Below are 69336 nucleotides of genomic sequence, written 5' to 3' on the forward strand. Positions count from 1 at the left end.
TTAAACACGCCGGGCGCTGACGACAATCAAAACATTTCATTTGTTGTCAATTATTCATCACTTTGAAGGTTCTGAAGGGGTCGTTAATATGGAAATAAGCCTGCGATGCTAACAAGGTTGTAGTATCTGATTCCAAATCATCCGTTTTTTCTTTTAGGCTAATATTTTGCCTCTTTTTTTTTGGCTCTTTTCTGTCTCTCTATTGTGATTTCTTCTGTTATTCATGAAGCCTGTTCTTCAAACAAAACCATTTTTCTGACTTTAAACCCAGCTGCTTTTATCCACTTTATTAAAGGGAATTCTTTGATGGCTTCAAGTTCAGCTCGGCTTCAAACGGGAGTTAAACCACCCGAAACTAACCCAGTGCAAATAGTAGTTTTCTTTATGCACCTGGCTTTAACGTGTACTTCCTGTCGGCGGCTGTCATGGCAGACCTGCCAGGAGAGCGACCGCTGAAGTTCCCCTGTCTGCAGCTTTTCACGGTTTAGTTCCCCTACAATTAATTAACGGGATGAAAAGTCCCACGCAGCACCTCGCTACCTTTGCCAGCTGTCAAATTGGAGAGACGTGGACTGGAAAAATAAGCCCGAGGCTGGGGCTATTTAAAGTAATTAGTTTTGATGCATGCAGCTCTCAATCCCTATTACCTGTCGACTGCTGCCACCACCGACTGCCCAGGGCGCCGTTCAGTTGGGGAGTTCGGCTTAACATGTCCCCCACACAAGACTGGTGATGTTTTACATCCACTGAGTCGATGTTTACCGAGGAGGGATGTCAGAAACCATCACTCGTGTGTGAATCGCGGAGAGGTGGTCATTATACGTGTCAAAATAAGTTTGATGTGTCTAGCATTAAGAATTGAACTCATTCTTTCTGATTAAAATCATACTTTTGCCAATTCATATTTGAGAAATGTGGCTTTTGTAGAAAAACATGTTTATGTGTCACAAGAAAAATAAACATAAATAAAGACATGTTTAAATCTGTCTCCATTTCTTGAGTCTGTGATTAAGTTTAACCTCGTGGTTTAAGAAGTAGAAGTGAAATGAAAGTGAAGAGGAAGCGTTAAACCAACAGATGAAGGATGAAAAGTCTGAGGATCAGCGCAGTGATTACACTTCATCCCGACGGAAACACGCGTGTCCACATTTTATGGCAATCCATTCAATAGTCGACCACATGGTGGCGCTGGAGGTGAAGTCCGTCTTGCATCTCATCTCGTTTTTCAGACAAACAAAAACAAGTTAATTTAACGTTATTAAATAATATTAATTGTATCCAATATATTTTATTCCATCCATGTGAATGCAACATAAGTCAGATGTCCAGAAGAAAAGGTGAAAAAGTCTACGGACATTTTCTGCAAACATCTGTCAGACCACATAGCTCACGGTGATGAAAGACTCCCCAGATGTTCACATGTTGTGAGTTCAATCCCTCCTTCAGTCTGGTAGTTTTTATGTTGTGTTCCTTCCAAAGGAAAAAGTTAAACCCTCTCAAATCAAAAGGCTGAAGTGTGTCTGATCACGTAGCTCAAGGAGTTAGAAGACTCCCCTGAAGTCAGAAGGTTGTGAGATCAATCCCTTTTCTAATTTGAGACTTTTTAAGTTGGCCGTCTAAAGGAAAAAGTACAAAGCTCTAAGAGAGAGTGGAGAACTGTCTCAAATGAGATAGCTCAGTCTGTTATGAGACTGATCAGAGGGTCTGAGGTTGTAGGTTCAATTCTTATGAAACTCTGCAAATTTTAAAGTCCAACACCCAAAGTGAAGAAATAAAAGCGCCCAGAGAACAAACCTAAATGCAAAAGGGACTCAGTGGCGTGGTGGGTTCGTTCATGGCTGCAAAATTCAAGCGGCCGCAGTGTCTGGTTCGAATCCCACCCGTGGCTGATACCTGAAGCATCACCTGGTGGTGGGTGGGTGAGGGAGGGAGGTATGTGGGAGGGGCTTCATTATATTACAAATGTGTTTTGGAACATTACTGACAGTCAGCCATTTTAACTGGAGGTGACGAGGATGGTAGCACATGCTACAAATGTTTGGGTAAGTGCGATTGCTTTTCAATCAATTTAAATGTATAAAGAAATAAGATTGACTGTGTAGTTCTTTCATTAACTTGTACATTACGTCAGTATGCAAACTGAACTAACCACAAATTACATTTAACTAAGTTAGCATGCTTTAATCCCACATGTTCTAGTGTTTGGCTAAAGCTAACATGCTAGGTAACTGTGTACCGACTGACAATTGTCAATTAACTAGCATGTAGCATGTTAGCTTTAGCCAAACAATCGAACATGTGGGATTAAAGCACGCTAACTTAACAGCTAAATGTCATTCCTGGTTAGCTCAGTATGCATACTGACATAACTTACACGTTAATGAAAGAACTACACATTCAATCTTATTTCTTTAAACGTTCAAATTGAAACGCAATCGCACTCACCCAAACGTTTGTAGCATGTGCTCCCCCCCTCGTCACGTCCTGGCAAAATGGCCGACTGTCAAACAGGAAGTGACAGAATCTTTTAAGTCAAGTGTCCAAAGGTGGAAAAGTCTACAGGAATTTTTTTGGTCGCGCCTCGGACCAAATAGCTCAGGGAGATAAAAGACTGACCTGATGTTCACAGGCGGTGAGTTCAATCCCTGCTTTAACTTTTAAGTCAAGTGTCCAAAGGTGGAAAAGTCTACAGGAATTTTTTTGGTCGCGCCTCAAACCAAATAGCTCAATGTGATAAAAGACTGACCTGATGTTTACAGGTTGTGAGTTCAATCCCTGCTTTAACTTTTAAGTCAAGTGTCCAAAGGTGGAAAAGTCTACAGGAATTTTTTTGGTCGCGCCTCAAACCAAATAGCTCAATGTGATAAAAGACTGACCTGATGTTTACAGGTGGTGAGTTCAATCCCTGCTTTAACTTTTAAGTCAAGTGTCCAAAGGTGGAAAAGTCTACAGGAATTTTTTTGGTCGCGCCTCAAACCAAATAGCTCAATGTGATAAAAGACTGACCTGATGTTTACAGGTGGTGAGTTCAATCCCTGCTTTAACTTTTAAGTCAAGTGTCCAAAGGTGGAAAAGTCTACAGGAATTTTTTTGTCGCGCCTCAGACCAAATAGCTCAATGTGATAAAAGACTGACCTGATGTTTACAGGTTGTGAGTTCAATCCCTGCTTTAACTTTTAAGTCAAGTGTCCAAAGGTGGAAAAGTCTACAGGAATTTTTTTGTCGCGCCTCAGACCAAATAGCTCAATGTGATAAAAGACTGACCTGATGTTTACAGGTTGTGAGTTCAATCCCTGCTTTAACTTTTAAGTCAAGTGTCCAAAGGTGGAAAAGTCGCGCCTTAACTTTTAAGTCAAGTGTCCAAAGGTGGAAAAGTCTACAGGAATTTTTTTGGTCGCGCCTCAAACCAAATAGCTCAATGTGATAAAAGACTGACCTGATGTTTACAGGCGGTGAGTTCAATCCCTGCTTTAACTTTTAAGTCAAGTGTCCAAAGGTGGAAAAGTCTACAGGAATTTTTTTGGTCGCGCCTCAAACCAAATAGCTCAGGGAGATAAAAGACTGACCTGATGTTTACAGGTGGTGAGTTCAATCCCTGCTTTAACTTTTAAGTCAAGTGTCCAAAGGTGGAAAAGTCTACAGGAATTTTTTTGTCGCGCCTCAGACCAAATAGCTCAATGTGATAAAAGACTGACCTGATGTTTACAGGTTGTGAGTTCAATCCCTGCTTTAACTTTTAAGTCAAGTGTCCAAAGGTGGAAAAGTCTACAGGAATTTTTTTGTCGCGCCTCAGACCAAATAGCTCAATGTGATAAAAGACTGACCTGATGTTTACAGGTTGTGAGTTCAATCCCTGCTTTAACTTTTAAGTCAAGTGTCCAAAGGTGGAAAAGTCGCGCCTTAACTTTTAAGTCAAGTGTCCAAAGGTGGAAAAGTCTACAGGAATTTTTTTGGTCGCGCCTCAAACCAAATAGCTCAATGTGATAAAAGACTGACCTGATGTTTACAGGCGGTGAGTTCAATCCCTGCTTTAACTTTTAAGTCAAGTGTCCAAAGGTGGAAAAGTCTACAGGAATTTTTTTGGTCGCGCCTCAAACCAAATAGCTCAGGGAGATAAAAGACTGACCTGATGTTTACAGGTGGTGAGTTCAATCCCTGCTTTAACTTTTAAGTCAAGTGTCCAAAGGTGGAAAAGTCTACAGGAATTTTTTTGGTCGCGCCTCAAACCAAATAGCTCAATGTGATAAAAGACTGACCTGATGTTTACAGGCGGTGAGTTCAATCCCTGCTTTAACTTTTAAGTCAAGTGTCCAAAGGTGGAAAAGTCTACAGGAATTTTTTTGGTCGCGCCTCAAACCAAATAGCTCAGGGAGATAAAAGACTGACCTGATGTTTACAGGTGGTGAGTTCAATCCCTGCTTTAACTTTTAAGTCAAGTGTCCAAAGGTGGAAAAGTCTACAGGAATTTTTTTGGTCGCGCCTCAAACCAAATAGCTCAATGTGATAAAAGACTGACCTGATGTTTACAGGCGGTGAGTTCAATCCCTGCTTTAACTTTTAAGTCAAGTGTCCAAAGGTGGAAAAGTCTACAGGAATTTTTTTGGTCGCGCCTCAAACCAAATAGCTCAATGTGATAAAAGACTGACCTGATGTTTACAGGTTGTGAGTTCAATCCCTGCTTTAACTTTTAAGTCAAGTGTCCAAAGGTGGAAAAGTCTACAGGAATTTTTTTGGTCGCGCCTCAAACCAAATAGCTCAATGTGATAAAAGACTGACCTGATGTTTACAGGTGGTGAGTTCAATCCCTGCTTTAACTTTTAAGTCAAGTGTCCAAAGGTGGAAAAGTCTACAGGAATTTTTTTGGTCGCGCCTCAAACCAAATAGCTCAATGTGATAAAAGACTGACCTGATGTTTACAGGTGGTGAGTTCAATCCCTGCTTTAACTTTTAAGTCAAGTGTCCAAAGGTGGAAAAGTCTACAGGAATTTTTTTGTCGCGCCTCAGACCAAATAGCTCAATGTGATAAAAGACTGACCTGATGTTTACAGGTTGTGAGTTCAATCCCTGCTTTAACTTTTAAGTCAAGTGTCCAAAGGTGGAAAAGTCTACAGGAATTTTTTTGTCGCGCCTCAGACCAAATAGCTCAATGTGATAAAAGACTGACCTGATGTTTACAGGTTGTGAGTTCAATCCCTGCTTTAACTTTTAAGTCAAGTGTCCAAAGGTGGAAAAGTCGCGCCTTAACTTTTAAGTCAAGTGTCCAAAGGTGGAAAAGTCTACAGGAATTTTTTTGGTCGCGCCTCAAACCAAATAGCTCAATGTGATAAAAGACTGACCTGATGTTTACAGGCGGTGAGTTCAATCCCTGCTTTAACTTTTAAGTCAAGTGTCCAAAGGTGGAAAAGTCTACAGGAATTTTTTTGGTCGCGCCTCAAACCAAATAGCTCAGGGAGATAAAAGACTGACCTGATGTTTACAGGTGGTGAGTTCAATCCCTGCTTTAACTTTTAAGTCAAGTGTCCAAAGGTGGAAAAGTCTACAGGAATTTTTTTGGTCGCGCCTCAAACCAAATAGCTCAATGTGATAAAAGACTGACCTGATGTTTACAGGCGGTGAGTTCAATCCCTGCTTTAACTTTTAAGTCAAGTGTCCAAAGGTGGAAAAGTCTACAGGAATTTTTTTGGTCGCGCCTCAAACCAAATAGCTCAGGGAGATAAAAGACTGACCTGATGTTTACAGGTGGTGAGTTCAATCCCTGCTTTAACTTTTAAGTCAAGTGTCCAAAGGTGGAAAAGTCTACAGGAATTTTTTTGGTCGCGCCTCAAACCAAATAGCTCAATGTGATAAAAGACTGACCTGATGTTTACAGGCGGTGAGTTCAATCCCTGCTTTAACTTTTAAGTCAAGTGTCCAAAGGTGGAAAAGTCTACAGGAATTTTTTTGGTCGCGCCTCAAACCAAATAGCTCAATGTGATAAAAGACTGACCTGATGTTTACAGGTTGTGAGTTCAATCCCTGCTTTAACTTTTAAGTCAAGTGTCCAAAGGTGGAAAAGTCTACAGGAATTTTTTTGGTCGCGCCTCAAACCAAATAGCTCAATGTGATAAAAGACTGACCTGATGTTTACAGGTGGTGAGTTCAATCCCTGCTTTAACTTTTAAGTCAAGTGTCCAAAGGTGGAAAAGTCGCGCCTTAACTTTTAAGTCAAGTGTCCAAAGGTGGAAAAGTCTACAGGAATTTTTTTGGTCGCGCCTCAAACCAAATAGCTCAATGTGATAAAAGACTGACCTGATGTTTACAGGTTGTGAGTTCAATCCCTGCTTTAACTTTTAAGTCAAGTGTCCAAAGGTGGAAAAGTCTACAGGAATTTTTTTATCGCGCCTCAGACCAAATAGCTCAATGTGATAAAAGACTGACCTGATGTTTACAGGTTGTGAGTTCAATCCCTGCTTTAACTTTTAAGTCAAGTGTCCAAAGGTGGAAAAGTCGCGCCTTAACTTTTAAGTCAAGTGTCCAAAGGTGGAAAAGTCTACAGGAATTTTTTTGGTCGCGCCTCAAACCAAATAGCTCAATGTGATAAAAGACTGACCTGATGTTTACAGGTGGTGAGTTCAATCCCTGCTTTAACTTTTAAGTCAAGTGTCCAAAGGTGGAAAAGTCGCGCCTTAACTTTTAAGTCAAGTGTCCAAAGGTGGAAAAGTCTACAGGAATTTTTTTGGTCGCGCCTCAAACCAAATAGCTCAATGTGATAAAAGACTGACCTGATGTTTACAGGTTGTGAGTTCAATCCCTGCTTTAACTTTTAAGTCAAGTGTCCAAAGGTGGAAAAGTCTACAGGAATTTTTTTGGTCGCGCCTCAAACCAAATAGCTCAATGTGATAAAAGACTGACCTGATGTTTACAGGTGGTGAGTTCAATCCCTGCTTTAACTTTTAAGTCAAGTGTCCAAAGGTGGAAAAGTCGCGCCTTAACTTTTAAGTCAAGTGTCCAAAGGTGGAAAAGTCTACAGGAATTTTTTTGGTCGCGCCTCAAACCAAATAGCTCAATGTGATAAAAGACTGACCTGATGTTTACAGGTTGTGAGTTCAATCCCTGCTTTAACTTTTAAGTCAAGTGTCCAAAGGTGGAAAAGTCTACAGGAATTTTTTTGGTCGCGCCTCAGACCAAATAGCTCAGGGAGATAAAACACTGACCTGATGTTCACAGGCGGTGAGTTCAATCCCTGCTATAACTTTTAAGTCAAGTGTCCAAAGGTGGAAAAGTCTACAGGAATTTTTTTGGTCGCGCCTCAAACCAAATAGCTCAATGTGATAAAAGACTGACCTGATGTTTACAGGTGGTGAGTTCAATCCCTGCTTTAATCTGAGAATTTTTATGTCAGATGTGTGTTAAAACCTCTAAAACAAATTATCACAGAGTGTCAGATCAAATAGCTCAGGCAGTTAGATGACTGATTTGAAGTCAGAAGGTTGTGAGATCAATCCCTTTGCTGATTTTTTAAGGTCAATGTCTAAAGGAAAAAGTAAAAGGCTCTAAAACAAATAATACAGAATGTCTGATCAAATAGCTCAGGCTGTTAGATGACTGATTTGAAGTCAGAAGGTTGTGAGATCAATCCCTTTGCTGAATTTTTAAAGTCTGTCACCCAAAGTGAAGAAATAAAAGCGCCCAGAGAAGAGCCTCATTTGTGCTACGATTTGGTGGCGTAATGGATAACGTTGCGGCTGGAAGATAGACGGGGTTTGAGTAATGGTTCGACTCCCCCGTGTCCCGGACATTTCTACGGAAAACGAAGACCAGAAGTTGGCCGGTGTGACAGAAGCCCAGACCAGACGAGCCGAGCGAAGACCAGAAGTTGGCCGGTGTGACAGAAGCCCAAACGAGCGGAGCGAAGACCAGAAGTTGGCCGGTGTGACAGAAGCCCAGACCAGACGAGTGGAGCGAAGTCCAGAAGTTGGCCGGTGTGACAGAAGCCCAAATGAGCGGAGCGAAGACCAGAAGTTGGCCGGTGTGACAGAAGCCCAGACCAGACGAGTGGAGCGAAGTCCAGAAGTTGGCCGGTGTGACAGAAGCCCAGACCAGACGAGTGGAGCGAAGTCCAGAAGTTGGCTGGTGTGACAGAAGCCCAGACGAGCCGAGCGAAGTCCAGCAGTTGGCCGGTGTGACAGAAGCCCAGACCAGACCAGACGAGCGGAGCGAAGACCAAAAGTTGGCCGGTGTGACAGAAGCCCGGACCAGACGAGCGGAGCGAAGACCAAAAGTTGGCCGGTGTGACAGAAGCCCAGACGAGCGGAGCGAAGACCAGAAGTTGGCCGGTGTGAAGACCAGAAAATGAAAACAGAGATAGAAGATAAAGCACAAAAGATAATTTTTATTTTAATATAATGTTTTGTGACATAACCCTCTTCTCTCCCCCCCCCCTTGATAGTCAGCCATTTTGCCTGGATGTGACGAGGATGGGAGCACATGCTAAAAACATTTGTGTGAGTGCAATTGCATTTCAATCAGTTTGAATGTGTAAAGAAATAAGACTGAATGTGTAGTTCTTTCATTAACTTGTACATCATGTCAGCATGCATACTGAGCTAACCACAAATTAGAGTTAGCATGCTTTAATCCCACATGTTTGATTGTTTGGCTAAAGCTAACATGCTAAGCTTCAAACAAACATTTTCTGCTGTTTTTCAAATTTACTGACTTGTTGGCTGCGGGACTTGAAAAAAAACTGATTTACTTGATTTGTTGTGTGACATGTTTCATATCCTAAATATTCATGTAGTTGATTATCAATCAATCATCCAGGTAACTAGCTGCAGCCGCATGTTACAGTGATTGATAATCAACAACATGAACGTTTGAGATTACACAACAAATCAAGTAAATCAGTTTTTTTCAAGTCCAGCAGTCAACAAGTCAGTAAATTTGAAAAACAGCAGAAAATGTCAGTGAACAAGCCCAGGGCCTCAGAAGCTTAGCATGTTAGCTTTAGCCAAACAATCGAACATGTGGGATTAAAGCATGCCAATTTAACAGCTAAATCTAATTTGTGGTTAGCTCAGTATGCATGCTGACATGATGTACAAGTTAATGAAAGAACTACACATTCAGTCTTATTTCTTTACACATTCAAACTGATTGAAATGCAATCGCACTCACCCAAACGTTTGCAGCATGTTTGCAGCATGTGCTCCCGTCCTCTTCACCTCCAGGCAAAATGGCCGACTGTCAAACAGGACGCGGGAGAGTGCAAGTCAATTTATACCAGGGGAGCCCGGACTGTACTAAGTGGGGCAGAGAACAGAGGGGTGTTAGACAAATGAGACAAATCATCATCTTGAACAAAAAGTCATAATTAAGGATGTGTATTTCTGAATATTTCAGTCTTTACTTAGAATATTTAGGTGAAAACTTTTCTTACTGAATTGGTTTTGAAAACTGCATTAGTTAGATCTCGTCAAAGTGTATCTTTGTGAAACTGACCTGATCTTTAAAATGGGATGTTTTAGTCCTTTTGCCATCTCTGGTCTTAATAACCTTTCAAAAAGTGTTTGTCTTCTATCAAACTCATGCAGAATTACGTTTTTTAACCTACTTTTTTGATCAAAACTGTCCATTTTCCATCGGCGGAGACAGCTTCTTTGTATTTTAGTCCTAGACACTGCATGTGTGAAACCAGTGAGCCCACGGTCATCATTAAGACAGTAAATCTGCATATTGCCTTTTTCTTTTTAAACAGCACAGTCACTTTAAGCTTAAGTAGCCCAAGGAAAGACAATACCCAGCCTCTCTTCAATTATTTATTCTCACATCACCCCAAAAAGATGACAAATGCTAATTCTGGTCCATTCCCCAGCTGGGCACCCAAGTGCTCATTAGTTTTAAAGAAGGTTAATCCATTTAGGTTTTGCATATTGATATGCCAATTATATCTAATCGTGGAATAGGCATCCGTCAAGGTAATAGTGCATAAACACATGCAAGAACATTAGGGAGAAGTCAACGTTATAATAAAGTAGGTGTTAATTGGTGAGGGGAGGACTGTCGGCTAACTCATGTGTGTAATGTACAGCCGGGTGAGGAGGGAGGAGGGCTTTTTTCCCCCCAAAATCATGTCATTTGCAAACCCCATGCTGTGATCTCTGGGTGTCGCGCCCAAACGCTCGACTGAAGAGGAGGGTCACAAGGGCAAAGGACTGTGGGAGCTATTGTTTTAAATTTGCAGTGTAAAGAAAATGTTAACAGTACAATTACAAGTTAAAAAAATCCACTATTTTTAAAGTTGTATAAACCACCATAGTCTTTAAGTCAGTTACAGACAACTTAAACAAATAGAGAGGATAATTTCAGAGTAAAGCACTCATCACTCATTGGCTGTTGGCAGCGAGGGCCGATCCCAGCGTTTCTACGAAGCGATGAACGTCGCTGAAGGAGTTGTAGAGCGGCACCGGAGCGATTCGCAGCACGCTGGGCTCCCGCATGTCACACTGAAATGACAAAGGTAGAAGAAGAAGAGGGGAAAATGTGACTTAAGTACCATCTATATCAGGTAGAGGCCACAGAGTCCTGCTTCTAAGTCTCATAAAGGGTCAGAGTCATTAACATGTACTCACAGCGACCCCCCTCTTCTCCAGCTCCTGGAAGACCTTCTGGATGTGGACGGAGAAGGAGAGTGAGAGCTGACAGCCCCTCTGCTGAGGGTCGGACGGCGTGATGATGCGGACGTGAGGTTTGTGGGGCTGCGTGGGGTCCTGGGTGTAATAATGCTGGATCAGATACTCCAGGTAACCTGTCAGCAGGAGGGACTTCCTGCGCAGCGCCTGCATGCTGGTCATGTTGAACACCTGGCGAAATGAAAATGGTGTCAGTGTGAATCACTTCTCAAGGTAAAAAGCCCTTTATATTAATACGCAGAGCATTAACCAGCGTACTGCTGTACCTCCAAACTGGCTTGCAGGGGACAGACCAGCAGGATGGGCTGGTTCGACAGCCTGAAGCCGCTCACTCCAGGCTGCAGCTCCAACACTGAAAACACACAAAAAAACACAGTTACAGAGCTGCTGCTGTTGATTTAACTGTCAAATACATTATATATAGTGTAGTAAAGTATATAGAGTATAAAGAGTAAACTGTTTAAGACAAAATGTCCTTTTAAATGTAAATAAGAACAGAGAAACGTGGGGATACGTTGGTGTTCAGGGGACAGTGCCATGTGCCGCAGATGTAATATCCAATGAGACCACAAGATGGCAGCATACAGCAACCTTAAAATATACAAACATGACGGTGGAATTATAAAAACAAATGATTTCCTTTTACCGTTACTCATCTTGAACCGAGTCTTCAGGTCGTGTCCCCACCATCCCAACAGCCTGCAGCAAATCACGTCAACATTATATTTGTACTCTCAAGTACTCTGTTTTCTACTTTATACTACATTTTAGAGGGAAATATTGCACTTTTTACTCCACTACATTTATCAGGTACCTACTTTGAAGCTACTTTGCCTATCATGAGCATATAAAATACATCGTTACACAGTAAATTAACAGCATCTACAGAGCCCATTTTAGCTGCATTGTGAGTACTTTTATACTTTAATTAGATTTTAAATGCAGGACTTAAGTTGTGGTATTGCTACTTTTACTTAAGTAAAAGGTCGTGTTTGAGTACTCACGCAGGTTTGATGGTGTCTTTATGTTTCTCGTGGATAAACGCTCCAGCGAGACCACCAGCACCTGAATTTATATACTGCGAGGAGACAGTCAGTCATGTTGTCCACATGTTTTTGTATTCTCATTCTCACACTTTTAATATCAGTAGAGACAAAGGACACATTCCTGTCAGCTGACCTTGTAGGAGCACCAGCAGGCGAAGTCGACCCCCCAGTCGTGCAGCTTCAGCTCTGCGTTTCCTGCAGCGTGGGCGCAGTCAAACCCCACGTAACAGCCCTGCGAGACAAAAAGGACGGGATCAAGATCAAGCTTCGGCTGAAACACGGCAAACACAGACAAGCAGGCGTGTTTACATGTAGATGAACACGTGAACCAGTAGTGGAGGAAGTACTCGGATCTTTTACTGAAGTAAAAGTAGCAATACTACAGTGTAAAAGTACTGTACTGTTACAAGTAAAAGTACAAACGTATTAGCATCAAACTATACTTAAAGTACCAGAATATCTCATTTAAGAATAATATATATCTGTAGTGGAGTAGAAGTGTAAAGTACCTCAGAGTTGTACTTTTGTGTTACAATCGTGGCAGTAGTTTATGTTACCTTCCTCTGGCCGGCCTCAGTGATGGCGGCCATGTTGAACAGCTGGCCGGTGTAGTACTGAACTCCGCTGAACATCACCACAGCGATGGAGTTGCCCTCCTTCTCGATCACCTCCAGGATGTCCTCGGTCCTCAGAGTGTCTTCCCCCTGAACAGCAGGCAGAGCCAGCGATCAGGCCGTTACTGGGAAACATCAACGTGCAAACGGAAACCTTGAGCAGTAAATACAGACTGTGCGGCTCCGGTACCGGTCTAGGGGACAGCAGCAGCATGCTCTTCTGGGGGTCGAATCCTCGCAGTCGGATCTGAGACTCTACGGCGTACTGAGGACGGACAAGAACAAGAACCGGTGGTAAAAGGAAAAGGAAACTCTTGTTATTTGTTTTCCTTGACCTGAACAGAACAAGAGGTTTGCTCACGTGGTCTGAAGGAAAGGCCTTGTCCTCCAGAAGGATCTTGTGGCGAGCTGCTGTGGGATTGTAGAAGGAAAGCTGCAGAATAACAACATGACGTTTACATGACACCAAAACTAACATCGCAGGTGTCGACTTCCTATGTCTTGAGTTTAAACCGAGTGCATCTTACCAACAGAAGGTGTAAATTGACCGTCAGGCCGTTCATCAGTGCCACCTCCTCGGCTTTAGCTCCTGAAACAAAACAGCACGAGTCATCTTCTCATTTCACACGTCGACCTTAGCACCGTGCTTTCCAAACATCAGAAGATCCTAATGAACTCTCTATCTATTAAAAGTGAACTTACACACTGAAACTAACCTGCGTACAAACTGTGTGTGTGTGTAACTGCAGATTTGTACTTTGGACTCTACAAAAAGTCCAGTGACCTGAACAAGCAGCTTCACAGCAAGTTGCAGAGTGTCTCTTGTGTGTCTCTTACCAACGACGTTAGCCATGAGCTCCTCTATGTTGTTTTCAGCCCACGCCCACGGCCGAGAGCCCTCTGTGTGACCGTGGACTCCCCTGTTCAGGAGTGTGTTTCATGAACTGCAGCGAAACATTTATCTCTTCTTGAAAGGCTTTTTGGTAAATGTGGAATAGAAGAGTTAACTCACGTTTTGGCCCATTTCTCCAGCTCCTCTTCCAGGTACTTCCTCGCCATTTTGGGCTGAAGCCCCAACGAGTTTCCCACAAGGTAGATGCATTCCTTGGTGCCATCGACCAGCGAGAGATCAGCTACAGAAACATGGAAGAGGAGCAAAAAGCAAATCGTTCTCTCACATACTGAACACTCACATCCAAACAGCACTTTCATGCACTATCTGTGACTCACAAGGAGGCAAATCCGCGATTTTGGGCAGCAGGAATTTCTCTCTGAGATGTCTCAGCGTGTCGTGTTTGTCGAGGTACGCAGCCACTTCTGCAGAGGTTGGACTGCAGCCCAGCGAGGCTGAAACGCGCCTCAGGGTTTCTCCCGGAGTTGAGCCAGCGAACTGGTCCATGACTGTGGGACTGGGAGGCTGCTGGCCTGCAGAGAGAGGAAACACCTACTTTACTTTTACTTTAAAATATACAACAGCAGCCTGCTCTCACTTCTAAATGCACAGGACATTATGTAGTCTAACAGTCCAGTTAAAATGCTTTAGGTTTCCACTGAACATCACAAGCTGTGAACTCACGGTTTGCAGATGAGCTTCCTCTCCGCTGACGGCGGTCGGACTGAGTGAATCCTCCTGAATGCTCTTTAACCTCTTCGTGTGCAGCCTCGAGTTAATCATTGTTCTCGTAAACCACAAGCTTGAGATAAAAACCAGAGCTGAACATGTCCTTTAACTCTCTGAGGATCAGACTAATTCCTGTTATTAGAAGTCCGTCTGTGCAACAGGGCGGATGATGGCGAGTTCCTCATTTTCGGGGTTTCACTTTCGTGTGTGAAAAATCAAAACATACAAGTGTGAAGTTCCACACGTTGAAGTCAGACGCTGCAGCCTCCCATTCACAAGAGCGTGGGTGAGGTCCAGCACTGATGTAGGGGATCAGGTCTGGCTTCACCCCAAAGGTGTTGGATGGGGTCGAGGTCAGGGCTTTGTGCAACACAGCCAAGGTCTTCCACACCAAACCGGGAAAGAAAACCACTGTCATGTTGAAACAGGAACTGGTGGAAGCACGGGGGTGTCCACATACTTTTGGCCATATAGCGCATTTGTCCATGTGTGTAAAATATTTGAAATAAATGTGACTCTTCTGAGTTCTTGTACATGTAGTTAAAGTGAGACTATGTCACTGTTATTTAGCTAAAATGCTAAGCTATTGTAGCATATTTTAACTTAAAGATTGCTAACATTAGCCACCAGAAGCTACTGGTCATACCAGACCAAGTAAGGCTGCAGAAGCAAAAGTGTATTGAGTTAAACCAGTTGTTTGTGAATGAAACGTTTCATTTGTAAGAGACATTTATCCAACTTGTCATGTCGCTCCATCTCCACTTGGTGGCAGCGAAGTATCGTCAAACAAAACACACAGAATTATACATAAGCTCCATTCAAAACAGATGCGTCGTGTCACATGTAATCACAAGTATTTAGAGCCACATTTTGTGGTAGAAATGTGTGTATGTTGGCAGAGCGTCTACATCAGTGTTATCTTTTCATTTAGGGACAGGGATATATCACGTTCCTATAAAGGGAATCAAATATACGACATGTTTTTGCAGCAGTATTAAAGCACCGTCTCTCTAAACTCTGGTGAACCTCAGAGGTAAGACTCAATCCTTGTTGTTGTTCATCATCTTCCTCACCTTCTTCTGCCTCATTCATCTTCCTCCTCACGGCTCACGAAGCCGTCTGCTTTCATTTCATCACGTTAGCTGGAGCTCCGACTCCTGCTGAAGGTGATATTTTCCATCCGCGCTGCATCAAACTGTGCTGGAACACAGACAGTCTGCATTAAATACACAATATTACACTTTCCACGATGCTTGTATATTCACTCGTTCATTAAAAAACGACTACAAGGACTTAATTCAGTGAGGAGAGCCAATCACAGCCCAGTACAGTGGTGCTGAGTGCTGTTTTTAATTACCCGTATTGGAGTAAAACTCTTTTTTTCAACCTGACATTGCATCAGTGACACCTCACTGTTTGGGAAATGTCTCATAATCAAACCCGACAGAGTGAGAAAAGCCAACGCTGAGGGTTTAGAGGTCGTACTGTACTCTGGCCGACAGCATGGAGGTGTAACCGTCCCTCGGTGAGGCCCAGCAGCCGCTGTTTTGACTCAAACTGGGGCCATGAAACATCCCCGTATTCACACCACTACTGGAAGCCTCTCGCTGCAGAGAAGAACTGTTCAATATCATTTCATGAACCAGTGACTTACTGGATCTGACGCTCATGTTCTTTACACTCAGTGGATGTTTACCACAAATCCACCGTCAAATGTAGCCGGTTCAGTCTGACACTGCTGACGCCCACAGTTTCACCATTTTACAAACATCACCGACAAATAAATAATACGAATGATTTGAGGGATCTTTGAACGAGTTATTACAGTGAGAAAAACCTGTTTCTGGGTACATGTGGACACCAGACTACTGTTCTCATTTTAAAACTCAGAAGATTCCTGGAGGAACCTCCTTAAAAAGTCATGAAATCTAAACCGCACTAAACCTGGACCTGGTCTTTCATCATGCGTGCTGCATTGTCCCTCTATGCTTCATGGTGCCTTTAAACTGTTCATGTGAAGCCTCACGTGTTGAGCTCGCCTCAGACGTAACCTTCAGGAAGCCTTCATGAGGTCGAGCTCTCTAGGTCAAGCTGATTGACCTTTGACCCCACCCACCCCGCCCTCTGAGTTTACAGATTTTCAGGTCGTGATTGTTTCCCCCCCCCCCAAAACAAATATGGAGGCATTTGCTGAGCTTGTTGTAACTTCTCTAAGACGCTCTGAAGCCGACACAATTGGCGAATATGTTTTCAATCTGCACTCCTACAAAGATCCCGTCATTTTAAAGACATCAGCGCGGCACAACACATGTACAGAAACGGTACCGTGTGGTTAACAACGCGCCGCGCAGCACGCTGACGTGTTGAACGTGACTCACGCCTTTTAACAATATGGCTGCAAGATGTCTGGGGGGCGCTGCAGCCGCGAACATGCCTCTTGCATGTTCTTCCCTTGTTTTTCTCACAGTCAATGAGGATGTGTGACATCTGGAAGCGCTCAGGAGGCAGGGCTGGACCCCCCCCCCCCTTGTCGTTCTCAGGGCACAAACATCAAAGGAGGCGTCAGATAATGTGGAGCCACCGCTGCAGCCCCCCCCCCCCCCCCCCCCCCCACCCCCCCAACCAGGGAGTTTTTCAGGAGGTTCTCGAGGGTCTAATGTGGACGATACGGGCACTTCTGAACACAAGCAGGACGAGTGTGAAAAGGCCGAGAGTCACGGGACACATTGAGGTTTTAGTGCGGGAGGGAGGATGAAGAGTCCCCCGTGTGTCTTCTAAGGGGTTTCTTGGTTTCATTAAGTATTTTTTTAGGTATTTAAATCACTGAATTCAGCCAAAATCTGGTTGTTTTATCTCAAATTGACTGATTGCTATTTTTGTTCCACATGTATCGAGGACGTCCTCACCTTCACAATGACTATGTCCCAAACTGAAGCAGGAGGTGTTCAGCCACCCACGTCCCCAACACAGGACATCTAATGGTCAGTTTAGGTGGTGGAGGACAGCCTAAACAAACAGTGTAATATTAAATATGTGTATTTAGTGTGTTATCAGAGGTCAGACAGCCGGGACAGCTCAGGGTCTGACAGCTCACCTGAGGGTCTGACAGCTCACCTCAGGGTCTGACAGCTCACCTCAGGGTCTGATGGATTTCTAGATTTTGTACATTTATTTAAACTTAACACACAAAAAAAACAACTTTACCCACATATGTCCAATCCAGCAGATCTGTGCCGATACGTCCAGTGTTCAGTGATCTGGTGTCATGACTTGATTACTTGTATTTCCTGTTGATACAGTTCACTGAGGGTCAAGCTGAAGTGTAAACCAATCAGCTTTGAGTACTGGACAGAGGGGCGGGATCAGGGAGTGTGATGATTTAATAACTGGTCGGATCTTTAGGAGTTCATGGAAGGGATCATCCCGGGTCGTGTTTAAGCCAGACTAAATGAGATCACGGGCTGAATCTAGACCAGCAGCCTTTAATGAAGCTTTGATGTTGTTGTCGTTCAAAGTTTCGGGTCCAAGTCTGAACTGAAGGTCTGAGACTTTCTCACAGGACTGAAGTGTGAATGAAAAGGCGCGCAGAACACCTGCAGCTCCTCGCAGCTCCTTTATTTAGTGGAAAGGTATGTCTTTGAGTGTCTGTAGCCCCCAGCACCTGATATTTACTCCACACTCTGGAGGCCGACCTTCTCCGCCTCGGCTCTGCAGGACCCCCCCCCGCAGTGAAATCATCTCAGTCTCAGTGTTTTCAGTCACATGAAGAGATAATGAACCGACGGAACACACTCAGTGTGATGTGTGACGACATGTTGGTCTCATTTCAGCTGATGCAGCAGGTCCACGTGCTCAGAATTAGACAGTAAAAACAAAAACAACCTTTTACTGTTTTGAATGAAGCCGGACTGGATGTGAGTTTGTACAAGTACCACGCTGAGTACAAATACACACTGCGTGTACTTGTGTACAGTCTGCTTTATTTCTCCACCTGCAGATTCAAGTGATGCAGTGATCTGCAGATTCACGAGGAGTTCGTTGCTGTGGAAACATGAGACGTCAGAATGTGGCAGCTGCACGTGGATGTGATCACTTTCAGGATGAAGGTGTTCCTCCTCCTCCTCCTTTATTCAGGATCATTTATTGATTCGTGTCCACGTGATGTTCCCGAGGAGCCCCCTGTAGGAACACACTCCTCCCTCCCGACTCCCCCTTCGTCATCTCGCGCCCTCCCCACAGAGCAGCCGCAGTCTCCGGCGGACTGAAGACTCTCTGCCCTCATTATCACAGCGGGGGGGTTAAATACAGTTTGCGCCACTTTCGCACCAAACTCTCGATGGGACCCGACGACTGAGGCCAGCCTGCCGCATCTCCTTCACTCGGTCCCCGCAGCCATGGACGCTTGCGCACTGGGCTCTGCGCGCCTCTCCCTCCCTGGATGTTTACGCATCGCGCTGCTGTGCGTCGCGCAATTAGGAGCGTTTGCGCAATATGGTAGGTGGATGGACTTTATTTTATGGCTTTTTCAAACAAAAGAAAATCCTAAATCCTTTCGTATCCCTCGAGTTGAGATTCCCATATGGTCCCCAGCTGCCGTGCAGCAGATGGTTTCACCGACAAGACTCAAAACTACTTTTCACCTTCAGAAGGGGCATTAAAATAGAAGATGTCGAATCCAGAGTCTCACATGTGAGTTTCTTATCGTTATTTCTTGAAATAAAAGGCAGGAAAAAGAAGATCTTGCCTGTTTAAAGCTGCAGATTGTGCAGAGCTGCGTGACTTGGCCCGTGAGGCTGCAGTCCTGTCGCTCCGCAGCGGGTCCGGAGCTGAGCTGGACCTTCAGAGACACACAGGAGCAAAGCTGGAGTCACATACAGAGGACACATCAACACACAGACATGAAGTAACAGCTGATCACAGATGAGATGAGAAGCCACTTATCACCTCAACAAACAAGTCAGTTAATGAGTGAATGAAGGAGGTGAACAGATGAGAGAGATTATAACACTGACTCCATCATGCTGTTGTCTGTCTGCTTCTTGCCGCCACCTTCTCCTCTCGTTCTTCTCTTCTTGTGAATTAACGCTCAGTTCAGAAGGAAGTTGCATCTTGTGCAGACAGGACAGCTGTCAACATTTAACGCTGGATGGAGGACAAATAGAGACACAAGGACAAAAAGACAGATGGATTGAACTCTTTCTAGAAGACAGTTAAAAGTGTTTGTGACCAGTACTTTCAGTCAGTCCAACATGCCACCCTGATCTTTGTCTCCGGGGCGTCCAACTGCAGATCAAAGCACGCAGTCGTAAACTTTAAGGCAGGCCATCGTAAAATGAAACGCAGTGGGTCCTCACAGCGATGTGCAACAAGAACACCGAGCGTCTGGCACAACTCCTGTAACTCAAAACATCGAAACAGTGTTGGTTTAACTTGCAGCCAGAGATGTGTTTAAACAGCTCCAGGTCTTCTAAATGGTCCCCCGTGTGCTTAAAATGCCTTTAACCCTGCTGACCCCCCCCAGTGGTTCATCAATAAGAAGCCAAGTTGTGCAACCAAAAGATCCCAAAGTTGCCAAATATCTATAAAATGTCACCGTAGACTCGATCTCGCTCGATATCAGCTGCAGTAACATCCTTCACATCACTGTCACACTGAAGAAAGTGATTTATCGGACTCTGAAGCTTCTTAAGGGCGACCTGAAGGGGGCTCTGGGAGCATTTAAGTCAAACTGTGAGTCAGTGGGGTCTCATTGTTGTGTGCTACGATCTGGTAAATAGTTTTGTGTTCTTTTTTAAGTTGAGGTTCACATGAGACTGATATGAAGTCACGGAGAGAGAAGAGTCTCTGTGAGGCACCGCGAAGGAGCAGCAGCTAACGTTAGCACGCTAACCCGATCGCAATAACATGTCGTGCATGTTCACGAACTTAGTTTAGCGTCAACGTTATAAACGCCACGATTTTTAAGCGTGTTCAGATCTCCGTCCTGCTGTCGTGCGGAGCGACAGGCCCTCTGGGAATCAGACCTGTGACCTGAGCTGTGTTAACACCACGCTCTCGCAAATTAATCTTCCTGAGACGCTGGAGAATTCCCTGCAGAGTCCCTGCACATCTGGGCTGCTGAGGGGCCTCCCTCCCAGTGGGATCTCCTCCCCCCGGGGGACACTTCATTAGCCCACCCCCCCCCCATCTTCCCCTCCGGCTCTGTAAACTCATTAAGCCGCCAATTGGAGCAGTTTAGCCGGCAGCCAAAGTCTCGCCGATTGTCCTCCAGCCTGAAAACCCGGTTGTTTGGACAACCTGTGACCTCGAATCTTGTCAGTGGAGCTTCCAGACGAGGCGTACACGCACAGGCGGCCGTGTAAACAGGAGCATTTGCTTTCGAGCGGCTGTCAACATGCGAGACCTTGTTTAGGCTTGGGATCACTGGCTGTAACTTCGCCTCGTCCGCTCAAGGCTCTGACGTCCTAAATCCCCTGAATGTTTGTTTTCCCTGATGTGACTCTTCTCAACTCAAACAAGTTGAAAGAACAGCCTGTTCTTTTTGTGCAGGCCTGTTAAGAAAAGCCTCTGTAGACTTTGACCCATTTCACTCCACAGATTTAGAGCTTTTGAGAGTGTGCTAGTGTGGAAAACTACATGTTCTGCTCAAATAATTCCCCCGGTTGTTTCAGCCTCCAGCTGCAGGCGGTGTTCAGAGGCCTGTCATGCGCCATTGGCTTTAGCGTCCATTCCCGGGGCGAGTTTAGAGAGGCGAGAGGCTCACAGGAATGTCTGTTATTCTTAGCAATTTAGATAACCTCTGGGGGTGAAATGATCCTTCCTGCTCACCTCCTCGATGCCGACTGACACTTTAAAGAGGTAATCGTACCCATAATTTTGTCACCTTATCCGAGCTACCCTTTCTTGTCATTTGCTTTGATAAGGAAGTTGAAGCGAGGTGGCCATTTCAAACGGCCGCATTGTGACGTCCTCCTCCTGGGACACGTTACGAAGACATCTGGACACCATGCAGCAAGTGTTCGGGACAGGAAACGGAAAAGATCTCGCAAACTGGACATCAGTTGTGTTTCACAGTCAACATGGTGGATTGTTACATTGAGGTTCTGCCATAACTCAAAATAAATGTCCAGTTAAATCCAAGCCTTTAAACTGAGGCTCGTGTTGAAGTTTGAAGAGGCCTAAATTCATGAAGGTGAGACTCCGAATTAGACTTCACACAACTGAGTTTTATGATTGTTGGCCAACAACTGCAGCAAGCAACTTGTTTATTTTTATTGTTTTACAGCATCCAGCGGTGATGGTTTTATTTAGGGGTTATTTTCTTGTTAGTGTCTTTTATTTGTTGCTGTTAGAACTGGTTTAAATCATCAACATTAGTTTTTACTAGCTTTCTATGGAGCTATGCGGTCTTCCTCTCTCAGCAAACATCCACTGATGAAGACCATGAGATTGTTACTCCCAAGGCCAAGAACAAACTTCCACACTCAAGTTTAAATGGAGTCTTCCACCTCCAGAGTGCTGAGAGTCTCCCACGACAGCACGAGTTGCTTTTGTTTCGTCTATCTTTGTCGCGTCTGTCCTCTCAGATCTGTCCTGTACGAAACCAAACAGCAGGACTCCGTCAAAGATAAAGACTCGGGGGTGGGGGTGGGGGGGGGGCGGCTCGTCTGATCATGGCCTGAGATTCTTCCGTTTTCATTTCCTCTTGATTAAATTGACATATCTGGAACTCAAACAGACAAATAGGGAAGAGGAGATTTTAGGTTGGGAAACTTATTTCAGCAAAGGCGAGCATCCAAAAATGATTTTAAGAGTTTCTCAGCAGGATAACATCTGCTGAATTTCCTCTTTCTGGATAAGAGTTTGACAGCATCCTTGTTCTCCTCGTCTCAGCTCCAGAGTGTTTCCCAGGAGGCCATCGGACTTTGCTCAACCCACATCGCAGCGTCGACTTCGACTCCACAGAGATCCAGAACAGGGCCATCCAGGACCTGATCTGTGACCACTCCCTGTCACCGGGCTGGTACAGATTCAGGATCAACAACAAGCCGGCGGAGATGCCGACCACCTGCGTTGAGGTAAGACAGAGTTCTGCCAAAAAAGTGGTTGTGTTCACATCATTATACTAGTTTGATCCACTTTCTGTCTTTTCTCTGACTGCAAACATCCTCTGCCAGCGCAAACCTCAGCATCCATATCCCAGACAGGTTTAATAAGCACCTTCAGCCCAGGTGGAGGGTATAATAACCCCCTCGCTGCAGGTAATGACTGTTTCTGCTGATGCCCCCCCCCCCCCCCCCCCCCCCCCCCCCTGCAGATGAATCGCTGTGGTACTCAGGCTCCGGTGTGGCTGTCCCTGAAGGACGCCTCCCTGCCGCGGCCCGGCGAGGTCCGCCAGCTGTCCGCCTGCGCCACCTGGCAGTTCTTCCACGGCAGCGCCAAGGACTGCTGCCTCTTCCGCATCCCCATCACAGTGCGGAACTGCGGCGAGTTCCTGGTCTACCACCTGCAGCCCACGCAGGGGTGCATGGGATACTGTGCCAAAGGTGACCTCTGTGCTATTATGTTGTCCTGCAGAACCTCATAACTCCAGTCTTGGTGATTTTAAAGTTTTAACTTGGACTTAGTTTTAATTTGGACCAGTGGATACCAGTATATCTATTATAAGCTATATTTGGCTGATAATATTGGCCATGCTGGTGTATCAGGCTGGCTCTAGAATACATGCCCTTCTTCGGTATGAGAAGATTAGTCAACCCTTATTAAACCTTTTTGGATAATCCAATGGATGAACCCCAATTTTCTGTTGGTCAAAGTGAAAACAAGACTGTGTTTCTTCGTTTGGAGAGACATACGTGGTAATCACTGGACAGTAACAACGCCACCTACTGATCATAAATATAATATATAAATCATGTTATTGTAAAAAAAAAAATAATAATAATAATGAGAAGAAATCTGATAAATCTCATGTTTCAGTTTCTCCAGATTTGGGACCCAGACTCTGCCCACCAGGTGAGGTAGAGGTCAACGGCCGATGCAAAGGTGAGACTCGATATTGCCTCCAATAAACAACTAAAATGCTAATCAGGGTTGTTTTAGATCGCTGTGTGCTTTACGCCTCCGTCTGTGTTTTCAGCTGCCCTCCCGTCCCTGCCGTCCCGCCCGGCGATCACCCCGGAGCTCATCGGCCACAGTGTCCACCTGAGGTGCTCCTTCATCCCGCCGCCGTGGAGCCAGACACTGGGCTTCCAGGTGGTTTGGGCCAGACACATCGGCCACAGCATGAAGGCTGAGATCAGGCAGGAAGCCACACTGAAGCCCTTCTCTGTGGTGGAGATGGACGGCGTTCACTTCAGGCTCGGAGAGACGGTAATTCCTGCCAGACCGTGCTGAGAGTCCACATGAGGAGGGTTCGACCCCTCGAGCGGGCGACTTAAGCCATAGATCACGCTGACCTCTTTTCGCCTGGGTTGAGCCTTACAAAGCAAAGGCAGTGAGGCAATGTGTGTCATATCCCATTATGAGACGGCAAGAGGAGGGTGGGGAAGTTAAATCAGTTGCAGGTTGGAGAAGCCGCGCTCCACATGCTTCCCATTAAACCCCTCCATTCAAATCTCATTCAAATCTTCACTGTGAATTCTGGGGATGTTCTTTGTACATGGACAGATGCACACACTGTTCTTCACTAGCTGTTCATAGGCGTTCACTTGGCTGTTTTCTTTTAAACTTAATTGCACAGATTTCAGTGTCCTGCTTTAAACCTGCCTCCTGACAGAAATTTGTCCTAACTTGAGGACAAATTAGCTACTGAAGCTCTAAACTCCTGTGGTTTTTGCATTGAGTCTGGCACGTGCTTTCACCCCAGTTTCATGTTATTTTCTGCCCAACTTCCTCACGAAAAACACCACAAAGCAAAGACACAGAGCTTCTTATTTTTTCAGACGAATGAAAATGAAAAGCTGGTTGAGCGTCCTGGTTGGAGACTTACTTTCTTACAGCTGGTGTGATCTCGAAACATGGATTGCCCAGAACTGCTGACGGCTCTCATTTCCTGTAGAAATGATTTGTTGCCAGGAAACATTAAGTTATTAGACTTTTAACGTGATGCTATTTGAAACAGAAGTGATGTCACTCTGACTATTCACCCTGGTACATCTGTGGACCATTGTGCTGCCATATTTGGACACCGGGGTTGTGTTAGTTGTGTCTGGAACGTGTTGCAGAGGTCCGTCCTTAACACATGTTGATGTAGCAGCTGAGTTGGGTCAAAGGCCATTTTTTTTAACCATGAGAGTGAGTTAAATGTTAGTGCCGTGGACCAGAGGAGCGCTGTACTGTGAGCTACACAGGGAAATGTTTTGATAAATCACAAATACTGCGTCAGTCTGACATTGTTGTAGAACTGTGAGGCGCTCTGTCACCGGGAAATGTAATCAAACACAGGTCATGTGAGGTTCTGTAGAGCTTTAAAGTGATTGAGTTCCACAAATACACAAAACAGGAAAGGCCGACTTGCACAGTTCAACAAAAATGCATTTACAAGTAGACTTTTCAGTTGATGTGATATTTAAATGTTCCTTTATCTTTCACTTCTCTTATGCATTTGTAATTTTTTGGATTAAGACACGCATCGAGTGATGCCAGTGATGTTTTTTCTTGCAGTTCTCCTGCAGTGTGTCCACTTTCAGAGCCAATTTCAGCCACAGCAGATCTACTCCAAAAGAAAGTGAGGGTTTCTACGCTGGACTGAAGGTAAACGCTCTGTTTTAACTCCAATCTACACCAAGATAAGAAGGATTTGAGAGCCATGGTGCCATTCTGTACAGCAGCTAATGGAGAAAACCGTATAGTTTGAAACCTGCACAGCCAAACTCACCAAAGGCTCCTTCTCTTCAGTTTTCTCCAGACTCGCTCCACATAGCAGAGAACGGTAAGGAGCACGAGGTGACCGTCCACAGCACAGTGCCCATCCCCTGCTACGGCCCCGACCACGGTGACCAGTGCGAAGTCCCTCTGGCTCTGAGCGTCCACGACCCAGGTCAGACCTGCAGGAAAACAGGAGATAGTGTCCGTGTCGTCACCCTTACTTATCTGTAATGAAGCTTACTGTTTGAGGATACTGAATGTTAACCATCAGACAGAAAATCCTGATTTTGAGCCTGCAGCAACCACCACAGCTGACAAAACATGCCATTCTTTAAGCCTCAATATCTCCTTAATTGGACAATTATTTTCAGATTTGTGACCAAAACACAAATAAGAGGAACTGACATTAACTATTGAGACTTTAACTTCTTATTAATGCATGTAAAATCCTTTAAAAGGAGAAGTCAAATCCCTGAAAGATGCAAACGTTGCCACAAGCATCTTCAAATAGATCAGAACAGACTGTTTCATGCTGAATGTTGCTCCGATGTGCCGTGTACATCATCACATCAAAGCCAGCTCAGGAAGACATTATTACAGTTCTGGAGGCAGCTGTGTGCCGTCCGTTAACACTAACTTACTGCTGTGTTGACATCCACAGACAGCCTCGGACACGAGGCCGCAAATGTGGCGCTGTCCGCCTGCCAGGTTGAGCTCCAGCCTAACGCCTGCAGCGACGGCAGCTGCGGCCGGGCAACTTTTGTTGTTACTGCTGTCACCGATTTCACACGAGACGGGAACCGGCCGAGTCTGATCGGTGTTTTGCCCGGACCCGGCGCACCACGGCTCTGGAGAAGCTACATCCCAACGTCCCTGAAAGTGAGTTGAAGTGAAAGTGCTTGGATGTTCAAGGATAGAATTTGAATATGAGGCATGCAAGCTGGCACTCAAATGCTTACAGAGCTTCTTATTTTGTGGTATGCTGCATACTGCATAGGACATGGTCCTCACAGGGGTTCCTGGACTCCTTGAGGATGCCTGAGGGTTCTTTGAGGAGGTTCCAGTGGCACTTAGGGATTCCAGGAGTCCTGTAGGGTTATCCTGACGGGCACCAGGGTCCAAAACTAAAGAAGAATAAAGAAGAATTAAGTAACAGCAGTGTGATATAATTATAAGTTTTACTTTAATCAGAGAGTATTAGAAAGACAGCTCTAAGTACAGGTTTCTGTCATACTGTTTACATATACACACAGTGCTTTATAAAACTTGAGGGGGGGGGGGGGTTTAGGGCCAAAAGTGTGCCTGTTTGATGGTTTGACATGATGTTTAAAGAGCGCTGCTCTATGTAGTCATTAGATGCGTCCTCACAAGCTATTACGTTATGGAAGACATGATGTCAGCCCTCCAGACATTGTGTCTCCCCGGGGCCTGTTGTAAAGGCGTTTTCCATCTGTCTTTAGAGAAAACATCAAAGTCAGAGGGTCACAGAGTGGACCCCCCCCTTATCTTTGTTCTCCTGACCTCTGCCCCCAGGTTACGGTCCAGGACGTTCCTACTTCCATCTGCTACTCTCTGACTGACCCACATGTCATTACCCTGGACGGCAGGTAATTTACCTCCTAATCGGTGAACAGCAGTTTGGCATGGCACAACACCAGATTAACTCAGGTATCTGTATGTGCTTCTGTCAATCTACGATGTGCAGACGTTATGAAAACCACCAGACTGGCACCTTTGTTCTATACCGGAGCCTCATTAGGGAGTTTGAGGTCCACTCTCGCCAATGGGACTGCGGCAGCCGACACTACGCTGTCGCCTGCAACTGTGGCGTTGCGGCACGAGAGGGGAACGAGATCGCTGTCTTTGACATGTGCAATGGCCAGCCGCAAGAAACCAGGCCACAGCTTACCCTGAAGAACCTAGGGGACAGGGAGGGCAGTCGAGTCAGGGTGCTGGAGTCCCACCAGGGGAAGAAGGTCACCGTAGGTATCCGAACATTTTGACATCGGTGCAGATTTGTGTGTAAAATCATGACATGCTGCTTGCTTCCCAGGAAACATCATCGGCTAATTTCATGCTTGAACCACACCCTGTCACTTTCATGAGGGATCTTTACTTTTATCTATCATATACATTTGATCAAGAACAAAATGTGCACTTTTGCTGCGTGAGGATATAATCTTAACTAGCTGCTGGATGTGACTCTCCTCCTGTAGTTGATCTTTCCCTCCGGGGCCTTTGTTAGGGCCGATGTTGGGGATTGGGGGATGAGCCTTTCCGTCCGGGGGCCCAGCGTGGACTACAGCAATACGCAAGGCCTCTGCGGCACCTTCGATCATAATGGCAACAACGACTTCCACGGCTCTGACGGTGGCTCCTATGGCCCCGATGACCTGCATCGCTTCATAGAGGACTGGAGGTTAGTCCACGACTACTTAGACAAATTAAAATGAGTATATTTGTTTTACATTTAATTCATTTGGCTGAAATAGTAGATTCTTTAAAGTCTCCACTGAGCTACTGAGCTGTTTTGTGTGTGTGCTAGGATAGCGCCCGGTGAGAGTTTATTTGACAAGACGCCTCTTGGGACGACGCAGGAGGTCAGGAGGCCTTTCTGTCAGTGCCAGAAAGGATACAGCACTTCTCATCACGCCGGCAGAGAGATGAGGAACTTGTACAATCCTTCCGCTCACTCCGACTGCGTAGCATACGATAATGTGGATTACACATCTGTGTTCCCCTCTATGGACACAACAGTGGAATACATCAAGAGTCCAGAAAGAGAGGAAAGTATCTTGGATATGTCTGCCCTTAACAGTCACCCTCTGGAGAGGAGGCACCTTCAGTTTCACAGCGAGAATAATAAAAACAGCGACGGTGATCTTGAACTGGACAGTGAGCTCAGGGAAGATCTTCTGCTTTCCGTTGCCAGGCCGAGGAGACAGGCGTCATTTGAATTCCAGCCTGTCTTCACTGCTCAGAGCCTCAGCCAGGCCGACCTGGAGAGCTTTGCCTACTTCTTCCCTGAGGATCACTTGGCAGAAGCCCGACCGGAGCTGCAACCGCAGTGGCCCACGCCGAGCGGCCTGACCTCTGCCAAAGCTCTGGAGGTGTGCCAGATAGCTTTGGCCAACTCCACTGTTGGTGCAGTGTGCCGGGAGCTGCTGGGCCGCCGCCTGGATGAGGCGGTGGATCTCTGCATTCTGGACCTGCAGCTCAAAGACGACCTGGGCTGGGAGGAGGCACTGCTGCCGTACCTGGAGAATGAGTGCGAGAGGAGGCTGCTGGAAAACCGGACCCAGAGAGCCTTGGAGGTGGCTGGTCTACCAGGAGCGTCCAGGGAGGTGGTGACAGCGCTGCGTTGCCCCAACTTTTGCAACGGAAATGGAGAGTGTACAGAGTGGGGCTGCCAGTGCTATCAAAGCCACAGCTTCTACGACTGCAGCCTTGCCATCAGTGAGTATCCAGAGACAGTTCTGTTCCAATTAGCTTCTGAAATAACTAATATTCTCTCTTTGGACTGGCTTGTAATGCACTCATGAACAAACAATAATCTCTCCTCGGACAGGCCAGCCAGTAGAGTTAACAGACTTGGAGAACGGTGGACTGTGTGACATCCGAGCCTTCAACTGTCGCAGCGTTCGAGTCTTCGGCCTTGGCTTCATCAACTCTCCCGACCTCAGCTGCCATGCCACCAGACTGAAGGTGAGGAAAGGCGAGGTCAAAGGTCGGGCCGAGAGCCTTCAAGATGAAAGCGGTATTTCCTCTGAATTGCTTTGATCTGCCTCCACAGTACATGAACGGGGTTTGGGTTCCAGGGGAAAAACAGAGAACAAAAGCCACCTTCCTCAGTTCCAAGGCTTTAGACTGTGCTGTACCATCTCTGAGCAACATGGCCGTCAATACAGAAGACTTCATGATGGATGACAAACCATACGCACGCTGGGAGATTAAGGTAAAGTCTCTGACATTAACCTGCTTCTAAGAAGTCTTTTGTGGGCTGGTTCTGTCAGAAGCATTTTTCAGTGCCAGCTCCTCTCTCTCTCTTGTCCCAGGTAACCAACGATGGCTCCCAGTACAGCCAGGCCAAGGTGCTGACAATCTACGATGGCGTTTGCCAGGTCTGCGAGGCATCGCGCTCAGGACTCTGTAAGTTAAAGGTAACTCGCATACAAAAGTGAACAGTGTTTTTCTCCGTGTCAACTTCAAACATTAACTGAAAAATGATGATTAATGTATTTTTCAAGCCCAGTCCCAGGACACCAGGACACCACGCCACCACTTCCAGCAAACAAACTGTTTCATGACTGTCAAAGACTGCATGATTATTAAAATCTATGTAGATGTTCTTTCTACTACCAATGAGGTTTGTGATTATTCTGAGACTGCAAGAAAACAAAATTAAGATAAAACATTTCTGCTGAAGGATCGACAGCTGCATGGAAAATGTTTGCACCTCAGACTGTATATGTGTGTTTTGGCCATGTTATCATCATTATCGAGGGTCAAGGTCATAGGTGCCGAATCTATTAATTTCCAGATTGTGCAGCTGATCCAACACTGACTACAAAATATAAATATCAATGAAACAACAAACCCTTATATCTTAATAGAGTTAATTTGTCAGTGAATTTCAAAATGATTTGAGCATTTTGTCTTCCACTTCCACCACAACGTCTTGCCTTTTTTCAGGAGGAGAGTCATCTTTCAAATGACTGCAACAGGTCACTTGTTAAGAAAGGAGTTTATTTGTTTGAGTACGGGAAACAGATTTAGGAGACAGATGTGATTCAGTGGGTGTTTAGTGGAAAAGTGTGGTGAAGCGTTTTATATGCTCTGTTCGGGCTGCAGAATCTACACTGTGCACAACTTGTAGCAGGTTGAATGACTAAAGCAGAGACAGCGTGACTTCCACATCCTCCCAACAGCTGGTTATTTAAAAACATTAATAAAAAAGGGACAGAGGGGGGTTGTTATGACTGGAACTGCTTTTTATGGGAATGGAGACAGGACAACATGTAACCTTACAAACAACCTGGAGTGAACACTTGCAGACCAAGAGATCTGCATGTGCTTTCCAAAGCTGAACTAAACTGAATTAACGTAAGCAGAGACGGAGCAGATGCTTTCCTGTTACTTACCTGGCGCCTCCAGAGAAAAGCCACAAAAGGAAAACAAACAGCTTGAAAAATGTGTTTTTATAAATGTTGTGATTTCTGGAAGCTGCCCCGACATGTCAACACTAAATATGAGCACACAAACAAACCAAACCACAAACCTTTTCCTTTGTTGCTCTGTCTCTGGTTGCCAGGAGAAGACATGTAACATCGACGGGATGTGTTTCACAGAGGGAGCCTCCAATCCCAGCAGCCCTTGCCTCCTGTGTGACCCGGACACCTCCAAATTCACCTGGTCCGTGAACCAAGGTAGAAACAACTAATCAAACCCAAATCTGGAAAGAGTTCTGCAAGAGTTGGTATTAAGTCGCAAACTGATTTAGAAATTAGAGGTGTTCTGACTCAGCTTGCAGCGCACTAATGATGAATAACAGGAAAAACAGTATTTGTCTTCCTGTATTAGTGCAGGGGAAGTCATGGTAGTCTGTCATTGTGGCAGCCGTCCGACTGTGGTCCTGTTTGTCACCATTAGCAGATCAAAGGAGCGGAGGTTTAAGTTTCCCCAGCAAGCCCTGACCTGTCGCTTAACCACTGTGAGACAGAGGGGAAGGGACAAGAGGGGGTAAATCACATGGTTGGTTGCAACAGCTACATAGACTGACAGTCATCCTTACTTACACTCTACAACCCACAAGTCAACTGTAAAAGCTGCGAAGTGCTTCAGGCCTGAACTTTCTTAGGACAGTTATTCTAACAGATAATTCCTCTTTCTACGCAGTGCAGTTTCATGTTATAACAGAAATAAGGCAGATCAAAGAGGTTGTATTGGTTTATGTTGGATGCAAGTGGAATTATGGCCAGACTTTCTGCTTATTTCTACACAGTTATGTTTGGAATTCAGACACAGTAATAATCCTATTAATCAGCGAACGTCCTCCTGTCGGTTTCTCAACATATGACCGTCATGCTGAGCAGGTGTTTCCTGGGATTATCATCACCTTCTTCCTATCAAACATCTGTGGGGAAAGCGTGATCTCAGTAGTGGATGCTACATGATCTTGTTGAAGTTGTCGAGAGCTCCGCTTGGAAAGAAAAGCTGGAAACCTCTCCAGCCGTGTGTGTTTACAACGATTCTTCCAGGAACAGCCTGGAGGAATGTTTTTGCCAAACCAACCTTGTAAAGAGTTTATTTCAGGACAGGAAGTAGACACAAAGACTTGTAGTTGTAGATGTAATAGTAAATAAGAAGGTGGGAATAACTATGACAAAAGAGCTAGTGTTGTTGTTGTTGTTGTTGTTGTAAAGCACATGGCGTTTGTACACAGATACTCAACCTGTTATTTCTGTCTCCAGTCAACGAGCCGCCGGCCTTCCACCCGCCTCAAAGCGACCTGCGGACATTTGCCGGGGAGAACTTCGTCTTCCAGTTTGCGGCGTCGGACCCCGAGGGCTCGGCCCTCCTCTTCCAGCTGGAGGAGGGGCCGAAGGGGGCTGTCCTCTCCCCTGCTGGCCTCCTCATCTGGAGGGTTCCTGAGGAGGAGGGACGTCCATCGGGCCGCTCCTTCCGCTTCACGCTGTCAGATGAGTGCAACGCCCAGAGCACCTTCACCGTGGAGGTAGAGTTGGAGACGGCAAATAGAGCCGGGGTTTGTTAAACATTATACATATATGCCTCAGTAGAGTCTCTTTTCCATCTGTAATCCAGATCGATGTGGTGCCATGTGGGTGTCAGAATGGAGGTACATGTGTGACGGATGTCCATTTCCCAGCTGGCAGTGGGAAGTACCTGTGTGTGTGTCCTGAGGGTAAGCAGGGCGACCTCTGCGACCAGGACGTAGACGAGTGTCTGTCAGCCCCGTGCACCGTCGGCAGGTGCATCAACACAGCCAGCGGGTACAGGTGCGAGTGTCCTGCAGGGCTGAGAGGTGAGAATTTAATGAGAGTCCCTGAAATCACATGTTAGAAAGTGTAGAAGATCAATAACAGTTATGGTTTATGGTCACAGAAACAATGGCCTGTGTGTGTGTGTGTGTGTTTTCGGCAGGTGTGACATGCCTGGAAGATATCAATGAGTGTGAAAAGAAGCCTTGTTTCCCAGGAGTCCAGTGTTTCAACAGCTTTGGCTCCTATGGCTGCGGCCCATGCCCCAAAGGCATGCTGGGAAATGGGACGACATGTACAGGTAAGACAACTCTGCCAACAAGGGATTCACATATTAAACTGCTGCAGTGTGTGTTGTACCCTTGAACAAAGCACTGAATTACCTGCTGTGGAGAAACGTACCAGTTAAAGACCTACAAAGCTTTTTTCACGTGTTTTAAGAGGTATTCAGGTACAGGTTTTCCAAATCTGGTGTCCAGTCATGAGATCTGATGGCCAAAGACTATAAAACAAAGTCGGATCGTTACATCATGTGAATAAAATGAGGACGTTTTACTCTCTCCAGGTTTCTGGGATGAAAAACAAAAAAAACACATTGGTAAAATTACACTGTAAAAAATGTCCGTCTGAATGAATCACTTCACTTCATATATCTTCTTAGAATATTTTATTAAAAATAACAACGTACAACTGGTATAATGATGAAATAACTTCTCGTGGAACTTCTTACAGTAAATACACACTGTACACATACAGTACACATACAGTACACATACAGTACACAGCACAGTGTCATTAAGTGACATGAGTATCGGTCTCACATAATAAATAAATCAATCAAATTATTCATTTTCCAACACTTCTTTATCGTATAGGATCACCTCTCGGAGGCCGTGATGTTGGTTCCAACATTCTTTGTGATTATTTTCATGCAACCCCCAGAAATGTGAAGAATGCTCTGCTGTTGTTGCAAGTAAATCACGCCGGATAAGAGCATCAGCTAACCGCCCAGAATGTGAAGGTGAATTTGTTCATCGCAGCCATGCGTCTCTGAGGAACACTCGCAGGGATGCAGTGCTTGTGTTGAATGGAAACCAGATGGCTGATGGCAGCTGATAGCGCTGCCTCGCTCCGTGTGCTCACTTTGCATTGCAGCAAAAACAAAGGCAGCTTCCAGCTCAGCTTGTGTGTGTGTGTACACGCGCGTGCACGGACGTGAATTCACGCAGTAAACACATCAGTAATAGTCGCGATACTGAAACGCCTGATATTCATAAAGCTGCTGCTTCACAGTGAACACCTCCCAGCAGCCAAAAGCTGCAGCAAAAGCATGAATGAACGATGACTTATTGACTTCAATCGGGGCTCATTTGTAGCTCGATAAAAGTTTATATTTGTATTTGGACAAACTGCAAACATACATTTAGTTGTTACTTTCTACAAACTTTAAGTCTAACCACTGATTGGCTCCTCTTCGCAGTCAGAGGTCATGAGGGTTTCTGGTTATCCCACATTTATTCTACCCCTGAACACATCACTGTGAGGCAGCCAGGTTTGTTGCTCGCTGTGGGGACAAGTTGACAGAAGAAAGTTTGCGATGCAGCGCACAAAGTTTCAACAAGGTGATGGTGATCCTCTTTACGTTCATCAACTCATAGGTAATGTAGGGAAGCCTGAGCAGAGCGGCTAGAAAGCGCGGCGCGCGGTCCACGTCAAACTTAAATTAACATGTGCACACAGCGACACACTGATGTTCCCTGCAACAGCAGCTGCTTATATAGGCCCTGCCATCAGCAGTCAATCTTGGCTGTACCAACCCTGCAGGTAAATCTAGTATCACACCTGAAAGTCTGTGAGTCATAAAGTCGCCAATTTTCAATGATTTCCACATCTAAACACAAATTCACTGAACTTACCACATAATATATTTGTAACTATACACAAATGGATTACAATCAACATAAATAACTTCGCCTACTTTACCTCCCCCCCTCCCACCATACTTGGTCTAACCCTGTGACATCAGTGATGATGTCACCCAGAGCATAAATAGAGGAAATGGTCGCTCATGTCTTCCTTTTGTCTGGAGAACACATGGTGGGTATGGTAAGGAGTGAAGATGGATGAAATGCAGAACTGAATAAACAATAATTAAACTTAACACTGGTCTGTTTTACTTGAACCAGAAATGTAGATGAACTCAAATGAACCAAACAAACCCGGGATAGTGTGCGTTTGAATTTGTCTTTTAGTTACTTGCCAGATTAATGCCAAACTAAAGAAAGGCCTTAAAATATTGACTCATTTTAGAGATCCTTTTGTGTTGAGCAGCTTGGTGTGAGGTGTATTTATAGTTCCTAACGCATGGCTTTAAAACAAACCTGAGCTGAATGACATTTGCAACTCGTCCTTAATGTTTTTACATTGGGACTCTCTAGATGAGTTGTGGCTTTCCTGTAATTCCATCCATGGCGTCTAAGCAGGCTAAAAATCAAACCAAGGTGTGTGTTTCAAGACATTATCGTCCCTAATGGAAAAATTGGCTCGCAGCAAAGCACACGGCACAAATTACTGTCGCTAATGTATTCTTGTAATTTTTATGGACCTTTGTAGAAGTAGACTCGTGAGGACCGATCCTCCCTGTAACTGTTCACTCTTCAGTCCTATCATCTTCTCCAGCTAAGGGACTTCAGTTTGACTTATTTGACCCCCTTCAGTTCAAAAGATGCACAACTTTGTGTGTCAGGGGTCACGAGGAGCTTCACCTGGGGGTCACACCGTGACGTTCCCAAAACTTAAATGTCCAGATGCAAAGCGAACTATTGAAGTTTTCTTTGTCTCTTTGGCATCTTTTTTTTTTCTGCAGTGCAAAGCACAAGTCTAAACAAATTCAAGGCCAGGCCCAGAGGGCTCAAGAGAACTTGATTCATCTCCAGTACAGCTCTTAATCACAAGCAAATATCTAAAACTGAATACAGGAAAAAGACGGCAACAGAAATATGAAAACCTTAACTAGAATCAATAAATCAAAGACCAAGGTAAGAACTACATGGCAATACAAAGCACAAACTACAAATACTGCTCGAGTTTCGTAAGGAAAACCTCAACCAACTAACCGATGTTTCACGAATCAGCCAAGCGGACGTAAATTCAGCTTTGAAAAAGTTTTAATAGATGAGTCACAAGAAGCATTTGAAACTAAAATGGCCGCGCTGCTGCAGGATAAATCAGCCAGGTTTGTCTGACTTGCTGCCATGTCTGCCGTCAGTCAGTGTCTCCTGCTACTCGTGGCTTGTAAACGTGTTGATAGGCTGAGCGGTAATCATGAGAACTTTACATAAACTCAAAGTCTCTTGCCGTCTGTTTCATTAAAAACCTTTTGACCTTTTTCTCAGAGCTCCTTTTCCTGTTGACTGTAATCTACAGTATCTTCACTCCTTCATTGCAATGTGGGTGATCCAGAAATTGAATGGGAAGTAATCCAAAATATAATCTGTTTTTCTTCATACAGCAGTCGTCAGGCCAGTCCCCACCTCTCCCACATCTGCTCCTCGTACGACCGTCTACAAGATACCAGATGTTCTGCTGCAACCACCCAAAATAAAGACGGACACTTTCCGGAAGACCTCAAGTGGTAGCTCCCCGCAGACGAGGGCCGAGGCGGGGAAGACGATTCCAAGGGTTGACCCAAACCGATCACAAACTAAGACCACCACTTGGAGGCGGATTCCAGGAACAAGCCTGAGCCCAGCGCTCACTAAGGCAGAAACTAACAAGAGCATCACACCAATCGTGACCCAAACAAAGACTGATGCTTTGAGAAGAACCCAAGGAGTTCAACTGAAGCCATCCACGACCGACACAGACGCTCTCAAGAACATCTCAGGAACTACACCGGACCAAGTCGAGCCTGATCAACCAAAAATCAGCAACACTATTGACACTAAGACATCCAGTGTAGCCCAGCCGTCGGGAAACGGCAGACCAGCTTCAGGTAAACATTTCCAACAATCTCTACCAACTGTTTCTTTGTACAGAAACATTTAAAATGTAAAATGTATTTCATTCTATCAAGCCCACTAGAGGGCAAACTGTAAAGGGAAGCTCTTATTTAGCTCGTGTAGAGCACTGACCACAGTTTGTCTCAGGATCTGGTCAGTCTCCGGCTGTGAATGTGTTGGCTACGTGTGCCAGCAGGCCCTGCTTCCCCGGAGTTCAATGCATCAACCGCAGGCCGCCACACGTCGGCTACGTCTGCGGCCGGTGCCCGCCCGGCCTGTACGGCAACGGACGCGTCTGCATGAAGAACGCCAAGGCAGGTACGCCGACACCTGGTCGACTTCCACCGATTTTAAAGCTCTTCTAAGGCTGAAACATACTGAAGATCTGACATAAAGGAAATGTACAAAAATAAAAGCATGCATGAATATCAACACGAGACTAAATGCACAATTTCTTCCTTCTATTCTTTTAATTTGTTGTGACGTTCTGCTTTCCCTGATGTTTTGTTTGTCTTGGTTGGAAAGAATGCCATTTATTGCAGCAGATAAATCAATTTAAGCAGTTAGAGACTGTCTGGATGTAATAACCACCGTTGGTGCTTTGCTTTTTGAGTCAGCGCCCGGCCGCAAAGTTTCAACAGAAGATTGTTTAATGTTTTCTCATGAGGGGGAGTGGGAGGTCCTCGCAACTCAGAAGACTGTTTCATTCCAACTGAAATCCCTTTACTGTGGATCAGGTTTGTCTGGAAAGTCTCAAGGTGGAGCAAAGCGTTTATGCAGATGGGTCAGTCGGCCTCTAACAAGACATTTGTCTTGTTCAATTTGCCACTGATGTCCCCTCCGTCTTTCCTCAGCCTCCAATCACCTTCCTCAGCAGCAGACGGTAGGCAAGGCCAGCCGATCCCCGCTAGCAGGCAGCGGCAGAGTCTCCCAGATGCACCTGCCCAACCTGCCCGCCAGGCACGGTATCAAACACCTGTCCCCGCCGGTCACCAGTGCCAACAAAGATGATGCACCACGCCAGGTTCCCGCTTCAGGGAGGGGAGGCGGGACGGGGAGGAGAGAGGCGGTCACTGTTCCCAGAACATCAATCACCAGCCAAAGGGCCAACCTCAGATCAGATGCCAGGACATACTCCAGATCAAGCATGACTACCTCCAGGGATTTTATGGCTCCCCATGTGACCGTCTCCAAGGTGAGTCCATTTCTGTACAGTGCATCGTCTTAATGAAAGCAGTCCTGATTCGTAAAGGAAAATGTGGAGGTGACATCAGCGTCCAATCACCTTCCTCCTTTCATTCTATGATCTCCCAGCAGTCTGAAGGAGCACTGGTTGGTGCCGCACCTCCCAAGGTAACACTGCCCGCTCCTCGCCTATCCACTCAGTTTGGCAAAGCGACGCAGTCCAAACAGACAACCCAGCCGCATCTCAACCACCATGCATCCACCCAGGCCAAACCCTGGACCCCTCCAAGACCTGTCCTCCCACTGACAGCGGCCCTCACCGCGCTGTCTTACTCGCTGTCTGAGTCGGAGTTCTCAGCAGACGGAGATGAGGCGGAGACTGGATCCGAAGACCCGGAGACGCCGCAGATGGTCCCGGGATTGACTTTCACAACTCCGGGCAAGATGGTCTACAGCTCCCCGCTACAAAGAGCCACCTCCGTCCAGCCAGGGGAGCGGAGCGGTACGACAGCCGACAAACGTGTGACGACATGCGCCGACCGGCCGTGTTTTCCTGGTGTCCTGTGTGAACCAACCCTGGATGGGGGTTTCCGCTGTGGGAGGTGTCCTGTAGGATACACTGGAGATGGGCGAGCCTGTAGAGGTGAGGCTCCATCGAACTAGCACTTTAAGTCAGAGGTTAATTTAACTGGCCCTTAGATGTCCCATTGTCTCCTATTTGAATAAATAATGAGAAATAAAATGATATAATTTCAAAGGCCAGAACAGAAATTAAACCGGTTTAACATCTCCATGTGATTTTTAAGCTATTTGCAGGCATACATGTGGTAGGAACATGGAGTGTGCTGCGCCCAATACATGCCGCTGCAAGCCAGGCTACACTGGACTCGACTGTCAGACAGGTAAACAAAGCTAATATTCCTCTTATTGATTCATTATTTATTTATATTACATATTTTTTGTTTATCCAAATTTTCTTAGCAATCTGTGAGCCGGATTGTATGAACGGGGGTGTTTGCGTCGCTCCGGGCGTGTGTCGGTGCCTCAGAGGTTTTCATGGAGAAACCTGTCAGGAAGGTAAAGCTTGCCTCCTTTTTTCCCCAGTTAATCCAGTCCCAGACGTCTTTAGCACACTGGTTTTCACCATCAATAGAGTACGTCTATAAACATCTGCGTCAAAGCAAATAAATAAAAGGTGGAAGTGACTATTTAGTATCGCAGCTAAGTAAAGAGACACTTCACAAAAATATAAAAGGTATTCAAACGTCAGAATGGCTTATAAATGATGACTCGTGCGTCTCTGCAGCTCTGTGCAGGTTACAGTGTGAAAACGGAGGCACCTGTGTGGGACTCCAGACTTGTTCCTGTCCTTATGGGTTTGTGGGACCTCGATGTGAGACCAGTGAGTTCCTGTTTTTCCATATTTACTGAAATGTCTGAATCTTTGTGCTCTTACTAAATCGTTTTGTTTTTTTGGTGGATCGTAGTGGTTTGCAGCCGTCACTGTCACAACGGAGGCCAGTGTGTGTCTCCAGACGAGTGCATGTGTCAGGCGGGCTGGACCGGACCGTCCTGTGAGATTGGTGAGTGTTTTTTTTGTTGTTTTTTGTGAATGTGTTGTGACTTTCTGAACGCCGAAGCTCTCGTCTCTCTCCAGCCCTCTGCTCTCCAGTGTGTCTCAACGGAGGTTCGTGTGTTCGGCCGAATATTTGCGAGTGTCCTCACGGTTTCTACGGCGCGCAGTGTCAGAATGGTAAATCTAGTTATGAGGTCAGGAACATATTAAAAAGACTGAATCTGATGTTTCCCATTAGTATCTTAATCTTGCTTCTCCTCTTGCAGCTGTCTGCAGTCCTCCCTGTAAGAACGGCGGTCTGTGTATAAGGAACAACGTCTGCTCCTGTCTGCAGGGATACACCGGGAAGCGCTGCGAGAAAAGTCTGTCTTTCTCCTTGTTTGTCTAATTTATTTCTCCCTCCAGTCACTTGATCCTCTTTCCTGTGTTTCCTCCTCTTCTTCCTGTGTCCTCTTCTTCCTTACTCATTATTCTCTACATCCTTTTCAGTCGTCTTTATCCTCCTCCTTAAACTTTATTTCATCAAATTAATTTGCTACTTCAGATTTCAAAGTCAAATCTGAAAAACAGATTTTGTCAATGTAAACAAACCAGTACCTGAAATGAGCAGCCTACAATTTCTCTCTGCAGGCGTGTGTGAGCCCATGTGTATGAACGGCGGCAGATGTGTCGGTCCAGATGTTTGCGACTGTCCGTCAGGTTGGCGAGGAAAGAGATGTGATAAACGTAAGTGCCGTGAACACGTCTGACTGCCCGTCTTCCCCTCCAAGAACAAAGTCTCACCACCGGCCTGTCGTCCCAAAATGACACCAAAATCTAAACTCGGGTTTAAGCATGAAGTCCAGAAACTGTCCAGAAACTGTCCAGAAACCAAACTTACAGGCAAAAACAGGCAAAATAGTGAAAGATGACATCAAGACGTTGTGACTGTCGGAAGTGGAGGTCACCTGACTGCTGCTTGGGGAGCACAGGTGTGCTAATTAGGCCGCTGACGCAGGTGCACTGAGTGTGTGCAGTGTTAGTTTGCACTTTGGTTGAGTCTTTCCATTGTATTTTATAGTCGAAGTTATGTTTACTTCATTCTGACATGACCTGTTTAAAGTAGGGACGCGCTGATATAACTTGTAAGTATACTTTTTAATTTGTAGAAAAATGAAACCACTCGATGACACCTGACTTAAGCTGAGAGAAAGAAATATAACACTTTGAATGGAAACCTGCTGACGACTTCGTGTGTTACTGTTACAATTATATAAAACAGTGAAATCCTCACATTTGAGAAGCTGAAGTTAGAAAGTTTCCTTAAATGTTGACCCCAAATGGATTAAATGTCAGCAACTGACTATAAGAGGCGTAAAACTCACCAAACTGAAGCCGGTCCAGTGAGACTGTCCAGGGTCTCTGCTGCCCTCCACGTGGAGGCCATCAGCTGTGGGGGCTGAGCTTCAGACTGAAGACACAACGGTCACCTTAAAGACGTCCTAACATCAGGGGGGAGAGGGGGTTAACCACACACGACCATTATCTGCTGAAGCTCAAATCTGCAGCGTTCATTTAAGGAAGTGTGTTAGCCCCGCCCTCCTCCGTCAGTTGACACCTGTCACTCATCTGGATGGCCTTATATCTTATAAATATCCAACAGTGTGTGGCTTAGGAAGGCCTGCCCGGGTTTGTGACTTGAGTGCAGCCCTAATGTTACGTCTTGTGTTGCCTCTCAGCCAGCTGTCTGCAGAAGTGTCTGAATGGAGGGGAATGTGTGGGGGCCAACACCTGCCACTGCACCCCGGGGTGGCAAGGCATGCTGTGTCAGATCCGTGAGTATCCCAACACAGAAGCTTTAACTCTTAATATGACTTAGTTTCCAGTCAAAATACGCCACGGCCAGAGAAAACTTTACTGTATCTGACTTGTGTTCTGTTTCTCAGCTCACTGCGAACAGAAGTGTCTTTACGGCAGTCGATGCGTCCGACCAAACGTCTGCGCCTGCCGGAGCGGATACTCGGGCTCTCTTTGCTCCAGAAGGGTAAGAAGGACTGAACATGGAGCGTTATTTTAAAGCAAAAGGAGGCTCAGCATGTGAACAGAGTCCAGGACTTTACAATGACTTCAACTGGACCTGGAAATGTTCCCCTCGTCAGGTTTTCACTCCAGTTTGACCACAAAAATGAAATAAAGGTCTGAAACAAGGTGTGACTTATTTGCATATTAAGTGTCTTGCTTAAGAGCAGCTCCTCCTCCTCCTCCTCCTCCTCTCTTTAGGAAGGAAAGCACAAGTTATGCTTCAGTTATTCAGCTGGTCTGAGATTCACACGTGTGAGTCAGAAGACTTGCACAAGAAGAAAACTGGAAACATGTGAAAATGCATCCAATCTCATGAATTGAGCGGTTACAGATGATGATGCATTTTGCTTTTCAGCTGGAACAGATGAGTCTAGAATTTCTTAAATATAAAGTTATGTACGTAAATCATAATAAAGGCTCATTCTTGTTTTTCAGCTCCCTATTGCCCGAGGGTGAGACCCGCTTACAACCGACAAACAGCTGGAGTTCAGTGATCCAGAGCCGTCGGCAAAGACCGCCATCAAAAGAAAACCCAGTGAGCTCTCGCCACTGGGAAACTGGGGTCTGACTTCAGATCAGTATTATCTCTGTGCATCCAGTACAGAGCCTATCTTTGCAAAAAAAACTGGAAGCAGGAGAAATGTTTTTACAACTTGACGGTATGCAAACATTAATCCGTTATGTCTCGTTTGTCCTGCAACTTTTCACAGCATCTCCAGCTGCAGCAGTTGCAGGCAGGTAGATTGAAATGATACCTGTGTAACCTGATTCATCTGATTCATCTGGTTACTGAACTCCACTACTGCCAAACTGCTAGAACATGTAGACAAGGCAGCTTTGGAGCTGATGGTCACAGATCTATGCTAACAGTTTCCCCCTGCTTCCAGTCTTTGTGCTAAGCTAGGCTAACAAGGCGCTGACTTGTTGTACTTCACAGAGATGATTACATATCCCAACATTATAAAAGACTGTCACATTTTCTCAACCAAAGCCTTCACACGGGAAACAAACTCTACAAGCAGCTATTTCATTCAATGGCCTCATGTTCAGGTGCTACACTACAAACCCAAACCTCTGTACAAGTATTAATTTATTTGGTTTTATATTGTCGCATATTTCTTGTTGTATATATCTTAATCACTGTATAATCGATGTTATTTCTTATTAAAGCTTGTTTATTGGTTGTTTTGTAAGAAAACAAATAAAGATCCCTTTAAGGTATTGAGTTCTTTCTAAGGGAGGGAGGGGGGGGTGGGGGGTCTTAAATTGATGTATTTCCTAAAACAAAGGACTGCTAATCTGCTGGGTTTGTTGATTATGAGGCTTTGCAGTAAAATCCGTACCTTTCATAGCTGCACATGGTTAGCAGTACTGCATCCGTCTCCTTGTACCCTTAACAGCTGTTCACGGAGCTGAAGACCTCCAACACGGCCACCACAGGATGTTACATCACCTGAAAGTACACAGTCAATAAAAGATGAGACAATCACACACTGTTCAAAATGTTTTACAGCATTAGTATTTCTGATATCAGCTGTTATAAGTGTGTGACACCCTGAGATGCTTTTAGTTTGCTGATGTTCCTTCAGGTTTTTGGGGAGTCGGCAGCAGCAGAGAAGCATTTGACTTTGCTGCAGGGGCCAGACAAGTTCACGGCCAGCGGGTCGGGGTCACGGGGGCGGAGAGGAAATGAGGATTAAAAGATTAATGAGGCCGCATTAGCTCCGCACCAATTAGGATTCCTCTCTGCCAGCCTCTCCCTGACTCCTGCCTCTGATTAGGATGGAGCTGGATGGTTTGTTAAGGCCGCAGCAGGAGCAACAGGCTCGGCCCTCTGTTGATATTTGTTGCCATCACTCTAATCCCCTTGTGATTCTTTGGCAGTTCGCTTGACGTACGATCAGGTCTTTGAATGTACTAAAACTTTTCTTAATATGAATATATCTGCTAAATCTCTCAAGTTTATTGGCTTTTGACCTCCTGTTGCAGGAGGGTGACCTTTGACCTCAAGAAATTATCACATATCTTGTGTTTTAGTCACTTACGCTTAAGTCAGAAACAAACTCAAACCTTCTGGAAAGGATCATTGAGGGTTTACTGCCCTCTGGTGGATATAATAATAATGTCAAGAATATAAAAATGCAGATAAAACTGGGAACTGTTGATGAAATCCACAGTTCATCAACGACGATGTGGCGTTTTGAAACAGCTGAGGAGAAATTTGAATTATCGCCACGTGGATTTACAAGGTTCAAGCTTTTCCAGCAACACACACACACACACAGATATTTATATCCACCCCCAAAGATGGCACTGGGCAAGGTGGAGGAGGAGGGTGGGGGGGGGGGGGGTGTTCATCCTGGTGGGCACAGACAGAACGGACGGGCGGGTACACCTGGACTGTTCACTCAATGGAAGCTCAGAGCCGCCGGCCAAGGCAGCAAGGTTATCCTCCCGCCCTGGATGCCAACAGGCAGGACACACACACACACACACACACACACACACACACACTGGTTATTAGTAACCTACAGTGTGTGTGTGACTAGACACTTAACTGTTCATCAGCAGTATGAGAGGGAAAACTGATTTTATTTGGGTTAAAGGAGCTCTGCTGACGTCAAGAGGTTTCATGAGACACTGGATTATTAGTGGTTGAAGTTACTGTGTTTCCACTTATTCATGAAATGCGTCACAGCTGGAGGCGCTGCCATGACTTAAAGATCTGTCCAATCAGTTTGCAGCATTTTACCTGAGCAGGATTTGAGGCCTAAAGCTCAAATTATACTTTGTGCGTTTGAGGATCCATGTGACGTCACCCTGATGTCTCTGAGGCGCTTTAAAACACAACAATCACAGTTTATATGTTTGTTCAGATGAACATAAAACGTCTAGATTCTGTAGGTAGGAGGCAGAAAATGAGATCTTTCCATTTTCGGGAGCTATTTTACTGAACTACAAATTAAGTCAGTGATTTAGTCACGGGGAGCAGTGTGTCCCAGAGTTCTGCCTCAAAGGCTATTCAAATAATTTCAGCGGTCTAATTTCAGTGTGGTGAATTTTAATAATGACGACATAATTCAGGGAATTTCTTTGCATGTTCTGCACTGATGAAATGTGTTGAGATTATTCTGTACTTGCAGCCTGCAGTAAACCATCAGTTCCCCACATGATCCAGAACTCCTGAGCCAGGATCCCCTCAACATGTAAACACATTATTCCGAATGTGTTTATTTATTTTAAAACACTGAATATCGGCCACTATATCAGCAGATCTGATGCCGGTATCGGCCTCGAAGGAAGCCCCATGTCGGTCGAGCCTAATTTAAACCTGTATCCTCCAGACCACAACAGGTGCCCCCTCCTCCCCTCCCTTTAGGCTCCACCTGTCTTCCCTTTTCCGCGGCGGGCTGGCGACCCAGAAAGCAGCCGTCATTCATTAGAAATGGTATGCCGATCAGCCGGGGGGCCGCACGGCACAAACCCCCTCGGTCACCGGATCGGCGGCAGCTGCTCGGCCCCCCGGTGCTATTTTCACCCTCAGAATAAAGTGATGTGCAGCCGCCGCCCGCCCGCACGGCCCCAGCAGCTCCAGTCAGACCACAGCAGAGCCAGGATGAAGTCCACAGGCAGCGAGCGCACCGCGCAGCCCGACGGCTTCACCTCAGACCTGGACGACCTGGACAGCGGCAGCGACAGCTCCGACGGAAAGTCCACCGGCGGCTGCAGCCCCCGCACAGATCCGGGGGAGGTGGCAGGGGAGGAGGTAGCGGCAGCGCCGAGGGGGAGGAGAAGGCGGAGACGCAGCAGCGGCGGCGGAGGTGGAAGAGGCGGTGGAGACGCGCGTCTCTCCGGTGTGAGCCAACAGAGGCAGGCGGCCAACGCGCGGGAGCGGGACAGGACGCACAGCGTGAACACGGCCTTCACGGCGCTCCGCACGCTCATTCCCACCGAGCCCGCCGACAGGAAGCTCTCCAAGATAGAGACGCTGCGCCTGGCCTCCAGCTACATCTCCCACCTGGCCAACGTGCTGCTGCTCGGGGAGGACTGCCATGACGGACAGCCCTGCCTCCGCTACCAAAGCATCCTGCACGGCCCCGCCGCGCTCAGCGCCGCCTCGCTGCGGCCCATCTGCACTTTCTGCCTCGGCAACCAGAGGAAACTGGTGAGTGGCCAGTCACACCTGTTCACCATGCTGAGGTGCTAAAAAGAGCCAGAAAGGTAGAGCCCTCCTCCGGCATGATACTTAGAGTAAAGTAGAGCAGATGATGCCCCCTCCTCCCTCTGTCGGGGACAGAAGCTCAGGTGCTGTCTCTCTGGTGACAACACAATGAAAACAGGCTGTGGTGCCTTCAGAGGTGTGAAAGAAGTGTGAGTACTTGACCCTCTTCTATAGATTGGATATAAACTCAGTGTTGTTTGCTAAACACTCCAAAAATAATGGATTTCTGAGAACACGGCAGAGCTTTAGCAGACTTGGTTATAATTACTGATCAATTACAGGTTACTAGCTCATTTATTTTATTTATACACATAGTGAAGGTTTGAGATTTGGAGTTTTGAGAGCTTTTGAAATGAATTCAAAGAAACTAAAAGGCACTGCAGTAATGTTAAAGGACTGCAAATATTCCAGGTGTAAATTGATGTTGTTAATATTGAACAACACTGATTGTTTTGTGTTTACAGTTGATGCTGTTTGGCTGGACACCTTGCAGTTATAGAGACTAGAAACTGACCCAAGATCTGATGTCACTATTACCTTAATATGTTAAACTATTACAGCCGCGTAAACTTTGCAAAACTGTATTTGTCTCATAGAGTCTTCAAATCTTCATTTTCTTAAAGTAAATAAAAGATTATAAATAAGATAACACAAATCAAGCTGATATTTCTTAAATTATCTTCCTTTTCTTCATTTAAGTGCAGTTTCAAAATGTTTAGTGTACTTAAATGAATGATTTCAAAACAAAATAGACTTCAAACTCTGATATTATGATGAAATAAACCCACAAATACCTGAAATTAAGGGCCTGACATAAGACCAGTAAAAATCAGTGTTGTTAGGACACGTCATGGTGCTTTCACTGAACTGTTTGTAGTAAAAATCACCGCTTCTTTGCCTCCACAGCTCAGAGATGGAGGGAAGCACTCAACTGCTGTGTGAAGCAAAGCGGCTGCGGACAGACGTCCACCTTGATGTTGTTTACATGAAGACACGAGGCGTAAAAATACTCCTGTAGGACTTTGTACATAAATAAATGTCATTTATTTTTGGATTAGACTAGAAAACAAAAACAGAACGAACACCGAAGAGCACTTTCTGTTCACGTTCGTGTGCTTCTGAACCTCTGTGTTTTGGTTGAGCTGTAACCTGAGCCGATGTGTAAAGTTGCACCTGACTGGGGGGGTTATTTTGGTCCCACGAATAGTACAAACTACCCCCCAAACCCCACCCACCACCCCGTGTCCAACTCCTAAAAAAAAAGTCGCCTTCAGTCACATGGAGGAAACTGAACAGCAGCTATTGCAGCGGCTGCTGTCAGTTGAGTGGCGTTAACGCTGCCTTCAAGTGCTGTCAGACACATCGCTATTACGCAGGGGAAGTTTAAAGGGGCATTAACTGGTCTATCACCTCTAGTGGTGCAACAGCGCTGACAAAGCTGATCTCCGCTACATCTTGGATCATTTGCTCTATGCATGTTAAAAAATTACATATCCCCAGATGTGCTTTTGTCAAGTTAACACACCGTTTCGTCGTCTACCCGCTTCGTTTATAGCTACATTAAAGTTACTGTGTTTTCAGAGAGAAAACAAGGCGGATTTTAGACGCAAGACTGCACACAAAGCCGAGGGCAAGACATGATTAGACGCGAATTTGGGAAAAGTTCAGTCAGAAGCGGAGCAGACTCGGTCCGTGGTGAGCTGCAGTCTGCACAGGTGGGGCCTATAACCGCGTTGACTGCGTTTCAGCCGTTTGTCAAAAGGTTTTGACGTTGAAATGTTAGGATTAATTTATTTGCAGTGTGGTGAAATGTTTACTTTTGCATTGTTGCACAATCTCTATCACTTTAAAGACACAAAGCTGAGACGTTTTGTGTGCACATGAACGTGGGATTACCCGGCATGCAAAGTGCATAAGGTTGCCTTTTGCACTAATTTGGAGAATATATAAATCTACTGGATCCCTTGATATTTATTATACAGCACATATGGAAGAAAACTATCACTGGGAAATGTTGCACACTACCTCAAACCTGTTTTAAATATGAAGGCCTACCTCTAAATCTAATGTGTAACATGACTGTAGAAAAATGTACTTGAATATCTGACAAATGTGTCCTTTGGACATTGAAAATACTGAGAAGCTGCTTGAAGAAAATTGTATTTTTGTATAATAAAAATGAGAATATCAAACCGTCCTCTCAGTTTGTCTGCAAATGCTCAAGGAATTTGTAATTTCTGTCAAGAGGAAATATCAAAAGCGGGTCTCAAACGCCAAAACATGTCAGCTTAAAAAGGAGTTTATTTTCATGTAGTGTTTAAGGCAACATGTTTTAATACGTGCCGAATGATTTGTTGGACCAATCGGTTTTTAATGCAATAGTCTTAGAAAAAGCAAGAGTTTTAGTTTCACGTAAGCGGTAAGGTAAGGTTTGACTGGTTATCAAATGTTGTTAAAGTTTAGTGTTTATTATAAGAAATAAACCTAGTTTTAAGTCATGCAGCTCGTTTCCTATCGAGATACAAAAACGAAACACTTGCAAAAGCCAAAGAAAATAGTCCAAGCATTTCAATAATCTTTATTTCATAAAAAAGTCAATCAGTTTATATCAGATTAAAGAAAGTAGAAACCAATAATAATCAGTTAGCTGGCGCATCTTACAGGGGGGGGGGGGCGCGTGTCGTCTGACGGACTGACCTCGACACGCGGTACAGGTTTACCCAAAAGTCAAGAAAGAAGGCGAAGTTTAAGACAGGAGCCAAAATATGAGCCGGGCAAAAAAAAAGTGTCATGGGGGGGGGGGGGGTTAAAAAAACAAAAACAAAAACAACTTTTGGCAAAATTGCATTTAGATTTTCGTCGCCTCGTAGTCGCATGGCAAAAACGCGAACTCGAATATTGAACAAATCCTGGTTCAGATTCATACAAGCAGCGGCCATCGAGATCACATGGAATGTTTTGTACCCAAATTACAGAAGGCATTACGGCAATAATACCGAAAAAGAAAAAAATGAGGGGGGGGGTTTATCATTTTCCACTTCCACTGTGAGCCGCGACACATAAACATGTTACACATTAGGACTGAGCCCTTTTTACTGTGTTAAAAATAACATTTCAATGTTTTGGAGAGGTGGAAGAGAGTGTGTGTGTTCGGGGATGAAGAAGTAACAGGAGGTAGAAGAGAAAGAAGGGAAACATTTTACTGCTCCTGCTGCTACTTATTTAACAAAAAAAAAAAAAAAAGAAAAGATGGAGGGAAAAAAAAAATGCTCATCTGGCGGTGAAGGTTTTAGTCCGTCTCCTCTTCGTCAGACTCGGACTCTGCGGAGACAAGAAACAGTGAAAATGATCCATCAATACTGGATCTTTAACATTAAGAATCACATATTGTATCCAAGTCCACGTATCTCATTCTGGGTTCAATATGAAGCTTTAACGTAGGGCTGCAACGCATTTAATTTTGATTAATCTGTTGTTATTTTCCCAATAAATTAAATAATTTAGTCTAAAATTGCCATCAGAATTTCCAATATTAAGACGTCCTCTTGTTTTGTCCAAACCCGTCTTCATCCCACCTTATTTTAGTTAAAAACAGAAACAATTCTGATAATCCAATAATGGTTCAAGTAATTTTTAAAGCTTAATTTCCAAGAATGTATTGGTTCTTTTTTGCTTGTTTTCTTGGTCTTCAGTGTTAAATATTTGGGTTTTGACTGTTGATAACTGGTAGTTAAATCTTATTTTGAGTAATTATCTTAACGCTGCACAGACTTTCTAAAGGCAGCCATTTTGACTTTTAAAAGACAGGTCTAACTCTAATAAAGGCTGAATTTCATCATCAGGTTTATGCTGGTTCACATCCTTTCCTGCTTTGACAAGTCAAACTATCTGCTGTGAGACAGGCTTATTGCCTCGGGGCGAAGAAAGGTGCGGTTTGTTTTTATTACCTTCCTCTGCGTTCTTCAGCCACTCGACAAATTTTTTCATCTGCTCGAGGAAAACGCTCTTCCCCTTGGAGAGGTGGGCTTCAGTGTACCACTTCAGTATGGCCTCTTCGCTCAATACATCCGCTGTTACGAGGAAAAAAGGACAGTGTCAAAGCTGTGCGGGAGGACTGACAAACAGTACACTCAACAAACATGAAATGTGCCTTTGTAAAGGATCACTTAGAGAAAAAACGGTTAACTGATGCTTGGTGGGAAGTACTGCTTGTGGCTCGTTACTGAGACTTTGAAGGGTTGCACTTAAAAATATGCTCTCGTTAACTTCTTATCAAAAGGTGTAGCTAATAGGTTTTTCAGGCAATCTGTACACCAATCAGAAGCTGAGCATAAAGTGTGTTAAAAAAAAAAAGAAAGACACCAAGCATTAGGAGGTACAACATTTTAAGGTCAAGGAAATGTTGAAAAATGACCTCATACTTCTCAGCGTTAAAAGTGAACGGACTTTCATAAACCTAAAACAAAATGAGACAAACTGTCAGTGGAAAGTTTATATTCAATTGTTGGGCATCGATGTAGCTGAATGTTCCTGTGTGGACGCGACACCAACCTTTGTAGAGGAGCACCACGATCTTCTGAAAGGCTTTCATGAAGTGGATGTTGTCGTAGCAGTACTCCTGGATCTTCAGCAGCAGGCTGAGCTCGGACAGACCCTGGGAGGTGAAGGCTTTCAGCAGAAGGCTGTATTGCTGCAGAAACGGGAGACAACGCGAAGCTATGTTAGCGGAAAAGCACTCAGCTAGCTCTCTGAGGAGTTATAATGTATGCAGTAAAAGCTTGTTGGTGCATTAAAGCGTATTGATTTACAGCAGGATTAACATTTTATTTCTGAATGGTTTCTCTTCAGTACAAATTCCACTTGCTGCAAGATAACTTCACCCAAGCCTTTCAGGGTGACTTTACGCCTTCATTACAGAAAGAGCACATTTAACATTGATCAGGTTGGTGATCTGATAGTATAATACTTCCCCATCAGCAAGGCAAAATACAACCAAAGCTTTGAAGGACCTTTATTGGTAGCTAAGTCATTAGAGAACAGAGCTACGCTGCTGCTGAAGACATGAACAGCGTATTTCACAGCACTGAACAACATTTGAGGCCGTAAACTCAAAACATCAGACTTGTCAGAAGCTGCAGAACCTGCGTTTCCTCTATTGGCTTAGTGCTTTATTTCACTGTATTCAAGACATTTAAACGACCTCCGGGAGTGTCGCTTACCTTCAAGTGTTTGATGGCTTGTTCGGTCACCAGCTCTTCCTTCTTGTTCCACTCCACGCAGCTCATCACGCTGGTCCAGATGATGCTGATCATGGTCTGCTCGGAGAGGTTGGCCTTTTTCATCTCCTCTTTGGTGAAGGCAATAATCTGAACCAACAGGGAGAAAAACAACGCTGGGTTAAAGACACATTCACAATCGGGAACATCAGCATGTCGTCAAGCTTTAAAACTCAAATACCAGATTTCCACATTCTTGTTTCTAGCCTGTATGTTGCCTTGAAAATGAGTTCATAAAATGGTCACCGTCAGGCCTCTATTAACACCGACAAACTGCTTGTTTGTATTCAGCTTCATGACTCATTGTGTCGCCGCCTTTGTTACTGTGCTGTTCAGTAGTTGCCGCCTGAACTGCCGGTCACAAACAACAATTATGCAACATGGCAGGGGAAGTGTCAATAATTAGGATGTTAAAATGTGTTACCAAAGAGGACAGTGACGACATTCAGAGCTGCATCGACTGAAAGACTGTCGACAGGATAATTACAGGCCAGGCAGCCTCTGTCATATTTAACTACATTTTAACACTGAGCTGCTTAAAACCAAAATTTACTGTAAAGATATTGTTTATTGTGGAATATCAACCTCCTGCAGGTGTATTTGCATACAACACCAGCCACTGATGGACAAAATTCTAGTTAAACCAGGATGTAAATACAGAGATGAATAAATAACATTTAACTTCATATTGCCTGCAGCAGTGCAGCGTGTAGCCTTTGCATTATGATCCAGGAGAAAACAGGAAGTGGTTAACCTTCACCCTACAGCAACCTCACCTCCTTCTGAGGGTCACCGCGGGACATCTGCTCCTGGAGCTCCTTCTGCAGCTCTTTGCGAGCGCCGATGGATTGCTGGTTGCGGGCGAAGTCGGACAGCTCCTTCAGCCCGGCGTCAGTGAAGTACTTAGAAAAATGCTCGCAGCTCCGTTTGTTGGCAGGAAAGAGTTCCTGTGGGGCAGAGAGGTTTTCAGGTTAGAGTTCATGCTTATACCAGATTATGTACAGGACCAGCAGGATAACATATGATATCCAAGGAGGATTTTCAAGCCAACAGTTCATTTACCATCAGCCTGTTGTCCATGCCGACTTTGCGGAGACTGCCAGCAACAGAGTTGATGTCCTTCTCATTGATCCATGACTTGAACAGCTTGACAGCGAAGGCTGCAGATACTCCTGAACGGAAACAACAAAACAAAATGGGTTTCTGTTACTGAATACAAAGTAAATGAACATTTTGGGAGGAGAAGGCTCTGGAAAGGCAGCTTTCTTGCTCATTTCCAATAATTTCTTAAAGAATTTCTGCTCACCCTCTTTGACGAGGTTCTCGTTGAAGAGGCTGTTCAGGATGGAGGCAGATATGTTGCCGTTGGCCAACAGGATGCCGGTCAGCATGGCCAGTTTGTTGCGCTCCGACTCAGTGAACCCCTTTAGAAACAGCAGCAACTACAGAGAGAAAAACAAATACAGGTTTGTCGTGTGTACAAGTGACAGGGGTTAGTTAGTCCTACATCTTTGTTTTGATTCCAGTCGTTTACAACCCTGCAGGTGTGGCTTTAGCTTCAACTTTATTGTCTTGTAGCTGGCAAACTAAACTTTATAAAGTGTGTAATCATTGCTTTCTCATATTAGTCATAGAAGATTTTTTTTAACTGCTGATGACAAAACTTGCCATAACAATTTGTTAAACTGAACAAACAGAATCAGCAACAAAAAAGCTAATATTTAAAATAAATATATAAAATGAACTGTAATATCACCGTTTAACACCTGCTGAATTATTATAAAACGGTCAATATGCATCATTGTTTGTGCTTCAGCTGGAGTAAACTAACTGCACATCAAAATGACGCAACCCCCCACCCAACTCAGAGACATGTCCAACCAGCCCGACAAGTTGCGAGCTCAGTTTAAAAATAATGACACCACAACATTTAACTCAAAAAAACGATTATATATCCTGTTAAAAAATTAAAAAACCTCACCTTCTTGATCTCCTCTTCGAAACCCTTCTCCAGGTACTTGTAACGCCTGATCAGCTTGTTAAAAACCTATTTTTTTTGGGGTGAAAAAAAAAAGACCCAATGTTAACTCCGTGCTTGGAAACATGCATGAAATCAATTGTCTTGTAAAGGTTTCTTGGCTGTTTTCCTATAATTTAAATGGAAGCGCAAAGTCAAATCTGATGTAGATCAGATGGCTGATACTTAATAAGTGCTTATAAACTGGTACAAAAAGTAGCTGGACATGCTTCCTACCTGAGCATATGCTTGCATCGTCTCCAGGTCTTCTTGTGCCGTGAAGAGGCAGAACTCGGTGCGGGTCATGTCGTCAGACAGAGTCCCGCCTGGGGCTGCAGGAGACAAAATAAAAAAAACAACCATATAAGCCCGCTTTAATAACATGAATTGTTCACAGTACATTTATTTATTTTGCTTCCATCAACTTCTTACCAAAACATAAGCAAAAAAGCGTCAATATTAATCAGTTTACAGGCGAACGACCTTTCTTAGTCATATTGTAATGCATAATAATTCCAAATGCATGTTTTTCCGACAACAATGGTTTCCTGATCTTTACATACTTCTACAAAACATGTCCATACATAGGGTTAGCGTTTCTTAACACAACTCACCCAGCATTCCGCCGGCCACCAGGATGTCAAAGAGTGTCTCTGCATACCGGCGGTAGTCAAGCTTGGCGCCAGAGGCATCAAGGAACTTCGCAACCGCTTCCAAATCAGTGCCAGTTTGATTCAAGCCTTGTACGATACTTTCTTGAAACTGAGTAGGGTCAAATCTCTCCTTTTCATCTGTGGGGAAAGGATGCACATGTTGATTCAGCAAAAAAAATCCTGCATAGACAAGGCAAGATTTGTGCATAGTAAGGCATGCAAAGTATGAAACCATGTAAAGCAGCAACATGAACACAAACCTCTTTTCCTCGTTTTGAAACGCTGGCCTGTTAGCGTTGGCTTTTGCTGCTTTTGATTATTCATAAAAGACACCCTGAAAAGGATAAAACACAGACAGTTAATGTTTACTCAAGTTGTGCAGACTACACGTTGACACAGGAGTGAACAGCAGAGTGTTCTCTTTAATTATGTTTTGTATTGCCAGCGTTTGGGTGTAACTTGGGTGAGCTCCACATCCATGTCACAAGTTCAGCACTAAATTATTCTTACACAACCCAAGTTTGACAATAAAGTTTAAAGCCTTAAGTTAAATACGTACCTTTGTTATTCTAAAAGGATAACCCTGGTGATATTAACAAAGCATCCCATGAAAAGACCAAAACCAACAATGAATTGATCCCACTAGCTAGTGTCGTCTCTGTAGAGCTCCATTGTTGTCCAAAAACTATAAAGAACACACCAAAGAACCACACTGTTGCAGTCAGTGACACGTCTCTTCACTACCATTAACCCAACCGCTGCGGTTTATATTAACCCAATCTCGCTTACACAACTTCACTGCTATAAATGCTCACTTGAGCGCTGGATGTTTACCACAAGGCAGTTGTAAAAAGTCCAAGAAATGCACCCCGGTGCCCAGTAGTTTAAAATGGCTGAGCCTTTGAAATAAATGAATATAGTAGTGAACCATATTTAAAGATTTGCATCTTCAGCAGAAATGAATGGGCGTGTGCCACAGGCCTGGGGAGTTGGAAAGTATGGGAACAGACTAACACATCGTCTTTGTTGTTGTTTTATTTATGGGGTTTGCTGGAAATAAGAAAAATGTAGAGCACCACCAGCCTTACCCATTGACACAAGTATATCTGTTTTTCAATAAGGCATGTGTCTAACACGTTTAACTGTCAACTAACATCTTTTCAGGACGAAATTTAAATACAATACAGACAGTTTCATGTAAATTGAAGTTAGAACTGTACTTTGCTGTTATAATATTCAAATGTATTTCAAAATCAGATCGTGTCATCAGTGCCAAATTACAGGGATGTGTTTTAAATTTCCATTGCAAAGCAAGACAAAACACACAAAAGACAATACGAGGTGGTACAATGGAGCTGGTGGGTGTTGGGTGCTGTAATTAATCAGGAAAACTGAAGAATTTAGACTTTCATCAAAAGTCGGACCCTGAAGCAGAAATGTTTTGGTGACTATTTGAGGGGTAAAGGAAGTGTCGGCTCGGATATAATGAGGGATTTCCAAAGCTACAGCTGGCTAATTGTAGGTTAGCATTGGATAACTCTGGGCCTCACCATGCGCCGAGCCAGTGCTGGCTAGCCGGGCCCGCTAGCTGGCTAACCATAGTTGTTTAATTACTAGGTTAAACCACTGCTTACACACTAAAAGCCAACATGATATGGTGAACTGCCCTTAAACTCAACTTCCTGTCGAATTGCCATTACAAACTCACAATTTATATCGAGACAGCTTTGAAGCCATAATGAGGCTAAGGCTAAGCTAGCTAGCAGAACTGGAGAAAACCGAAATTCGCCCTACAGCGGCGCCCATGATGGCGATGTTCCCGGGTGAAAAACGTAATTTTACACTATCTAAACTGACATATTTGGCGTCTTTATGGAAGGGTTAAGGTGTGAGACAACACTGACAACGTAGAAATAAAGATACTCACCGAAATTAATGCAGATAAAAAACGGTTGTTAACCAGGGGAATCAAAGCAAGTGACGAGTCTCTCAGTGGCCCAAACAAAAAGACCTTTCCGTCAGTACTTCCGCAGGCTCCGCCCGCTGCGCATGCGCGATTTAAAGGGGATTTCCGTTCCCCAAAAAATAAAAAAAGGAAAATGAAATATAATATTTTTTTTTTTATAGGGGAAAGAATAACTGCAACATATAAATATAATGACATTTTAGCTCAGCATTATACAACTATATTACTATATATTTATTCATTTAACTTTATATTTTTAACATAATTTCATATGTAATGAATGCAATTTGATTCATTCATTTTAAATATTGCGTCACAAGACATTTTCTAAACGACCTTTTCCATCTAATTTGTTATGCTTTTGTAAAAGAAAAGAAAAGTTGCTCTGACTAAAAACTACAAACTGAAACTGGAGTTCTGGTCATTCACACAAATATAAAGCAACATGCAAACGTCAGTGCAACATGCACATTCTTCATGTGGTTGCAAACTTGACATTTTGCCTGTTTAAACACGCCAATCTTTATTTTGTTTGGCGAGCAAAGCTAGGCTAGCAGTTCATGGTGTCAAGTCATGGAAAAGAATGTGGCAAATTCCTGCAAACTGTCAGCACTAAATATATTGAAAAAGCAACAAAAACTTGACTTCTCTATTAATTTTTAAAGACAGAGTGCTTGAGTCTCTAGATGTGGTAGGTGAGCACAGACACTGAGCTAACATGCATGCTAACATTCTCTAAACTCCCTGTAATATGGCTGCCAGAAGCCATGCCACAGTATGTTACATAGTCCGTGTTATATTAACATCACTTTTCCAGCTGTTTTCAAGCAGAACTCTCTCTCTCCTTACTTGCATCTCTTAACCTGCTCCTGTCAAACGCCTGATTAACAGTACTTCCTGTCGCTCTTGCAGGCCTCAACTCTGACAGATGGGACTGCGACCCCATGGTACAGGGACGTGTGATCCGCCTTGGTCCACAAAAAGACAAATCTGCTTTAGTTTACAAATTACAAACTGGTTATGGCTGTACTATGACACTTTAGTTCTTTGTACGGAAGTTATGATCATCAGTGAGAGTCTGTCATGTTCTCAGCACATAACTGGTAGTGTTCTCTCTGTGGTTGTGTGCTGCTACTGAATGAATAGCGAGGAAACACTGGGTTCATTTAATGTGTTCAATAACTGTTCAATTGTTTATTATTCTGTTGTTGAAATAGTGATACTGCAAGATAAGATCACAAGCAAAATAAATGCAGTCATAAGGTGTTAATTTCACATTATACATGGTTACAAATGAAAACACGTAGTGTTAATTAAGTCAAAACTCTCATTTGCTTGTTAAAAATGTGCATTTAAAACATTTTATGGAGTATCATAGACTATATATTTTATATATATGTAGTACATAAAATACCTGGATTAGTTAATTATTGTCAGTCTAATAGAGATTCAGTTTTAGATGTTTAAGGCCCATGGTTTGAAAGATCCTGGCTTGCTGGTTGGAATCTGGAAACAACATAAAACAACAACAAAAAAAAAACATAGACATAAATGAACACATTCATAGGGATCACTTTAATATGGACACAGATGAGTAATGATTTTTAAGCTGGAATAAGTAAACGTTTATCATTTCTATTAATAAGGAATGTATAATAAATCATTTTTCTTGTTGCTTTTATTTAGTTTAATTTATGACAGTTTACCTCATCGCAAGAACGTTTATTTTACAAGGCTAGTTTGCTCCCACAAACAAAACAATGAGGAAAGATAAAAAATACGAGATAAGGTAATAAATTCAGGAAAAATAGATGGAAGTCTTGCATAGTTACCTTTTATTAAAAATCAGGTAACATAGGGTTAGGGTTAGGCTAACCCTGACCACAGGTACAGAAAGCCAGACAGGATTTTGTTATTTTATTTAATGATTCAGTTATTCTAAGTGAATTCATATGTATTCATATATCATTTAAAGGCTGAATACATCCTAAGGTTTCTGTCATTGAATTTAGTGCAGTCTGCCTTACAAAGTTCAAAAACTAGAGTGTTAAGTTTTCTATGAAGGTCTAAATGCTGATTCAGAGGATTTTGCACTTTGACAAATGGAACATTTTGAGAGAAACACTGAAAACTTGAAAAGATTCAAACTATCTGTAAATAAAAATGTCAACTATTGGTAAAATCCATAGTAAACAGTGCTGATACAAGGTAAATACAAACCCTTGTCCAGTGTTTACCACTGCATTAACTGAGTATCATCATTTCAGTATTTTTACCTTCTGAGTGAACGGGGAGGCACAAGCCAGACAGGCCCTCTCCGGTGTAGCAGGACTGTCCAGGGAAAATGGGCCGACCAAACCGGACTCTGAGCGGGCTGCAGCAACAGCGTCTTTGATGGCAAAGAACACCGAACTGCCCAGGAACAGGATGGGTTCTCCAATACCCTGCAGAGCCAGAGAATCATTGGGAACACAGCAGGAACAAACTCAAAAGTCTATCACTGGACTGTGAAAGGTTTATGGATGTACTGAAATGTACAATAAACCTTTAAATATTTAAAAAAGCACAACCAGGGCCTGGTGTGAAATCCCAGATGATCTTGGGAGACCTGATGAAGTTTGAAAAAGGTTTCTGTTCCTTTGCGTTGTAAAAAGAAAGAAAGAAAGAAGATAGAGGTGTACATCTGTAAATCATGACCTCTGACCTTTGAGGAGTAGATAGCGTGGGGGTTGTGGGAGTCTGACAGCAGATAAACGTTGAAGTGAAGCGGCATGTCACAGACCCCAGGGATCTTATACTGAGATGGACCTCGAGAGTACAGGAGCCCAGCGGGGGAAAACTTCAACTCCTCCAGCGTGTAGAGACCTAAACCCTGCATGAACGCTCCTTCAATCTGAGAGAAGGGGGGAAGAAGGGAAGAGGAGAAGAAAGTTAGAAAGAGGAAAGAAAAGGCAAAAAATAAAAAAGGGAACAGTTAAGAAAAGAGAGCAAATGGAGAAAAAAAAGGGACTAATATACAAATAATATAATCACAATAATACTTAAAAATCTAAAGGCTCCCTTTAAAGACTGTTTTTTTTGTGTAACTATCAGCCGACATATCGTTATCTGCTTATTTAAACTCCCAAAACTGAGTGTCAGTATTGTCCTCAGAAATCCAGTTAACAGACGAGACTCACCTGGCCGATGTCCACCGAGGGGTTCACACTTTGACCGATGTCGACCACGATGTCTGTCCTCACCGTCTACAAGAAACAAAGAAAACTCAAATTCTGACATTTTCAATCTGTTACGAGTCTGAGTTGATATGAAAGAGTTGAAAGGGTTCAGTTCTGACCCTGTAGTCTCCTGTGAGGCAGTCCAGCTCCACCTCACAGCAACACGCCCCGAATGTGAAGTAAGCGTAAGGCTTCCCCTCCATCTTGTCCCAGTCCATGTAAAGGTCTAGACCTCTGAGGACACACAGGACGCTGTCACTGTCACTTGATAAATAAATTAATTAAGTCACACTAAATGTATTTCTGTCATACCTGTAGAAGCCAGTAGCTGACAGACTGATTTTCTCAAAAAATGCTGCTGTGACCTGAAGAACAAATTAAAGAAATGTTATTAAAATGTTTCCTATTTTCCCACAGCAATCACTGCAAATTCATACCCAGCTCTCCCATGATCCTTTGGGGTCCTTCTGCCTGATTGGCTCCAGCCGCTGGTACAGAGTCTGGCAGGCGTTCTGAATGAAAGAAAAATGAAAATGATACCCGTAAGTGTTATTATTATTACATTTATATCCTATAGATATGAAGTCATTCAATCAGGTCTGGAATATGAACACACAGTTATCTGCCATAGTAATACAGAATAGCTTATTACTTATAAATGCAGGAACTGGACTTTACCTTGACCGCCATGCCGTTGGCATCAGTACCGAAGGAGGCAGCAGAGGGGCAGGAGTTGGGAACAGTGTTGGTGCTGGTTTCACTGATGTAGATCTTAGAGGGCGGGATATGAAGCTCCCGACTCGCCACCTAACAGCAAACAGGAAACGAACCCTGAGCTGAGATGACAGGATAATACTAGCAATATCCTATATTTTTAAGGTTTCAGATGGACACTGACGTTTGTTTCTAAAATTACCACGAGATTCAAATCTATCAATACATATATTACATGTTCATATTCATGGAACCTTTTATGTTACTAGCAGTCAGTGAATGTTTGAATGTTCCTGATGAACAGGTGGAACAGTGGCTGATCAATTATCTAAACTAGAGATGAAGTAGGTTGAAGAGTCTGTGATGTCCTGTGGAGGTCAGTGGATACTTTGCTGCTTTGTCTCAGTACCTGTTGCATCTTCGTGTGGATTCCCTGACCCATCTCCGTGCCCCCATGAGTGACCAGAACAGAGCCGTCTCTATAGATGTGGACCAGAGCTGCAGCCTTTTACAACACAAACGAGCACAATCACCATCACAGTCAATAAAAAAGTAAAGATAAAGCAAATATAAGTTTCGGTCTGTTTTTTCTAGCACTCAATAGACTAACATTAACATCTTCACTATCTTAAGGTAGCAATGTCTGAAAAGGTGAACATATTTCACAGCTGCATTTGTGCTATAATTCCTACAAAAGGATCCCAAGCCAGTACAGGTGGGAAAATATCAACAACCACAAAAACATTATCAGTGCATGAGTAAAAAAAAAAAAAGCTGAGAAAAACTGAATCCCACAGACCTGATTTAAGAAGCTCTCTGAAAATGCAATCCCATATTTAATGGGGATGATGGACATCCCCCTCTTCTTCCAGCGGTTCTGCTGGTTAAACTGGTCGACAGCTCTGCGGCGGGCGCTGTAGTCAGACTTGACCTTACATTCCTCCCAGCAGCGCAGCATGTTCTCTGGGCTGAACTCAAACTTGTAGTGGGTGACTGACGGCCCCTTGTACATGTTGATCTCCCGAATCTGATGAAGAAAACAGGAATTAGTTATACTGTGTCTGTGTCTGCTACCTCTCGTTCTCTTTATAATATACACAGTTGAATGAATAACATCAGGCGTATGGCATGACAAGATGGAATAAGACCTGGTCTGCAGGGCGTCCCAGCACCACGGCCACGTCGTTGACCATGTTTTCCACGACCATGATGCTCTGGGGCACGCCGAAGCCCCTGAAGGCGGTGTTGGAGGGCAGGTTGGTCCTGCAGGCGGCAGCACGGCCTATCAGGTTGGGGATGTTGTAGGCGTTGTCCATGTGAAGCAGAATTTTTTCGACTACCTGCAAGAAGGAAGAAATCGATGATTACATTTTTTTTCTCCTCGCCTTGTCAAAATGTACAAACATAACGGCTTTTACCAACCAGAGTAGATTCATCAACAGTGTTGCCACCATTGAGGTAGTACTGGATATCTGCAGCCACGATCCGTCCGTCATTCATGAAACCCACCTGAAACAAATCAATCAGATCAAGGGACTGCTTCACATCTTTGCTGACAAACACCACAACTTCACCATGCTGGAGTGTGTTGTTGTACTTTGTATTTTCCCAGGACAGGGTGACGTCCTCCTGTGATCAACATGTCCTCGCCTCGCTCCAGGACGCAGCGGACTGCATGATTGGTCCTGAACAGAACATTTTAAACAATTATAATAAAGAAAACTTCAGTACCTTTCCAACTTTTCTTTGATTCTTATCATTTCAGTAATTTCTGATTCTGTTTGTTGTTTTTGAATCATAAAGCACATTCAGTCCATGTTGACTTACTTCCATGCAGCCACAGAGGTAATACTAGCCAGTATCACGGTTTTAGTGACCTTCCCGCCGAAAGCTCCGCCTATCCTTTTGACATGACAGGTGACCCTGTTGGACGGGATGTCCAACGTCTCCGCTATTACATCCTGCAGTCAGGAAAATGAGACAAAGCAAAAGCAAAGCAAAGACAGTGATGTTTACTACAAGCTATCAACATTTAAACAGTTTAAAAGTTTTACACGTTGACTTTTCATCCATGAACTGACTTATATAGGGCATTTACATCATTATAGAGTTAATCAAAATATCTGTGTACCTGTGCTAATGCCGGCCACTGAGAGGAGATGTAAACATTGAACTCCCTCTCCTCGCCAACAGGAACAACCAGCATGCTCTGGGTCTCCATGTAGAAGTGCTCCTGGCCACCCATTCGAATCTCTCCTGAGGAAACAAATACAAACACGTTCAGGTAAAATCACTTTGGGACGAACCCAAAGCCTGGTTCTGTTTTATATGGAATGAGTTACCTTCATAAACCTGATCAACAGTTTTAAAGGCTTCAGTCACATTTCCTGTCTCAATCCTCCTCTGAGGCTCAAAGAAAGACGACTTCTCAATGGCTTCCTGTCACAGTGAGAAACAACAAACACAGTAAGTAGCTGTGATGTAAACTCAGGCACATTTTACTTGTAAGAAGTGTGCAAAGTAAGAGTGTATTTAAAGAGTAAACCAACACTGAAAACACACACGGGGCAGAAAACTATTTTTAATTCAAAAGTATCCAGAGATACTAAATAGGTCAACATGGAAGGTAACGTGTACAAAATGATGCTCAAAACAAGATAGAAAAACTGCGTCTTGTGTAGGAGCTTAGCTGGACTCCACAGACCTCTGTGGTGAAAACGGGGTCAGGCAGATCTTCATAGCTGATCTTCACAGCTGCCGCTCCTCGTTTGGCGTGCGTCCTCGTATCAGCGACCACCGCACATAACATCTGACCGATGCATGACACCTGCAGGCAAGGAAGACAGTTCACTGTAGATGCTAAACAGGATGTAGTTTACACTGGTCACGTAGGACGTCGGTCTCACCAGGGCCTTGAAATGGAAGGACTTGGAATGAACAGCAACAGAAATATAGTTTCTATATACTGAAATCTATCACTTTGACTGCAATGTACAGAATGTATTGAATAATATATTACAAAATGTTGCTGGCGGTGTAAGAAGCACAATTTCCACTGTAAGAGCTATTACTAAATAATTTATCATTATATTATTTATATATATTTTTTGTTTTTCCATATTAGTATCATACACAGTATATTTCTATGTAATACTGTTACAATTCTAGAAATGCATACCTTTGTGAAAGTCCCAGGCATTTTACAGCCCCAAAATGTACCTTTTTGTATATATTTCTTGGTATTTTTGCCTCTTGGAACCAGTTCAGAGCTGTTCTTTTAAAAGATACGTATTATATGCAATCCATCAAGAATGTACACATACGTACACACACACAAACACACCCACCATAAAAACAAAAACATAAGGGGTGTGTACACACACACACACACACACACACACACACACACTCTACCTTGCTCTCAGCAAGCAGCTCCTCATGATAACCGAACATTGCACGGACTTTCTTCCCAGGAATATCTTTTGCCGTGATGACATCGACAACACCAGGAAGCCGCAGAGCCTCGCTCACATCCATCCTGTTGGACGTTCACAACAAGAAGTGGAGATTTACATCAGAAAGAGGGTCAGAGATGGGTGGCTGCACAACAAGAAACTCTCCTCACGTGATTTTAGCATGCGCTCGAGAGCTGGTGACCAGAGCCAGGAAGAGCTCCCCGTCTGTTCTCGGGATGTCGTCACAGTACACGGCCTCGCCTGTGGCCTGACTGATGGCTGAGCGATGCATGATGGGACGCCCCACTGGGTCCTGGTCGCTCTGGCCCTTTGCCACATGCTGAAGAAGAGGAGGAAGAAGTCAGGTTTATTCGCTGTAGGTGCGGGTTGACAAAAGAAAACACAACCTTGTTTACTGCTTAGTAATCAAGTGTTTTTTTTTTTTTTTACAGTCTTAAAAGTGTCAAACTGACCTGGAACTCCTGCAGGCTGGACTGGATCTCTCCGGGTAAAGGCTGGATCGGCATCCTCTCAGGAAGCTCAGCTGTGATCCCATTCTACAAACAGAAACTCTTTGTAAGTCTGATCCATGTTAAACTGCATTACGTCAGGTAACAGTTCACATTTGGAGTTTTTCTATCAGTGCCCTGTCCTACCATTTCTCTGAGCTTCTGCAGGACCTCGAGGTTAAATTTGAAGAGGAAGCTGAGAGTCAAAGAGCGACGAAACTCCACCTTTCCACCAGGAGCCGAAGGAGGGAGGACCAACTCATCCAGGAGGACATCATAGGCCCGGCTGAGGGTCTCATCATCCCACGGCCTGAAGGAAACACGGGATGTTTTAGTGGCTCGCGGGTCATGTCTGGCTTCTTTTATTTTACTAAAAATCAAGATGCTCTCTGGCTTCAGTAGTTAGAGTACAAAAGGACAGAAGAAACACAAAACATCAAAAACACAGAGCAAATGGTAAAGAAAGAAAGAGGAAGGCAGAAAGGAAAATACTGCTCATCCACTTCTGACATAAAAGAAAGGAAAAGTAAAATGTCGAATTGACTAAATTATCCCAAAGTGAGTGACAAATGATAAACATGAGTCTGACCTTGAGGCGATAGCTGCGCAGGTTTTGGCAGCGTGAACTGTGGTTGGTCCCATTCCTCCATAGTAAATACTGACATCCTGAACCACTCTGCATCCCTCTGAGAAAAACACCCTCATTCCCGTCGTCACGGTGGCGAAGGAGCCCTCCTTCCTCGGAGCCTGACGGAAAGCTCGAACAAACTCCCCCTGCAGGACACGCGGTGATGTATAATCCATAACGTTGTCACCTCCATAGATGTTTTACAATTTCATTAGCTGTTCTAAACAAAGGCCAGTCACACAGGAAGTGATGTATGTGACTTGGTTTGGAATAAAAATAAGAAGAGGTGGGAAATGAGTGTGAGCAATGACAGCAATGACCACCAGAAAGCTTTGTTTTTATCGAATAATTAAACGCAACTCGTACTGTCAGAAATGTAATAAAAAGGTATGAAAGCAAAATGTGCACACGGACAAAGACAATAACAAAGTGTAAAGCAAGAATATTTGTACCTTTCGGGAGAAGGGAATGAAGACAGAAACAGCAATCTCCTCCGGCTTCAGGATGGTTTTTCCGAAGCTCACAAAGAAATCTTGATTCAGAGGAACCTCTCGTCTTCCTCCTGGTGGATTAAGACAATCAGGAGAGAAGAAAAGTAAACATGTCTGACATGAATCTACATTTTTCTATAGTCTCAACAGCATGAGGCTGTCACAGAGTTCCTAATCTCAATTTACCGTTCGAAATCACGCTCAGTTTGCAGTTACCAGCAGCCAAAACTGGGTTCAGGTCTGAGTTTGGGTACGCACTCATGACGTTGCCCCCAAGAGACTAAATATGCAAAAGCAAGAATAAACACACGTATCAAATATATGAATTCACATGGACAACTACAATAAAATGTCACTAAAATGTGAATCTGTCAAAATCTAAACAAGCAGTTTTACAGGAGAGGAGAAGGAAACGAGTAAAGAAAGGAAAGATGGAAGAAGAAAGTCAGCATATTTAAAAAGATGTGTGACTGAATATATATTCGTAAAAGTTGGAGTGAAGTCTTCTTACGGCAACATTACGGATCTGCTGGCTTCCCAGGTTCCCCAGCTGTTGGATCAGGGTTCTGAACAGCTCTGTCTTCTCCTCCGGAAACTGAGGAACCAGCTTTTCCAATAGAGCCCGAACCTCGGACAGACTCCAGCCTGCTCCCACCCAAACACCTGCAGAGAAGCCAGTGTGTTAACCGACAAAGCTGCAAGTTTGGTGCTGGACTTTGTTTCTTTTCTTACGTGTGTTGTGAGTTTCATGAACCTCCAGGACATTCAAACGTTGCAGAGGAGAATTAAAAATCAGGAAAAGAAAGAAATCTTTCGTACCTGCAGGCAGATTTATTGTCTGGAAACTACAAAGGGAGGTTACCCACCCTGTGGTGTCTGAGTGACCTCAAACAGCTCCGTAACTCTGGTTGGAGAGATTATCAGCGGATGCACAACGCCTTTGAACTTTATATCTGGACCTTCAACACAAAGCAGAGAGACCAGAGTTTAGTTAGTTAGGTCTGAATCTGAATATGACAATAATACATATAACAGTGTATAATCAGAACACCTTTCTAAATATTTCAGGTCTATACCAAATACAATGAAAACTAAAAAAGCCACAGGCATCTCCTAAAAACCTCCCCAAATCATCGCGGCCTTATTAAAATCACCTCTTTTCACGATTGCCAAAAAGAATAAATCACCAAAAGGATTCCTATTAATTTATTGTCCTCTTTGATGAAGGGACTCTGGCCTGTTTCTCTGTAACAATCTTCAAATGGAAAAGCAGAAATGAATGAATGGTTTTACTGCTGACCTATGTTGGTGTTTCCCATGACCAGCGGGGCTTTAGGGTTACTGGTCTTGAGCTGGACCAGCTCCTCCAAGGAGGCGGGGGACACCCAGCTCATCCTCTCCCCATGAAAGGTGAGTGTTTGAGGGTTTGATGTTTCTGCCATCAGCTGTGACGAAAGTGCTGTTTTTATTTTGCAATTACTATTAAAAGTACTTTGTAGCATCAATAATTCATCAGCTTTAGACTTGAAACATTAGTATAACATGGTGAACAACTCAGGACAGTTTTTTGATCAATAAGTAATGAAAAATGTCAATACTAGCAGCTAAAGGAGAGCTCTGGTAGTGAGCCAGCTGATAAACAAGAACTCATGTGACCCGATGTGAATTACTACTGTGTGCAGAGTTTATAAAAAGTGAACTTGTTGTTGTGTGAAACAACATCTGACGACTTACGATCAGTTCAGGAGGGAAGATCAGCTCCTGAGTCGGGTCCAGTGGCAGAAACGCTTCCTTGTCAAACAGCTGTGGCTGGTTGAAGAGGTGGAAAACAAGCATTGAAATGGGATTCACCACGGCATGATTATCGGAGTGTGGTGGAGAAGTGAAGGAAATGTGAAATAAAAGATGAACTCTCACCCAGCTTGACCTCAAAATGTCTGAAGAGACCGTGACAGATTACAAGTTAGATGAAAGAGAGAAAAGATCAGAGAGGAGAGAGAAGGCGAAGAAGAGCACAGAAGAAGAAACGAAGGAGAAAACCAGATACAAAAGAGTTAATGACATAAAAAAGCAATAAATTTAAAGTCAGGAACAGATTAGGAAAAAAAAAAAAACTAAAAACGAGAAAAGAGACGGGCCAAGAAAAAGAGGACAAAAGAGAATCCCCTGAACTCACATGCTCTGGTTCATCAGCACTTTCCTCTCCATTGAGGCAACACTTTCCAGTTCCATTGGCTTGGCAGCAGTTGGCTTCCTGTTGGGATTGATTTAAAATGGATGTCACACTGCAAGCAGCAATTACACATTTTCACATTGCATGACTTTTTATCATTGGATCAAAAGGACTCAGCATTGTTAAAGCCTCTCTGCTGTATTGATTCCCCTGTTCTTGCTATCAGATCTTGATTCGTGGTAATAACCGAACAGATTAAGTCATAGTTGTTGATTATTCCTGAATTATGCAACTCGTGTCGGTTGTAGGGCCGAGCTTTGCACCTGACAGAAGGTCCTGCAGCCATCAACAATGGGTCGATATCCAGTACACCGACAAAGGTTACCTAAAAGCAACACATAATGAGGACATTTGTGAGCTTGTGTTCCTATGCTTAAGGACAGTGTGCAATACTTACAAATCACTTGGCGTGTTCCCATGAGTATGACTAACTGGATTATAACCGGAATAAGGCAAATCATTTGTGACGGAAGCTGTAAAGTGTAAATCATAAAAGATTTCAGAATAACAAGCAAACAAACCAGCCAGAGCCTGTGTGATGTCCTCCATGCTGGGCTGAGGCTTGTTCCTCAGCAGAGCGTACATGGACATCACCATCCCTGGAGTGCAGAAGCCACATTGGGAGCCATGAGCCTTCGCTATTCGCTCCTACAAACACAGCATCCACAGTTTAGGCTCCCATGAGACGGCTTTGAAATCAGACGTTTGGAGCAGCGACATAAGTCAATGAGAAATGTCAACTTCTAACACTCTTTTTATAGTTAAGTATAAGCTTCTCTCATCTCCCTCAGCACGTAATGCTGAGATGAGTAAGGCATCCCAGCACTGACCTGCACAGGGTGGATCCTGGTCTTGGTGCTACCGATGCCCTCCACCGTGGTGACGGTGGCTCCGTGAAGCTGGCAGAGCGGTAGGAGGCAAGCGTTGGCTGAGTAATGGCTGACGGTGTGGTGAAGGTAAACTGAGGTGTTCAGTGTACTTCAGTCCTCCTCCATTATACTACCAGCATTGTTACTACAACTGCTAAAACCACTACTAATACTACGACTGTCACTGCTACTTTTACTGTCACTAGTGATGCTAGTGGTGGAACTGCTAAAACCTTTTGCTACGACACTGCAGCGGCTTTTTTCTTGCGAAATACTGGATACTTTCACCTACTTAAAATTAAACAATTTGTGAAGCCACTTTTGAATTGCTCACAAGTAAGACTCACAATTAGAGCAATGTAACTATTATGCTACAATACAAACACTATCACTGCTGATACTACCTCTACTACTGCAAATACAACTGCTACTACTACCACTATGGCTACTAGTACTACAGTACCACTGCTGCCTCTGCCCTTGCTAATACTTCCGCTGGTACAACTGCTACTACTATCTGGCCTTAGATTATCCTACTATTACTACTACTACAACTACTACATTGCTACTACAGTCAGTACTACACTGCTAATGCTAATCCTACTGCTAATACAAGATATTAACTCATAATACATATAAAAAACAGTAGCTTGTTTTACATAAATAAAATAATTGAAGACATGAGAAAAGATTTTAAAAAGCTTTAACTGAAAATGAACTTTTATAATTCCTTATTATTATCATTCTCCTAATAACAACATGTCCAAATAACAACAAATAATCTAAATAATCATACACTTTAAAAGGCAGAACTCAGTATGTGGACTTTGTGTTTGTGATCGATTATCTCCTCCTCTGCTGCAGGAGAGTGAAGGAGTGAAACAGATGTTGCATTGGTTTGATGCCAGGAAGGGAAATTACCACCAGCCACCACAGAGATTCTGTTATATTGTAGCTGTGGATGTCCAAACCACTTTGGCATATAACCAGCTCACATTCAGACTCCCTCTTGTTTTCTAAAAATCTAATTTAGTTTATAAATGGCGTTTGGTATTTTGGAATTTAACCAACCATGCTGAACAAATTGATTTTCTGGTCCACCCAGTTAAGCAAACTTGGAAGTTTCTATCGCCAGTCTGCTTCCTGACAGCTGTGTCTCCGTCAGGGAGGAAACCTGAGGAATTTTCTGTTTGATACCAAAATACTCACATAATAACACTGTTACACTTCTTAAATACCGGATAAGCTACGTGATTGTGATTTTCAGTGATATTATGTGATATTAAGACGACTTGTTGTGTCTAAGCCAATCAGAGTCAGGCAGAAGGGTCATGTGTTTTTTCATAAAGGATACATGATGGTTTTGGTGGCAGGTTGGTAGCGAGACACCATGACCGTGCACGCCCCGCAGCCTCCACCGCCGCAGCCATACTTGGTTCCAGTGAACCTCACTGAAGTTACAGTCAAAGAAATGAACCGTCGCAGGTGTTGAAACCTGAAGGTGGCGCTCACATCAGCATAAAATTCAATCATAAAAGCATATTTGTGATAGTGGATTAGAAGCTGATCTGAAGGATACGCTTCTCTCTGAGGAAGGACAGCAGCATGGTTTCAGGGTCTGCATGGTTCTCTGTTACCTGTTTCCACAGAAGAAGAAAAATGTATTGACTCTCCTCTACTTCCATGAGGTGAAAATAATATTATAGATTTACAGAAAACAGAATTGGGCTGCAACTGACAATTATTTTCATTATCGATTAATCTGCAGATTACTTTCTTAACTAATTGTTTCGTCTATGTCACAAAATTGTGTAAAATGTTCATCTTAGCTTCGCAGGGCCTCAAATTACATCTTATTTTGTCCAACAGCATAAAACCCAAAGATATTTCATTTACTGCCAGAAAAAAAAGCAGAAAATCCTCACATTTGAGAAGCTAGAACAAGTAAATATTTGGCATTTCGGCAAAAAAAAAATCAATCATCAAAACAGTTGCCACACAATTTCCAGTTCAAACTCCCTGCATCCATATAATTTAATTTCTTTTCCCACGTCATGTTGAATTTTATCTCACATTTTTCTGAGCTACAGCCATGGAGCTGGACAGGAATGACAGGATTTCTGTCAAAAACTACTAATATTATAGTGAGTTTACAGCCTAATTTAATTTAAAGTACTTATGAAATCATTTAAATGTGTCCATAGGGATTTGTATGATTTTGTATGAATTTTCTGCTTGGTTTATTCTAGCAAAGTAGTTACTGACTGACTGCAAAGAGTGATCAATGTCCAACTAACTGTTCTTTTTAAGTAAGCTGAAGTTAATTGCTACCTGCTAAATTTTTTTTCTCAAAACGTGAACACATAGAGTATGTTTTCAGTTGTTACCACAAAAGGTGAGTGATACATATTGGCAGGTGACCGGTGGACAGTTGGAGTGTGTTG

General features: G+C 44.0%; 5 protein-coding genes across 5 annotated transcripts in view; 2 read left to right on the forward strand and 3 right to left on the reverse strand.

Moving 5' to 3' along the window:
* Positions 1–9784: 9784 nt before the first annotated feature.
* On the reverse strand, positions 9785–13955 carry kynu (kynureninase). The gene is made up of 14 exons (XM_070930713.1): positions 13907–13955; positions 13561–13755; positions 13343–13463; positions 13168–13250; positions 12858–12919; positions 12692–12763; positions 12521–12595; positions 12274–12420; positions 11850–11948; positions 11675–11748; positions 11317–11369; positions 10937–11022; positions 10611–10841; positions 9785–10484 (listed from the first exon to the last, which is right to left on the reverse strand). The coding sequence occupies exons 2-14, from the start codon at positions 13727–13729 to the stop codon at positions 10365–10367; spliced, it is 1392 nt and encodes a 463-aa protein (XP_070786814.1). The 5' UTR covers positions 13730–13755; positions 13907–13955; the 3' UTR covers positions 9785–10364.
* A 4309-nt stretch (positions 13956–18264) lies between these two features.
* Positions 18265–41104, forward strand: LOC139306749 (von Willebrand factor D and EGF domain-containing protein). Its single transcript, XM_070930700.1, has 33 exons — positions 18265–18445; positions 21845–22029; positions 22269–22497; positions 22931–22996; positions 23091–23323; positions 24617–24706; positions 24851–24992; positions 25482–25699; positions 26354–26427; positions 26526–26802; positions 27037–27239; positions 27366–28276; positions 28389–28525; positions 28614–28775; positions 28876–28980; positions 30132–30246; positions 31291–31553; positions 31643–31862; positions 31982–32119; positions 35330–35812; positions 35967–36137; positions 36674–36971; positions 37124–37647; positions 37811–37906; positions 37986–38081; positions 38311–38406; positions 38492–38587; positions 38662–38757; positions 38847–38942; positions 39211–39306; positions 40299–40394; positions 40506–40603; positions 41077–41104. The coding sequence occupies exons 1-33, from the start codon at positions 18346–18348 to the stop codon at positions 41095–41097; spliced, it is 6231 nt and encodes a 2076-aa protein (XP_070786801.1). The 5' UTR covers positions 18265–18345; the 3' UTR covers positions 41098–41104.
* Positions 41105–44086: 2982 nt separating this feature from the next.
* Positions 44087–45805, forward strand: LOC139306513 (transcription factor 15). The gene is made up of 2 exons (XM_070930389.1): positions 44087–44806; positions 45770–45805. The coding sequence occupies exons 1-2, from the start codon at positions 44087–44089 to the stop codon at positions 45803–45805; spliced, it is 756 nt and encodes a 251-aa protein (XP_070786490.1).
* Positions 45806–47414: 1609 nt separating this feature from the next.
* Positions 47415–54842, reverse strand: bzw1a (basic leucine zipper and W2 domains 1a). Its single transcript, XM_070930388.1, has 12 exons — positions 54737–54842; positions 53070–53143; positions 52771–52947; positions 52394–52488; positions 52121–52186; positions 51446–51581; positions 51202–51311; positions 50916–51086; positions 50083–50229; positions 49415–49553; positions 48811–48933; positions 47415–48184 (listed from the first exon to the last, which is right to left on the reverse strand). The coding sequence occupies exons 2-12, from the start codon at positions 53131–53133 to the stop codon at positions 48153–48155; spliced, it is 1260 nt and encodes a 419-aa protein (XP_070786489.1). The 5' UTR covers positions 53134–53143; positions 54737–54842; the 3' UTR covers positions 47415–48152.
* A 1110-nt stretch (positions 54843–55952) lies between these two features.
* aox6 (aldehyde oxidase 6) overlaps positions 55953–69336 on the reverse strand; it is a 13791-nt gene continuing 407 nt past the window's right edge. The window contains exons 2-35 of the mRNA XM_070930361.1: positions 68472–68529; positions 68247–68343; positions 66854–66962; positions 66545–66671; positions 66287–66348; positions 65967–66044; positions 65525–65599; positions 65091–65235; positions 64657–64749; positions 64302–64453; positions 63977–64070; positions 63752–63861; positions 63261–63445; positions 62819–62981; positions 62636–62719; positions 62333–62502; positions 62122–62245; positions 61412–61534; positions 61050–61146; positions 60839–60963; positions 60535–60668; positions 60305–60392; positions 60130–60216; positions 59856–60047; positions 59507–59734; positions 59117–59212; positions 58672–58800; positions 58431–58505; positions 58306–58358; positions 58113–58227; positions 57955–58020; positions 57480–57668; positions 57052–57219; positions 55953–56281 (exon numbers count right to left, since the gene is read on the reverse strand). Of these exons, the coding sequence (XP_070786462.1) occupies positions 56231–56281; positions 57052–57219; positions 57480–57668; positions 57955–58020; positions 58113–58227; positions 58306–58358; positions 58431–58505; positions 58672–58800; positions 59117–59212; positions 59507–59734; positions 59856–60047; positions 60130–60216; positions 60305–60392; positions 60535–60668; positions 60839–60963; positions 61050–61146; positions 61412–61534; positions 62122–62245; positions 62333–62502; positions 62636–62719; positions 62819–62981; positions 63261–63445; positions 63752–63861; positions 63977–64070; positions 64302–64453; positions 64657–64749; positions 65091–65235; positions 65525–65599; positions 65967–66044; positions 66287–66348; positions 66545–66671; positions 66854–66962; positions 68247–68343; positions 68472–68529 (3942 nt within the window). The 3' untranslated portion in view covers positions 55953–56230. The remainder of the gene's footprint in view (positions 56282–57051; positions 57220–57479; positions 57669–57954; positions 58021–58112; positions 58228–58305; positions 58359–58430; positions 58506–58671; positions 58801–59116; positions 59213–59506; positions 59735–59855; positions 60048–60129; positions 60217–60304; positions 60393–60534; positions 60669–60838; positions 60964–61049; positions 61147–61411; positions 61535–62121; positions 62246–62332; positions 62503–62635; positions 62720–62818; positions 62982–63260; positions 63446–63751; positions 63862–63976; positions 64071–64301; positions 64454–64656; positions 64750–65090; positions 65236–65524; positions 65600–65966; positions 66045–66286; positions 66349–66544; positions 66672–66853; positions 66963–68246; positions 68344–68471; positions 68530–69336) is intronic.

Source organism: Enoplosus armatus, chromosome 24, assembly GCF_043641665.1.
Source record: "Enoplosus armatus isolate fEnoArm2 chromosome 24, fEnoArm2.hap1, whole genome shotgun sequence".
Classification (NCBI taxonomy): Eukaryota; Metazoa; Chordata; class Actinopteri; order Centrarchiformes; family Enoplosidae; genus Enoplosus; species Enoplosus armatus.

Bases quoted from the DNA above. Each gene is read 5' to 3' on its own strand.
- kynu (XM_070930713.1), bottom strand. From the start codon at position 13,729: ATGGACCAGTTCGCTGGCTCAACTCCGGGAGAAACCCTGAGGCGCGTT. The intron at 11,749-11,849 runs GTCAGCTGACAG...GTCTCCTCGCAG, and splicing joins CCTGCTGGTGCTCCTACAAG to TATATAAATTCAGGTGCTGG. The intron at 10,842-10,936 runs GTACAGCAGTAC...TCATTTCGCCAG, and splicing joins CCCTGCAAGCCAGTTTGGAG to GTGTTCAACATGACCAGCAT.
- LOC139306749 (XM_070930700.1), top strand. From the start codon at position 18,346: ATGGACGCTTGCGCACTGGGCTCTGCGCGCCTCTCCCTCCCTGGATGT. The intron at 40,395-40,505 runs GTGAGTATCCCA...TCTGTTTCTCAG, and splicing joins AGGCATGCTGTGTCAGATCC to CTCACTGCGAACAGAAGTGT. The intron at 40,604-41,076 runs GTAAGAAGGACT...CTTGTTTTTCAG, and splicing joins GCTCTCTTTGCTCCAGAAGG to CTCCCTATTGCCCGAGGGTG.
- LOC139306513 (XM_070930389.1), top strand. From the start codon at position 44,087: ATGGTATGCCGATCAGCCGGGGGGCCGCACGGCACAAACCCCCTCGGT. The intron at 44,807-45,769 runs GTGAGTGGCCAG...TTGCCTCCACAG, and splicing joins TCGGCAACCAGAGGAAACTG to CTCAGAGATGGAGGGAAGCA.
- bzw1a (XM_070930388.1), bottom strand. From the start codon at position 53,133: ATGAATAATCAAAAGCAGCAAAAGCCAACGCTAACAGGCCAGCGTTTC. The intron at 52,187-52,393 runs GTAGGAAGCATG...CAAAAAAAATAG, and splicing joins CGATGCAAGCATATGCTCAG to GTTTTTAACAAGCTGATCAG. The intron at 48,185-48,810 runs GTAATAAAAACA...TTGTCTCCGCAG, and splicing joins GCTGAAGAACGCAGAGGAAG to AGTCCGAGTCTGACGAAGAG.